At 43.1% G+C, this 60,976-nt stretch overlaps 9 protein-coding genes and 1 long non-coding RNA gene across 21 annotated transcripts in view; 5 read left to right on the top strand and 5 right to left on the bottom strand.

Moving 5' to 3' along the window:
- Positions 1 to 1,254: 1,254 nt before the first annotated feature.
- mmp25a (matrix metallopeptidase 25a) lies at positions 1,255 to 6,688 on the bottom strand. The gene is made up of 10 exons (XM_042087673.1): positions 6,196 to 6,688; positions 4,962 to 5,094; positions 4,251 to 4,401; positions 3,563 to 3,867; positions 3,263 to 3,442; positions 3,041 to 3,116; positions 2,773 to 2,855; positions 2,439 to 2,588; positions 1,985 to 2,266; positions 1,255 to 1,753 (listed from the first exon to the last, which is right to left on the bottom strand). The coding sequence occupies exons 1-10, from the start codon at positions 6,331 to 6,333 to the stop codon at positions 1,503 to 1,505; spliced, it is 1,749 nt and encodes a 582-aa protein (XP_041943607.1). The 5' UTR covers positions 6,334 to 6,688; the 3' UTR covers positions 1,255 to 1,502.
- Positions 6,689 to 8,299: 1,611 nt separating this feature from the next.
- Positions 8,300 to 12,329, bottom strand: unc119.2 (unc-119 lipid binding chaperone B homolog 2). The gene is made up of 5 exons (XM_042085187.1): positions 11,437 to 12,329; positions 10,076 to 10,189; positions 9,274 to 9,367; positions 8,816 to 8,988; positions 8,300 to 8,663 (listed from the first exon to the last, which is right to left on the bottom strand). Exons 1-5 carry the CDS (start codon positions 11,690 to 11,692, stop codon positions 8,527 to 8,529), a joined length of 774 nt encoding a protein of 257 aa, XP_041941121.1. The 5' UTR covers positions 11,693 to 12,329; the 3' UTR covers positions 8,300 to 8,526.
- Positions 12,330 to 12,349: 20 nt separating this feature from the next.
- si:ch73-248e21.5 (mucin-5AC) lies at positions 12,350 to 14,372 on the top strand. The gene is made up of 2 exons (XM_042085178.1): positions 12,350 to 12,467; positions 12,702 to 14,372. The coding sequence occupies exons 1-2, from the start codon at positions 12,465 to 12,467 to the stop codon at positions 14,370 to 14,372; spliced, it is 1,674 nt and encodes a 557-aa protein (XP_041941112.1). The 5' UTR covers positions 12,350 to 12,464.
- A 719-nt stretch (positions 14,373 to 15,091) lies between these two features.
- On the top strand, positions 15,092 to 19,773 carry si:ch73-248e21.7 (mucin-2). Of its 3 annotated transcripts, none has more exons than XM_042085181.1 (3): positions 15,092 to 15,279; positions 15,501 to 15,551; positions 16,366 to 18,172. In XM_042085181.1, the coding sequence occupies exon 3, from the start codon at positions 16,805 to 16,807 to the stop codon at positions 18,119 to 18,121; it is 1,317 nt and encodes a 438-aa protein (XP_041941115.1). In that variant the 5' UTR covers positions 15,092 to 15,279; positions 15,501 to 15,551; positions 16,366 to 16,804; the 3' UTR covers positions 18,122 to 18,172. The 3 variants fall into 3 exon arrangements, with proteins under 3 accessions (XP_041941115.1, XP_041941114.1, XP_041941113.1); XM_042085180.1 differs by lacking the exon at positions 15,092 to 15,279 and adding an exon at positions 19,620 to 19,773 and having other exon boundaries at positions 15,288 to 15,551; positions 16,366 to 18,164; XM_042085179.1 differs by lacking the exon at positions 15,092 to 15,279 and having other exon boundaries at positions 15,288 to 15,551.
- On the top strand, positions 16,090 to 21,765 carry LOC121704744. Its single transcript, XR_006030636.1, has 4 exons — positions 16,090 to 16,099; positions 18,673 to 18,680; positions 19,276 to 19,282; positions 21,274 to 21,765. It is a non-coding gene; the product is annotated as an uncharacterized LOC121704744 (long non-coding RNA).
- A 1,094-nt stretch (positions 21,766 to 22,859) lies between these two features.
- tspan4b (tetraspanin 4b) lies at positions 22,860 to 27,833 on the top strand. The gene is made up of 8 exons (XM_042085188.1): positions 22,860 to 23,372; positions 24,596 to 24,665; positions 24,894 to 25,085; positions 25,695 to 25,769; positions 25,925 to 26,020; positions 26,103 to 26,222; positions 26,559 to 26,642; positions 26,990 to 27,833. Exons 2-8 carry the CDS (start codon positions 24,597 to 24,599, stop codon positions 27,056 to 27,058), a joined length of 705 nt encoding a protein of 234 aa, XP_041941122.1. The 5' UTR covers positions 22,860 to 23,372; position 24,596; the 3' UTR covers positions 27,059 to 27,833.
- On the bottom strand, positions 27,832 to 38,082 carry bcl2l12 (BCL2 like 12). 6 transcript variants are annotated; one of them, XR_006030635.1, is made up of 9 exons: positions 36,669 to 37,580; positions 31,745 to 31,919; positions 31,195 to 31,438; positions 29,993 to 30,218; positions 29,634 to 29,756; positions 29,413 to 29,486; positions 29,121 to 29,146; positions 28,337 to 28,603; positions 27,832 to 28,088 (listed from the first exon to the last, which is right to left on the bottom strand). XR_006030635.1 is itself a non-coding variant. In XM_042085183.1 (8 exons), exons 2-8 carry the CDS (start codon positions 31,915 to 31,917, stop codon positions 28,053 to 28,055), a joined length of 1,149 nt encoding a protein of 382 aa, XP_041941117.1. In that variant the 5' UTR covers positions 31,918 to 31,919; positions 37,957 to 38,082; the 3' UTR covers positions 27,832 to 28,052. The 6 variants fall into 6 exon arrangements, 4 of the variants coding, with proteins under 4 accessions (XP_041941117.1, XP_041941119.1, XP_041941118.1 ...); XR_006030634.1 differs by having other exon boundaries at positions 29,413 to 29,492; positions 36,669 to 37,578; XM_042085183.1 differs by lacking the exons at positions 29,121 to 29,146; positions 36,669 to 37,580 and adding an exon at positions 37,957 to 38,082 and having other exon boundaries at positions 29,413 to 29,492.
- Positions 38,083 to 39,608: 1,526 nt separating this feature from the next.
- On the bottom strand, positions 39,609 to 52,901 carry pax10 (paired box 10). Of its 2 annotated transcripts, XM_042086468.1 has the most exons (9): positions 52,661 to 52,901; positions 46,668 to 46,771; positions 44,919 to 45,117; positions 43,718 to 43,885; positions 43,331 to 43,413; positions 42,750 to 42,906; positions 42,498 to 42,568; positions 40,940 to 41,081; positions 39,609 to 40,821 (listed from the first exon to the last, which is right to left on the bottom strand). In XM_042086468.1, exons 3-9 carry the CDS (start codon positions 45,022 to 45,024, stop codon positions 40,745 to 40,747), a joined length of 804 nt encoding a protein of 267 aa, XP_041942402.1. In that variant the 5' UTR covers positions 45,025 to 45,117; positions 46,668 to 46,771; positions 52,661 to 52,901; the 3' UTR covers positions 39,609 to 40,744. The 2 variants fall into 2 exon arrangements, with proteins under 2 accessions (XP_041942402.1, XP_041942403.1); XM_042086469.1 differs by lacking the exon at positions 52,661 to 52,901 and having other exon boundaries at positions 46,668 to 46,915.
- rcn3 (reticulocalbin 3, EF-hand calcium binding domain) lies at positions 52,881 to 57,692 on the top strand. 3 transcript variants are annotated; one of them, XM_042086463.1, is made up of 8 exons: positions 52,881 to 53,020; positions 53,414 to 53,636; positions 54,065 to 54,258; positions 54,522 to 54,694; positions 54,893 to 54,953; positions 55,298 to 55,389; positions 55,506 to 55,613; positions 57,555 to 57,692. In XM_042086463.1, the coding sequence occupies exons 2-8, from the start codon at positions 53,419 to 53,421 to the stop codon at positions 57,660 to 57,662; spliced, it is 954 nt and encodes a 317-aa protein (XP_041942397.1). In that variant the 5' UTR covers positions 52,881 to 53,020; positions 53,414 to 53,418; the 3' UTR covers positions 57,663 to 57,692. The 3 variants fall into 3 exon arrangements, with proteins under 3 accessions (XP_041942397.1, XP_041942399.1, XP_041942398.1); XM_042086465.1 differs by lacking the exon at positions 57,555 to 57,692 and adding an exon at positions 57,474 to 57,494; XM_042086464.1 differs by lacking the exon at positions 57,555 to 57,692 and adding an exon at positions 55,883 to 57,027.
- The window catches only part of LOC121705479 (nitric oxide synthase interacting protein), a 7,335-nt gene continuing 2,127 nt past the window's right edge, over positions 55,769 to 60,976 (bottom strand). Inside the window, exons 3-9 of one of the 2 annotated variants that reach the window (XM_042086467.1) lie at positions 60,447 to 60,528; positions 59,867 to 60,002; positions 59,309 to 59,481; positions 58,650 to 58,766; positions 58,467 to 58,537; positions 58,140 to 58,267; positions 55,769 to 55,779 (exon numbers count right to left, since the gene is read on the bottom strand). In XM_042086467.1, the coding sequence (XP_041942401.1) occupies positions 55,778 to 55,779; positions 58,140 to 58,267; positions 58,467 to 58,537; positions 58,650 to 58,766; positions 59,309 to 59,481; positions 59,867 to 60,002; positions 60,447 to 60,528 (709 nt within the window). In that variant the 3' untranslated portion in view covers positions 55,769 to 55,777. Of the gene's footprint in view, positions 55,780 to 57,724; positions 58,034 to 58,139; positions 58,268 to 58,466; positions 58,538 to 58,649; positions 58,767 to 59,308; positions 59,482 to 59,866; positions 60,003 to 60,446; positions 60,529 to 60,976 lie in introns of those variants that run through there. The other variant, XM_042086466.1, reaches the window with a different exon arrangement.

The raw sequence follows: 60,976 nt of genomic DNA, 5'->3' as shown, positions 1-60,976 counted from the left end.
TGTAGTGAATAAGAGAGTGCAGTCACCCTTCCAGGGCTAAAACCCTGGCCTACAGGGTACCATACCTGCACCCTGACTGCATTGCAAAGACCCTATAGGCTCATTGGTATGGCCATCAGAGTGCATGCTCAACCGTAGTAACAGCACTCCTTTACAGTGCTCATCTCTGGAGGCAGCCTTAAAATCATTCCAGGGGCACCACTCCTTCTTTGACACATCTATTTTCATTTAATGTCGCAAATACCATAAGATCCCATTGTAACTCAATGCAATAACATTATGTTTAAATTGATATTTTCTGATACCCTGGAAATCCAGAGTTCTCACAAGAGCACAATTTGAATAAACTCAGCGAGTGACTCTGGCGATGAGTAATGATGCTCATTACCTATGCCCATGGAGCCGAGCTGCACCAATCACATCGGTGTATCTGATATAGGCGTGCAAGAGGCGAGCTAAACAAATGATGACAGCGTTGCAATGTCGAAGTCCGAAATCAGTCAGTAAACATTGGTCGTAGTGATAATCAATTGCGTGCAGTGATATTTTCAAATGCATGCTTGGTAATTTTCCAGGCTAATTTTCTGAAGAATGATGACCCGATGCCCACCGCAAGGGACATATGATAAAAGAAAGAAAGAAAGAACATTTTTGACTTTTTTTCCCTATATGTGTCCTTCAACCATAACACTTAAATATCTAAATCTTAATATCAAAACTTTTTTCTGGGTCCCAGGAGGATATGGCCTGTTTGTCTTGTTCAGTATAAGTATAAGTAAGTATATATACTCTTTTGATCCCGTGAGCAATCCCAATCCGTGAATTAGTGAAACACACTCAGCACACAGTGAACACACAGTGAGGTGAAGCACACACTAATCCCAGCGCAGTGAGCTGCCTGCAACAACAGCGGCGCTCGGGGAGTAGTGAGGGGTTAGATGCCTTGCTCAAGGGCACTTCAGCTGTGCCTACTGGTCGAGGTTCGAACTGGCAACCCTCCGGTTATAAGTCCGAAGCGCTAACCAGTAGGGCACGGCTGCCCACATTTAGAATCTGTTGAAAGAATCCAGTAGCCTATCTCATGGAGGGACATGTACAAAATTCCAATCTATCTTTGTTGGGTGATAGACATACGAGTGTAAATAGCCCCAGTTTCCCTATAATGCAGCAAGGCAGACATTTGTGACTTGGATAAGCAATGTTGGCTATACATGTGGTCAGTATTAAACATACACACATACCAAACAATTTCCATTTCCATTCAGAAAAAAGAAGCACTTTATTTGCATAGGACACAGAAGTGCCATTGGAATTAGTGTTGTGTTAAGATACTGTCTTTGTTAAAACATCAGAGTAGTCAGGGTAATTCCATATTTACAACAATAAAATGGCAATGCATTCCCAAGCTGCAGCACTTTTAAAACAATGTCTCCAAAAAACGAAACATTTAGATGTACAACTCAGTATAAAATCATACAAAATACATCTTTAAACACTGAAAATCAAAATAGTAAAATTTGGCAGATTACAGCCAGGGCCAGTGTGGTGATCCAGGGCAGGGCCGTGGAGGTGAGAGCCAGGCCTCTAGAGCAGCAGCAGGATGTAGGCACCTTGGTTGTGGGCGTGGGCTCTACACCTGGAGGGTCACATTTCATCCAGTCAACTGTAGTGGATTTTGCCTTGATAGGTCCTTCATTCAGTCCTCCTCGTCCAAGCACCCAGTAGGAAGAGCCCTTGAAGAAATACGTGTCTCCTAACAGAGTGAAAAACATCATAAGGTGTGGGACACACAAAAGGCAGAGGTGCAACAGGTTATATAAAGAAGGATCGCATAGGTGTAGTACTGTAGGTGTGGGAATATAAAGAAGAATTTAAAGCACAATATCTACACCAGCTCCGGAATTTGTCACTTTTTGTGGTGCACATTTTCTCTGATCCCCCCCCCCAGCCTCTGTAACCTCACTGCCCATGGATGCAGTCTTACCGTCTCCCCAGCTTATGATGTCATCTGGATGTGCAGGCACCCCATTCCAAAGCGTGGCTGATTTCGGATAGCCCACCTCCTGTCTCATGCCTGCACCTCTCTCGTCAAACCTCCAGAACTCTCCACCGCTGAATAGGTACGTTTTCCCATTATGAGCCCACACAAATGACGCCTCCAGTTTGGTCGGCACGTGTCCTGCCAGTGTCCGCATGCCCCAGTCCGCCAGTGGACGGGGGTAGTCAGGGAGCGCTGTCCTGTCCTTAAACACCCAGTACTGATCGCCTGAGAGAGTCATGGAGCACAAGATCAGCTGTAGTTTACATACACCCCCACATGCCCATAAGCACCTACATGTGCTACAACACGTGTTGGGGAAGTTTAAACAGACATGTTTGTACTCAGTCACGAAGTACAAACTGTACGATAGAGGAACATCCTTATATTTTTTCCTCACCGCTGAAAAAAACAATGTTTCCATTGGCCCTCTCATAGACGGCATCTATTCTCTCCAAGGTGGGAGGAAGACCAATCCAGAAGTTCTTAATCAAAGCAGGGATGAAGGACAACAGGGCGCCTGAGTGCTGGACCCGCCAGAAGTATTTACCTGAGAGTGAAAAGAGAGAGATAGATATAGGGAGGAATGGAGAGAAAAGAAGAGAAAACATGGAGGAATGTTGTGATGTATTCGTTTTAGTAACTGTGTGTAGCTTATGTATATGTGTGTGGGTGTACACATGTTTGTATGTATGTTTGCATTGATTGATGCTGTTAAATAAACTTGGGTTTACCCCTGAAAAAGAAGACCTCTCCTCTGATATTGGCTATGGCATCATAACCTCCTTCACAACGATCAGGAAGGGCAGGCATTGGACTGGAAAAATGATCATCAAAAACATTATTATCTCTTTCAACAACATTCCCACCACTGTCATCCCCTTAACCATGTCCACTATTGTTTTTCACATTTCAGTTTAATTATAATCATCATAAGTGGCAATATTATTATATCACAATATCTTCCTTTGTCTGTCATAAGATGGCAAGTGTTATTCTTACTGATCAGTTGGTCTCGCAGGTATGGGAATGGATGGCATCTCTGGCATCACAGGTGGCTGTGTCCGAACACCTTTCCCTTCAAAGACAGTTAAACTTCTCTTATATGCTATTCCTTTCAAAACTTATGACAATACGAATGCCATTCTCAATAACTGTACACGTGTGTGTGTGCACTGCGTTTGTTTAAATACAAGAGAGCAGATGTGCGTGTGTGGTGTGTACCATAGAGTGTCTGTATCCCCAGCTGGTCATCACTGGGCAGTGTGTAGCTACGGAAGTCTCCTACGGAGCCCTGATAGTAGGGCCTCATGATGGATGGGACAGAGGAGGAGTGGGAGAGACCCAAAGCGTGGCCAAACTCATGGACGGCCACTGCAAACAGGTCTGTGGTTCCATTCACGTCTGACAGAGGAAGGAGAGGGAGATTAAATATATATGCAGTGTCAATACATAACATACTCCACAACTGTCAGTAATATTATCCAAAATTGGCACATGTAAATCTATGAGGCTCATCGAGACCTCCATAGCTCCAGTGTTCCCCATCATCAAAGTGGGTGTTCCCCGCCATGTCCCCTGTCCCAGGAAAGAATGCATGGGCCAGCGTCCCCCCTCGGCCATCGAAGGGATATCCGTCGTCATGGTAGCCACGTGGGAAGGACACCTCTATGTCCACGTTCTGCCGTAGTTCTCCTGGTTTAGGGTGCACCAGGTGGAAGCGCAGGGGGGTGTGCTCACCCCAGGCGCGCAGGGCATAGGTCAGGAGCATCTCCACCAGCTCTGGGCGCAGCCAGGGTGAGCGAGAGGGCGACGGGAAGCTCAACACGCTGCAACCAGAGAACAGGAAGAGTGGCTATGCTAGTGAAAACAATGCCCTGTATCTGAACATCACAGTTACAAATGGTTGCTTGTGTGGAATTGGAGTGTCCTCATGGCTTTTCTCACTGTTCCATATACAGTATCGAGCAAATGCATGGCAGGCAACATTATTAATTTTGTGGTGGAAATGCTCACCGTTTTGATAGATACAATAAACTCAGCAAAGGCAGAATATGCTTTACTAATACATGATCATCACTACACATCATGTTTCCATATGAGTGTGTAGGACTATTCCTAAATCATTTTTAGACAGCTCCTTACAGAGATGACAGTTACATCCAGTATCTTGAGGATATGTTGTTTATGTACTCTGCATATTTTCACAAACCTCCATGTGATGTCTGTTTTATACCATCTAAGACCTGTCAGACTATATCTCTTCTTCCTCTTTCTTTTCCTCCTTCGTAGCAGGTCTTCAGTGCCAATGATGTCTGGTAAAGAACAGCGAGGTTTGTCCATGAGAGCTGATGTGGCCCTGTCTTAGAGATGTGAACAGATCATCATCATCATCATCATCAAAACTAGTTAAATAAGAACACACAAAGATGGAATACAATCACATGGGACCAAAAAAAGAAAATAAAGAATGGAAGTAGACTCTGTAGTCTTCCTGCTTTGAACCAAATAGTTTCAAGGATAAATTATATTTGTATTATTCTGAGATCAAGTGACCCTTGTATTTATAATGCTGCACAAGCTCAACAGCCTGGTCACTGGTCACTCTAGGAGAGATGACCATGGGATTTTCCCTAGAATTGTCATGTCTTTAGTTTTTGGCACATTGATGTTCAAGAAAGACGACTTGCACCAGTCTGTGAAATCGGTGACAGGACCATGCTGGTCACTGCTGAGGAGAGACACAATCACTGAATTGCCTGTGAATTATATGATGCCTCACATTGGCTTTGTCTCTCCTTTGCGTACAACACAATAAAAAGAGAATTTAAAATGATATTCAGTTCATGATAAGGGTCTTCAATGCAAATCAAAGTTTCTTTCAAAGTGTCTCTCTCTCAGGCTGGCAGGTCATCTGAGTTACCAAGAGTTCCTGTTTCCTCCAGCCCAGCAAAGCGCTGCATCTCTCGCAGAGCTCTTTCAATGGTCTCCTTGGTGTGAAGTCTCCCCGTCCGTACATCTGCAGGAGGCAAGTAGCCATAGCGGCTCAACCAGTCCTTAAAACAGAAAACAAAGGTGACAGAATGACAGGAGGCCGCCGGTGTGACACATGTGGCATGGTGTAGACCAGATAACTTGCACATACAGCAGGAATATGGAATGGTTGCTACTTCAGACAGTCTCAGTCTCATTTAGGGCATTTAGCCTCGACCTATTTGATTTTATTGGTGCTGTTGCGTCCTATCCAAAGCAAGAGCCAGACCAATCAATGAAATGATCTCCTTTACATCATACTTTGCTGCAGTTCACTGTCAGGGATGAATGCATACAGTAACCATGATCTGGTAACACTGATATGCATGTGTCATGTTCAATATATTAAAGAAAACTGATTGTTGATGTTTATGTTACTCTTTTGTGGGAGACTTGGGGGGAAATGCTTTGATGACATTGTTGAACTTTCAGACATCCATAAATTCCTTAACAAAGTTACAAGGAAATCGTGTAAAATTACTTGTAAAACAACTGTGAAAACACATATATAAGTCTACGTTACTAAAACGCGCGCGGATAACAATGGGCCCTAATGTAAATGCTGGGCTAAGTCTAAAGTCTAATTAATGACGAATCTCTAAGTGTATATGCAAATGCAGTACCACGAAAAAAGATCCGATGGGAGCTAAAAGCTGTCTCACGACGCATGATGGTGTTAATTCTTGCACGATAACTTTTTTCACTTTGCACTTTGCTAAATTACAGGACCTTTTTTCCAACCTATAGTGTCTGACTGCAGTACATTCTTGTTTTCTAGTGGGCTAGCTGGTTATAATGAAATCACACACACACCCCTAAGCATGAAATAAGAAAAGCATCCGAATTCATTAAATATTCATACCGCCCTATATGCTCCAACTTTTGCTGTTAAAATTACAAATAAAAAAAAAAAGTAAAATAAAATTACCTCGTTGCGAATAGCTTAATCAAAAATGTCTATTGGCGGAACAAGACATGTTTGAGGGATTCGACTAGTTTTACAGTAAAATAAATAAAATACCAGCATATTACAGGCCAACATAATTAATTTCCCAAAGTATGGTGCGCGTTCGTGTAGCATATGTGCTGTTTTCATGGGGTAACCCCCGCAGTAGCCTACTCACCACTCCACGGGAATAGTGGTCCACAGTCAGAACAGGGAGCGCTGAGGATATGCTGGGAAGTATTAATCCGACCACAAGCAGCGCGTAAAGGTTCATTTTATGGGACGAGGTAGTCCAAGTAATTGTAGGGTGGCACATCAAATGTGCCAAGTAAACTCCTTCGGAAGACAAATAGTTGCGTTACACAACGCACACATTTCCAATAATATGTCGGCACCGTAAAGGAACATTTCCCAGTCACAGCATAACTTATATTTGTAGCTTTCCGGTTTTGCACAAAGATAGGCGACAGTTCTCAGCAACACATTCTCAGCAGACGCTACAGATTGATGTTTTCCATTTGCTTTTTGTCTCGGGAGATTAGGCAGCGCCCGGATCAATATCCATATAGGACCTCCTGTAACGGGACTGCGCCGGCTTTCAACTCAGACTGTATGGATTCTTGTCAGCAAAGTGATCTCTCCATCTCCCTCCCTCTCTTTAGCTCTATCTCTCTCTCTCTCACTCACACACACACACACACACACACACACACACACACACTCAAAAACACACATGTGAGACAAGTTGCAGCTGAAAAAAATGTTTTGGATGGATTCTGTTATTACTAGACTGTTTATGAGCAGTGCTTGCTGATGCTGACTGCTTGATAAACACTGTTAACCCATTACAAATGCATATCCTGCAAGTGAAGGACCACATGAAACATTCCCTCACGCACACACACACACACACGCATGCACACACACACACACACACACACACACACACAGACACTCACATCAGAGTGTAGGCAGACATACTGTACTATAAAGTAGCCTACATACACATATTGACACTCAGACACATATAAACACTTAGACACACAGAAAGACACAGACACACAGACAGGCCCCCAAAAAACTGTTGAATGGACACACTGTTGTGTGAATAATGAAAAGACACTATATAGCTGGCATAACCCGCACTCTACCACAGGGAGCTGGAGGACTCCATGAGTCATAAACATAACAGAGTGTCTGCTTACAACTCCACCATTATGGCCAGAGAGGATGGGGGTGGGGGGTGGGCTGAGGGGGGAAGAGATAGCTATATTCACTTGACTAATAATACGCCAAATAAGAGATGAAGGGAGTTATACGACGAGAGTGAAGAGAAGAGTGGCATGTGTGTCTAGCAGAAAACTGGGGGATGGGAAAGAGGAAGAGAGGAGAGAGAGGGGAGGAGGAGAGGGAGACCTTCTTCCTTCTCCATATTTAATTGAGTCGGTCCATGAAGAGATGGGGTGGTGGGAGTCTGTATCTGTGGCTGAATGCCGGTGTTTATGAGTGCATATGTATCTGTGTTATTCCCAGGATGCGACCCCCTGAAGTGAATGAATGTGCATGTTTGATCCAAGGGAGGATGTTTATGCATTTTTTGTATGAGAGGATGGGAGAAGGAAGCAGAGAGGATTAAAAAAGAAGCCATATTACCCTACTTTTTGGCTGATGCTCTTTTTAAACACTGCACAGTGGGCCACAAAGAGTTTCCTCTATGAGTAAATCAAAACACAGATGCTCACCCTGTAGACGAGGTTACAGCATATTGACCACCTCTCTCTCTCTGGAGTTAGGCCCACTGTTTCCTTCTGATCTTAACACTATTGGAAACTATACAATCCCCTCACCATATTGTACAGTACAGTACGCCATAGGTGTTTGTTAGATCTGGTATGTTTCATCTGACTGCTTGATAATGACAATGTTTACATGAAAGGGGTTTGGGTGCACATACGGACAATGTATAAATGAAAGTTGTGCATCCTGTCATGATAATGAGGCATTAAGCGGTAATGTTAAATATACAAGTGTAGTGTACAAAAGTTTTTTTTTAGTAAAACACTTTAGATGATGTTCAAAACACTCCCCATCTTAAAACAGGCATGCGAGTTTAGAATTTACACACTAAACAAAAATAAATAAATAAAATATAAAATAAAAATTTGCTCCCGGGGAAACACAATGTGGACCAACTTCAAACGTTTAACCCTCTAACAAAACAAATGCAAGACTATGATTATAAACAAAGCCACAACACCTTTTATAATAAAAGCAACTGAACACTTCATCAATCAAACTTTATTATTATTCCTTTAGTTATACAGGTGGTCTTATTGAGATACTCCATGAATGAAATTCTACACATGCTCATTTCATACATACCAGGAAAGCTCAACTGCTTAGGGATGTTGGAGAATCTACAACATAAAGGAGTTTGTTCAGCATTCTCAATTCTCTCTCAGTGAGTGTCTCCCTGAGTCCCCTTTCTCTTGAACCCCATGAAGCATCATCAGGAGGACTCTCTTACGAATGCATCTCGCTTCGGGCAGAAGGAGTATTCAGCTTTGTGGTGCATGATCAGTTTGTTATTTGCAAAGTAGAAGCTGTCCGATCGTGTCTCATACGGGCTCGCTATCATCTCTTCAACTAGGAACAGAGAAAACACACACACACACACACACACACACACATCTGAGTCTTCTTGCCATCTTGCCATAGCCATTTCAACTAATAGCAATAGCTGAACAAAGTATTCAAACTGACACTTTGATTAGCCATTTTTGTGGCTCCAGACATACCTATCTCTGGCTCCAGCTGAGGCACAGTGTAGATGTGCTCGCAAGTGTTTCTGCTGTCTGGGATGCAGAAGCCAATCTCAAAGTCGAAGCTTTTAAGGAGCCGGTCTCGGAAGTAATGCCTCTCAATGAGCCGGAATTTGTTCACTGCTTTGGTTCCCACTATAAACTCCAACCTGCATAAGAAGAGCGAGAGGGGGAGAGAGAGAGAGAGAGAGAGAGAGAGGGAGAGAGATGTTTCAGAAGATAAAGTCGAGCTAAATGTGGTTTAGGCTCTCTCAAGAAGAGAATCTTGACAGATGGACTGATAGGTAGATGTTGATTGAAGGGCTGATGGACTATGTTAGTACTTGTGTAAAAATGTATGTGTATTTGTGAGATGAGAGAGACAATAGGGAGACACACACACACACACACACACACAGATTAGCCTACGTTATTAATATACCATATCGACTTACGTGGCTCCGATCTCCCTGATGGCGAGGAAAGCAGGTGAAAAGTGATATCGAATAAATCTCCCCGGCTCCTGCTCCTGCTGCCCGCCAGTGATCTCTTACAGGGAGGGCAGAGGGCTCGTTAGAACTACATTAACAACACTACAACTGCTAATGATTACAATGACTACAGTCTGCCATTTCAATCCATCTCCAATCTTCATCTCATCATTATCATCATCATCATCATCTGTTTTGGAATTTCAATACATAGCTTTTTTTTAGCAATATGTGTACAGGCATCTCTTTACACGTATATATAATTTCTATTGTACGGACTTTTATAGTTTTATAGACATTATGTAGACTTATAAAGTTTTTTTGACTTTTGCAGTGTTTTTAGATTTTCCCCATTTGGACGAAAGGAGAATCTTAAAATACTTGAATACATTACATTACATTTGGCTGATGCCTTTTTAGCCAAAGCGACTTACAACATGGTAATCAGTTTAAGCTTTTTAAAACAATTCTCTCAACAATTCTAGAAAACTTTTAAACAATTTAGAAGGTGAAGTACAATAAGAAAAGGTGCATCAGTGAGTGCTGTTTTTATACAGTCAGTTCCAGTCAGGTGGTAAGTGGCAGAATTAGCAAGGCTATTTGTAAGTAGTGGAAAGTAGTAGAAAACATATACAGACACTGGGCTGTTTTTCTAAATATTTGGGTGATTTCACAACGGAAAGCACACCATGTGACAACACAAAAACCACAAACACATACCTGAACTGTGCATGTGTTTGTGTCAAAGGTTTATGTACACAAATACCTGTTGGACAGTGTTTTTTGATATCCAGAATGATGGCACCACTGTCCATGTCCCGGATTTTGAAGCGCGAGAAGCTGATGTTGTAAATATTATCCTCAGGAGAGCACAAGTAAGCTGTTCATGAAGATGAACACAAAATGAAAACAACACTTGAGCACATGCACTTCACTGGTTCACAGCTGCATTCATGGCATCATGGCTGATCACATGAGGGCACTGCAGCCTGGAAGCACACTACATACCACAACCACATGACAGACAATGGTCATTCATGACGTCCTAAACCTGCATTTGGTATGTAGTACATGTCTGCATGCAGTTCAAGTCTCAATCACTAGAGGGCACGATTTGAGACTTTGAGTAGCTTGTCTGCTGAATCATCAATCACCATCTTGGTCTACTACTGAATTGTGTCTGCAAGAAGCAGAAAACTCTGTTGTTAAGCCATTGTTAAAACATGTGATAATTGATCATTTTCCCCCTATAAATGTTCGTTGTTCAACACTGATTATGTTGTGTAATATGTAAGAAAACAATCTCATATCCTAATCAAAACCAGCCTTTATATTTATGTCACATGAATATGCCCTGAGCTGGGTGAATGCACTTTTATATGACATTGTGTGGTTCATTTCAGTCCATGATATGAAAATGATGTGATGTGTGTTATGTGATCATGTACAGAGATCCTTACAGGCCCCTAGCTGAGACATTGCAGCATCAGCAAGCCTAAGAACATAGCATTTATAACTGTGAAATTATTGTAAAACAATATTGTTGTTTGAAGAATGTTATACATAGGACACATGGGGAATGATCAATGGGACATACTGTACTGGGGTGAATGTATAACTCTCTCTCTTCCTCTTAATATTCTGCAGTCCTGCTATTTAGCCTAGGTTGAACAATGAACTATGAACTCTGTGGTATTTTGTAAACCTAATCAATGTTTGCATATCAAATTGCTTGTACTGAATGTACAACTACAGAAACTACTCTCCTAACACCTGTTTTTGTGTGCACAATGCACATTCATGTTAACTCATATTGGCATTGGGTTGCCTGAGGAAGAGCCAGGGGCTCGAAACGTTGCACGCAAAATAAAAAAACCTTCCATGGGAGCTATATGGTGTGCGGATCACTCTCAGACAGGGATGTGCGCGGTCACACGTTTACTTAACTCATATTGGTGAAACATGACAATTCTATGAATAAAAAGGCCTAACAGCATAGCAGTGAGAATCCAAAGAAAGAGTAAATTCATGAAATTCTTGATTTCATCACAGATTGAACCTATGTAGAACCGACGGCAGTTTAGGGCCCTCTTGTCATCCCAGTTGTTATGGCAACCGTGGACTCACCCCGTGTGTATCCTGCTAGTCTCAGGACCTGCTCCGGTGTCACTGGGCCAGTGGGCTTCCAGTCAGGCCACAGGTCCCCCTGGACCTCATCCATCTCCCCTGTGATGAAGTCGTTCCAGTCCAACAACTCACCCTCCCCTTCCCCCGCGGCCTCCGTCCACTGCCCTGCCCCTCGTCCCTCTTCCTCTGTTTCCAGCGCGGGATACTGATATTCTTCCTCATCACTCTCTAGCTCTTTGTCGTCTGGGTTCTCCATTTCTGTGCTTCAGTGATTCTGTTGGTAATTGTCGCTTTACTCTCTCCCTTTGTCTCAACTCTGCCTTACTACTGGCGCAGACTTCACACCCTCGGTGTCAGTGACTAAAACAGATTAACTCAATCTGAGGCCTCTAATCCCAGACAATCCTCAATTAAATACAGACCCAGCCTATGGCAACCCGTCAGGGACAAAACACAAAAAAGAGATTACTCGCGGCGTGAGTGAGAGAGAGGGAGACAGACAACAGAAGACTGACATATTTATGAATGACCAGACTTTGAATTAACTTAATTGAATTCATTCACTTTTCAATTTCGTTTATGAATAGTCATAAACATACCATTGTAAACATTGTGCAAGCATTTTATAAGGTGCATATCGTATATCTTCCATGTTGCAACACACCGTACATGGTGTCCTGCAAAAAACTGAAACGGGATCTCTGTTCCCGTAACACATTTGTAAATCTAGTGCTGTGAATTGAGTCAGCCGGATGCTTTAGTGTGACATTTTTGCAACACATTAGATGCAATGACATTGGAGGCGTGGCATGAGAACCACATCCTGTTTTAGCCTCCAACCCTGTGATCCCACTGTCACCATGGCAATGGAATGGAACTTTTTTTTCGTCATCTCTTTTTGTCAGTTATGATTGGTCCCCTGAGGTTTCCCAGAAGTCAAGAGGAGTAGCTGCTAGCTGCTGCCCCAACAGCACAAGCAGAAGTTTGGTAGGAAGTGGAAGACAATGTGAGATGAGCAGAGATCAGGCATGGTAAGTTACATTACAGTAGTTTTTTATTCAAGACCATCTAATTCACAGTGAACATATATAGAGGTTTATTCATTAAGAGAATTGTGAGGTTAAAGAGAACTTTCTTATTTAAGAAAACTAAGTATTTGAAGAAGGCTATGTGTTGAGCAACTCAGAAACCAAAACAAAAACTGAGTCTGCTTCTTGTGAGCTTACGTTTCTTTCTCATTTGATCTTATATCCATACCTCAACAGGTACTATACGCTCAGAGACGCAAGATGGTTTGGACGCTGCTTTCTGTAGGTTTTTGTGTCTTTCACGTCCTTGCTGAATCAACACTATCTTCCTTACTCAATGTGAATAACACCATGGCAACCCCAGGAGTAAACAAAACAAACGATCGGTACAGTCGGATCAGTACAGTGACAGAATCTTCCGCTACATCAATGGTCAGTGACGCAACAACAGCACAAACAAATACAACAACAACAACAACAACAATAACAACAAAGACAATAACAGCAGAAACCAACAAGACCCTTCCAGCAGACAAAGTGGTTCTCATTGAGGGAACAGCAGCAGAGCCATTGGTTGAAAATACAAACATTTCAAAAACAACTCATGGACTGACCACAAACAGTGAGCTCAACACACCACAGACCAAGCCTTATGTTTTGGCTGCCATTACAACCCCCAGACCACCAATCCAACAGCAGGTGACAGCCTCTTTCACCTCCCCTGAGGAGCACAACGCCACTCAGAACACAGGATCAGGCCCCACCACAGCACAGTGGCACGCAGGCCCCCAGCCCACACCAAGCCCCTCTCCACTGGGGATAGAGGTGACCCAGGGCCATCTGGAGGCTGCAGGCAGCTCACAACCAGCCTCCCCTGGGCCAGAGTGGGGTATCACAGAGGGACAGACGGATTCGGCTCCATTCGAGCAGACAACGATAATCGATAGGAGTGTAAACTACACTACGGCCAGTGAAGCAGCTCTAACTCAGGGCTTGGGATACACCCACTTCTCTTTGTCTCATTCGAAGAACTCAACGCAGGCCGGGCCAGACAGCATGGAGAGTGAGGTACGCACAGACAGTATGACAACACAGAACACAAGGAGGTATGATGCAAATGCAAACATGACCTTAAGAGTCCATCTCAAACTAACCACCGATAGAGTCACACGTACCACCACTCCCAACAGCACGATATTCACCACCCTCAGAACAGTAGCCGTGACGGCAGGTCCTTCTGCTGCACTGCACACTCCCACGGACATCGAGACTGACACATCCAACATCAGCTTGCCCGTCAACAGCACTTCAGGACCGGACATCTCCATTCAGCTGCGCACCTTGACCACCACCACCATGAAGATGACCACAGGGGGCCTGAGGCCAGAGGATTTGCAAACCGAAACCAAAACAAACATCTCAGGATGCACTGAAGGAAGGCCCTCTCCCTGCTGCACCAGGCTGGCCTGCTTCCTCACAATCTGGGGCCTTGCCCTGGCCGCATCCTTCTTCCTGGGCCTCAACATCTTCCTGTGGGTCCGTCTGTCCGCCGTGAGGAAGAGCGGGCGCTGGGAGACGGACGCACGGACACGGGCAGGCGGCGCGCAAAGAGGAGCGGCCACGGGGGACGACGGGAGCCTGTGGGCAAACCCGCGGGCCACCGTGGAGGAGAGGGTGGAGTTCTGGTACGCTAACGGCACCATGACAAACAGCAGCGACAGACACAGAGGGCCAGAGAAGGAGAGAAGAAGGGACAAATGGAGCGAGAGAAAGGGGGGGCGGATGAACGGAAGCCTGTGGCCTCAGCCTAAAGTGACTATGTCCGACATCACGGAGTTCTGGTATGGGAGGGAGAGGCCGACAGGGAAGAATCACCAGACAATACTGGAGGAAGAGGAGGCACAGTGAGCAAAATGAAGATCTGATTGATCAGGGCGAGAGAGACTGGACCATTAAGGCTGAGCCTTACAATTCCCTCACTGTTCCATCTGTAAGGCAAACATATTTGTAGATTAATGTAATTATTAGTTATTCATTTGCTGTAAGTTTTGTCTTGCAGAGTAAATGTTTTATTCCACTTGTGTGAGAGAGAGGTATGTCAAAGTGTTTGTGTCAGGTAACATGTACAGTATCTGTGAATGAGGATGTAGTAGGGGGTTTATAATTGCATGATTGTTCATGTGCAATAAATGGTCAGAGCTGGTAGCAAAGGGAGGACGCTTTGGACAGAAAGAGGAAATGATACCGACTGTTGATCTTTTTTAGGGGACAGGGAGCCTAACCACACAGAGAGTCGAGTCTACACCCTACCGCACACACACACACGCACACACGCACACACACACACACACACACAAATGACATACAAACAAAAATACAAAATACAAATAATGAATAATACAGGACCAAATTTGGGTCCTGTATTGGTTGACTACATGCTGCATTATATTTACAGAAATTCTTAACTCAATATGCTCATGCTAAACTAAGATTTCACCGAATTTCACTGACGCATTTTCAAGTAAAATCTGATGGTAATCTGATGTACCATATGTGTGAAACTACTACCACACAGTCAGCTTCCTGCCTTTAACGTTTCTCATGAACTCTAGCATCCCTCCACCCAATGATATCTTTCCCACAAACACACACACACACACAGAGTCCACATATACACATGCTCAAAAGCAAGAACACATGCATGCAAACACCACAAAGCAATGCCCACATGTCTCAACACACCCAGCGTGCGGCTTCCTCTGATGGCTTTCGACTTCTCGTTTGAGGGAGAGGAACATTACGACAGAGCGCTGAGGTATAGTGAACCTTTGGCCTTTCTCCAGTTCCTACTATCTCACTTCAACAGGAGCCACGGCCAGCAAACTGTCTCTCTCGGATGAGCAGAGATAGAGGGAGAAAGAAAGAGAAATCCAGAGAGGATGACGCAGAGTGACTAGAAGACACTGACTCCTTCCAAAGAAAGAGCAGGTCAACAAGGGCAATTACATAAAGTGTTTTTTTTTTCCATCTTTCAAGAATGAGCACCCACATTACAAGTAACTTCCACCGGTGATGCCCATGTGTCAGGTAAGCCTTGCTCTTACTTACAAAGAAAGCTAAGCTAACGGCTCCAAACCTGACACACACATTCACAAAGGATTTCAAAATATCCAGAAGAATGAATGATATAGTCAGCTACCAACAGACATATAGACATATACAGTAGTAGATATCTTCCAAAGGTGGAAGAGGAAGATAGTCACGCTCTTCATTTGTAGCCATAAACCCATTAGTTACTAATGACTTCTCCCATGAATTATAACAAAGAGCTCTTTGTTTAGGTATGAGTACTTGATATCCAGTATTGTTTGTGTATTGTGTATGAGTTTATACATTTCTATAACACATTTCTAAAAGGCTTTGTAAATGTAGTAATGTAGTATAGTGTCCAGTACTATACATGTGCTATTTAGAGTCCAACTGGATACTACCTTAGAGACATGTTCGTTTACAACTGAGATATGCTCATACCTAAAGCACATGGTAAATAACAGAATGTATATTAGGCAACACTAGACTTAAGGTATGAAAACCTAATGCATATTTGGAGGTAAGAGTTTCTCATTGACTGGATTGTATATAACATTGCAATAAAGTTGTGTTGAGTTTGTGTTGTGCAAATGGTGATCCAACTTCCATTGCCACAGCAATCACATTACACAAGCAGGGCAGTTCAGACAGAGTTTTTTTTTTTAATCAAAGTGATGAAGGCATTCCTTTCTTAATCTAGTAAGGTTAGGGGATTAATCCTGGAAGAAACGTTGGCATAATTAATTTTTTCCACATTTATTTTTTCACTAATTGTGAATATTTTCTCTGTTTTTCTCTCTTCATGCTCAAGATCTCTGCAGCTTAAATTCCCGTCTGCCCTGGAACCAAGGCCGAGCCACCAGCACAAAAACCTCACTTGAGGTGGAAAGAGGAAGAAAGTAAAGATCAACAGAGCTGAGAAAAGAAGAAAGCGTGGCTGTGCGTTTTCCGGCCTACATCCACCTGCAAGGCCAAGTCTGCAGAAGCACCACAGCACCAGTGCCAGCGAGGCAGAGGGCACATGAGAGCAGCGCCGAGGACAAACAGAAGCCTGCGGTGGGCGGCAGAGGAAGAAAACGGTGCCACCTTCGGCCAGAGCACGGCCACAGATACTCGTTCACAAGCGTCAATCTTCACCCCTCTGCCTGAGCCCTAGGACAGACCAGACCACCACACCACACAACAGCCCGGCTCTACAGAAATAAAAGGGGTGTAAATACATCTAGCCGGTGGCCTGATTGCTCTTCAGCATGGAAAAGCCTACGTTACTTTTTATTACTTTACTTCTCCTGTCCTCCTGTCCTTGGCAGACAACAGATGCTGATGCAGCAATAGTAGCAGATGACGATGCCACTACTGTGTTCAACACTGAACCCACAACAGAGGCCGCCAGCACTTTAATGCCCACAGACACAGAGCCTGGTCCTGAGAGTACATCAGAGTACGCCATTTTAGACCATCCGGCAACTCCTGAACTCCTCACCACAGTCATTTATGAACCAGTGACAACAACCACCACAGAAGAGCCGACCACCGTTACTCTACTTCAAACCACACCTGAGACCACATGGATCCCTGAGGAAACCACACAGATCATTCCTATTGCAATCCAAACCACCAGACCGGGCCCTACTACCCCTTCAGTAACCAGCCAAATTATTCCCGAAACCACTCAAACCACTAGGTCCGACCCCATCTCCACACCACCTCCAACCACACCCACAATGGTTCAGTCCACTTCCACTTCAGCTTCAGCACCCCCTGAGTCTACCTCTGCTGTCACTCCCAAGACCACTGCTGAGACCACCAGCACAACATCACCCCCACCAATGACACTCCATCCACACTTCCCAGTCATCCCCATCTCCTCAAAACCGTACCTTGAAACAAGCTTCACCACCACAGAAGCCACAGATCGCTCTGGTATCCCAGGAGTGCCCATCGTTCTCGGAGACTCCTCCTCTGCAGTTGACCCAGGGAGCCAGTCCAACAAGTCCCTGTGGCTGACGGTCATCGTGGCCGCTCTGGTGGCCGCACTGGCCAGCATCGCCTGCATCGCCCTGGTGGTCAGGCGCAGGAGACAGAAGCAAGGGTTCGGCGACACCGGTGTCAGCGGTCGAGACCAGAGGTCCCGAGGGAAGGGCAAGAAGAAGGGCGAGGAGGACGTGTGGGCCGGGCCGGTGTTGATGGGCGGCGTGGAGAGGGACGAGTGCGACGGCAACGGGGACGTGGAGGACAACAACAACGGCGGCCCGGCGGACGGGACTGACCCGATGCTCAGCACGTTCGCGCCCAGCGAGGATGAGGAGAAGGCCGTGGGAGCCAAGGGCACTAAGGAGGCCAAGAAATGGGAGGAGCAGTCGCCGCTGCTCTACATCGACGAGGACGCCGAGGAGGTGGAGGTGGAGGGGATCCCAGCCAATCAGCAGGACTCCTCTCATGACGGACAGAGCGCAGAGAAGACTGATGCGGAGGGGGCAGTGGCACAGAAGAAAGGGGAAGTGAGGGCAGAAACGGGTGGGGTGCTGGATGGAGCTGTGGCTTTCTGCCAAACCACAGCGGTGTGAAACCTCTCTTACTCATGACCGCTCCCCTGACTTACAACCCCATGTGCAGTATAGTGTTAATTTTGTCACCTATTTTTAATTTAGTCCTAGTCTTAGTCTTGTGACGAAATGTCCTTTTCAGTCTTTGTCATATTTAGTCATTCAAATATAATTTTTGTTAGTCAAGTTTTAGTCGACTAAAAGTCTCGTCATTTTAGTCTAGTTTTAGTCAAAAAAAAACTAAAGGTATCTTAGTCTTAGTCAGTTTTAGTCAACACATTTTAGTCTTTTTTTTATAACAAATTATTTCTGATTACCATTTGAGTCAAATAGTGTTTCACACATCTCAATTTTCCAACAATATTGTGTGTCCACAGGGCTACTCATCTGTTATAATTACTCATTCTGATTTTTTGTCAGTCAGTATGTTTACATGCACAGGTAAGTCGAGCTACAGTTATAGCTCGGCTAGGATTTGACCATAGACAGTAAAAGATTTGACTGGACCACTGTCATATTCGTAGATCAGTGTTTCTCAAAGTGTGGTCCAGGAATCACTGGTGGTCCGCGAGCAGACGTGGTAAAATATAATATAGATGAGTTGTTTGCAATATTGAACCAACTTGTATGTAAAAACAGTTCTGCAACACTGTCTATGTAAGATATGCCAGCTTAAATCATACAGTATGAATCCACACAATAAGCAAAGTGCAAAGACAATAAGCAAGGTGGTTCAGTGAGTAGGCCTATAGTGTAGACTAATTATAGGCTACTGTTGAAGTAGGTATAATCTTTTTTTTTTTTTTTTAGCTAGGGTTAGTTAAGTGGTCCTGAAACTGAAAAAGAAGAGAAACACTGTTGTAGACCAAAGTATTAATGTTTTACTCCGCCTCGCTAGATGGCGATATGCGCCCAAACACAACACATTCCCCAAACAGACTCTCCATCTTAGCCATAGCTAACTTGCTAGCGAACTTTCCATATTAGCTTACTTGCTAGCAAACTTTGCATCATCAGTCTAACTAGTTAAATAGTTGGCATTACATGATGAACATTTTCGTATGGACATTCTGGGGGATGTTAATTTGTATGAGAGAAGCTTCAACTTCTGGGTATGTAGCATTGTGGCATAAAGCTTAGGTAGTTAGCTTGCTAACTCTGGTAGAAATCTCCAGTGTTCTTGTTCCATGTAGTTTCGTGTTGCAGCAACAGCACGTAGACTAGCCTACAGGAAAGCTGTTGCGTATGAACTCATTCGGAATATTTTGAAAACGTAACAGCTAGATATTCTGTCTTCTCATTTTGTAGACGAAAATAAAGAGAGATTTTATCTTAGTTTTTATTTCATGCAAAACATTTTAGTCTCGTCTTTTTTCGTCAACAATAATGCATCTTAAGATAGTCTTAGTCAGTGTTTCAGGACATTACTGCCGTCTCGTCATCGTCTCGTCTTAGTCATGAAAAAAAAGGTTGTTGACGAACATATTTCCTCTCGTCTCGTCTGACGAAATTAACACTAGTGCAGTAAATTAACTGCTGTCCATTTAAAAGTCAAAGTCAAAGTCAAAGTCAGCTTTATTGTCAATTTCTTCACATGTTCCAGACATACAAAGAGATCGAAATTACGTTTCTCACTATCCCACGGTGAAGACAAGACATGTTTTACCAATTTAGGTCCACAGACAAACATAACATTAAAGTAAACAAAAAAGTAAGTAAATAAGTAAATAAAAAAGTAAGTAAATAAGTAAATAAGAGGGCACATATAATAATGAAAAAATAAGAGCAGCAAAATGTGGTTGAAATTGTGCATAGACAGTCAATAAAAATACTAGTGCAAATTCAGGCCAATAAAAGGCTTGGGTAGTTCTGTTTGACCTAAGTAAGAAGAAAGTGGCATAGTGGTGCAAGTTATGTAAGAGCAGCAGAAGTGTTGTGTTTTCAGGACAACAACACCAGTTGTAAAGTGTACAAGTGTGCAAGTGTGCAAGTGGAGTAGTGCAGGCGGCCATTTTTGGGTCCAATGTCCAGGATGTTATGTAGCTGAGGGTGGAGGGGGGAGAGGAGGGAGAGAGTTCAGCATCCTTACGGCTTGGTGTATGAAGCTGTTGGTGAGTCTGGTAGTGCGGGAGCGCAGGCTTCTGTACCTCTTCCCAGAGGGCAGTAGATCAAACAGATTGTGAGCGGGGTGACTTGCATCACTCACAATTTTGGTCGCCTTGCGGGTGAGGTGGGTGGTGTAAATGTAAATGTCCTTCAGGGAGGGGAGTGAAGCACCAATAATCCTTCCAGCTGTGTTCACTATGCGCTGCAGGGCTTTCCTGTTGTATTCAGTGCAGCTTCCGCCCCACACAGCGATACAGCTGGAGAGGATGCTCTCGATGGTGCCTCGGTAGAATGTGGTCATGATGGCTGGTGGAGCACTTGCTCGCCTGAGTTTCCGCAGGAAGTACAGGCGGCGCTGAGCTCTCTTCGCCAGTGATGCAGTGTTGGTGGTCCAGGAGAGGTCTTCACTGATGTGCACCCCCAGGAATTTGGTGCTGCTCGCTCTCTCCACCACAGCACCGTCGATGGTCAGTGGCAGGTGTTGGGTGTGACCTCTCCGGAAGTCAACAACAATCTCTTTGGTCTTGCTGACGTTCAGCAGGAGGTTGTTGTCCCTGCACCACGTGGTCAGATGGTCGACCTCCAACCTGTATTGAGTCTCGTCGCCCTTGGTGATGAGACCCACCAGAGTTGTGTCGTCAGCAAATTTCACTATGTGATTGTTGCTGTAGGTTGCAGTGCAGTCATGTGTCAGCAGGGTGAAGAGCAGCGGACTGAGGGGGATCCCCGGATTTATGGGGGAAATGGATTAAGAAATATACTTTGGACTCTGGATATACTACAGGACTTTGTTAGCCTGATGAGCCAGACCCACATTAAAATGTAGGGTTTGGGGATTTACCGTTGGCAGTGCTCAGTCCGAGAGGCGGGATAATTGGTTGTCTTTCAAATTCCCTCTGCACGCAATAGGATAGCGCTACAACTCATGAGTCACATACGTTTTCCCACCAGCGCAGCTAGTTGGCTAGTTTAAACTTTTGGCAACTTAAAAAAAGCTTAACTCGTGCCACGCTGTTCACCAACAGCAACATCCATCTTCTTTGTTTTCAAGTAGCAGGGAGTTCAAGCCGTCAATCATTATGTTAAGCCCGCCTAACGTCTCTATACACAATGTGATTGGCCCTATCGAAGTTTAATTTTTCCAGCTCGCAAGCCAACGGAGAGTTGGTAGACTAGCCCGGGTCCCTAGGGTGCATCTAGATTTCTAGGCTAGGACTTTGTGTGAACTGGGAATCAAGCCTTTGAATTCACTGGTACTGAATATCTCATGTAAAACATTCAGCAGAACAACAACACATTCCACACTGTGATTCCAAAACCTCTAGAATACTAACGTTACTGCGTTTAGAATAATATCCTTATCTGAGCCGCCAAGCCACTGTCTGTGCCTTTGCATTTCTGAAATGGTGTGTGTATATGGGGTGGGGGTATGGTGTGTGTAATGGTGTGTGAGTGTGTGTGTGTGTGAGGAGGTTGTGGTGTAATGGTATGTGTAGATACTAAGAGGTTTCTTTTGTGTTGCATTTAAAAATGTCTGAATAAAATAAATATTAACTTTATTTTTCTGAGGATTTTTCATGTGATATGCACACATTTTAAGTTCACAATGCTTGAAGCCAAAACAATCTAATAGAGTATAAGTTTGACTAGTTGTTTCAAGTTTGGCCACTAGAGGGAGCCTCTGTCCTATTTAGCTCAGAGACATATGCAGGGCTCTGATTTAGCTTCACTGATGCTGTGGGTGTGGCGATGAGTGGACAACACTGCCAGTTGTTTTGGTCAGTCCAGGGGAGGCAAATTCTGCCACAGTCTGTTAGTAGTATTAGGAAAATAGTCATCTCTGACCAACCCAACCCCCCACATCCAAACACGTACACACACACACACACACACACACACGTATCTCACCTACAGCTTTGGCCCATCACAGAATATGCCATGCAGTCCACACATAGAAGATTAGGTACATGTATGCACGAGTACATACACACATACAGACCCGGTATGGCCTTTTCTGTCAAATAACACAATATTAGGGTGCTGGCGACAGTTTAGCCATAATCAGTGGTGTCATGGCCAAGTCCCCACACAAATAGTGCCATCAGCCAAGTCTCCACACAATCAGTGCCGTCATAGCCATTGGAGATATAGGATTTCTGTCTTTTTCCTTGACTATCAATCTGTTATGTAAGTCTGTTTTTCAACCTGTACTGGCCATACACATACACACATATATATATGTGCACACACAACCAGGTCAGGGAAGAGTTAAGTGGAGGGAAGGAAGGAAGGAAAGGGTGTGTGTGTGTGTGTGTGTGTGTGTGTGTGTGTGTGTGTGTGTGTGTGTGTGTGTGTGTGTGTGAGAGAGAGAGCGAGAGAGAGAAAATTGACAAAAAAATTTGTGAACGCAGCAGAAGAGATGCCCATCATTTTTGGGTCCTTCCAGCAGTTCACTACAGAGGCGGAGGAGGGGGGGGGGGGGGGGGTTACCAGAGTTAGTGGACAGAGGGGGAGGGGGAAGTGAAGAAGGCCAGTGGAAAAGAATGAATTCTCAAGAGACAGAGGACTGAGAGAGTGAGAGAGAGGGAGAGAGAGAGAGGGAGAGAGAGAGAGACAGGGAGGGAGGGAGTATGAGAGAGAGGGGAGGGAGGGAGTATGAGAGAGAGGGGAGGGCAAACCTCTACATCTGGAAACCATTGACAACAAGGGAGAGAAGAGGCAAAACTGCGCTAATAGAAAAGTGGAAAGAAGAACAAAGAAAAAACAAAACAGCAGAGAAAGAATACAGAGAAAGACAAACATGCACATCTAAGGCTGTAACAAAGAAAGGGAAAAGAGAAACTTCCAAGACAGAAAGAGGGAGACAAATATTCCAAGTCCTACGATCGGAGCAAAAAAAAAGAGGTGCACTGGTTTTCATCTGTGCTGCTTTCTTGTGTGAAGGAGTTCTTAACAACAACGGGGAGCCACACGGACGTCTATGGAATTTAAAACAAGGAATCTGACTACAAAGGGTTTGCATTAGCTGACGACAAAAATCCTCAGTCTCAGCAAAGGCATCTGGCCAAATCACAAGAGAAGCACTCGTGCCCAGAGGAGGACCTCGTCTGTCAGCTGGAACAGTTACCCTTTCGTCACCTCACAGGAATCTTACCACCGACCACAGGTACAGTAAAGGGTACGCTCATAAGGCACTAGGCCTAGACTAGCTGTCAGGGGCTACTTTTTAGTAAAGCTAAACATATGATTGATATCTACTGGACATTTCCATCATGGCCTGCAGTGTGTTTAAGTATTACTTTGGAGTACTTTTCATCTGTTTTTTGGCCTGACCATAATCGAATTATGATGGTACTCTTGAGTCATTGAGCAAATAGAATCCTTATCTAAAACACTTTAAACTAAAGTAAGACTGGCAATAAGAATAACAAGAGAGCTATGTCTTCGTCCTTCTCATTTACTTTATTGGCTATTGGATTAGATGAAGAGGTGTTTTTAATGAAACTGCATGAAAGGATTGGGAGGAGTGTATATGTGGCTACAGTATGTATGCTTGTGTGTGTGTGTGCGCGCGCGCGTGTGTGTGTGTGTGTGTGTGTGTGTGTGTGTGTGTGTGCATGGATGTTCATCAGTCTCTCTCTCTCTCTCTCTCAAAAATGTCACAAATCAACATGGTGGAAAGTATTCATAAGTCCCATTTGAAACGATGGGTAGAATAGAGTCATATTGCCCATATTGCCATACAGTAAAGATTCCATATGTTTTTGTTTCAAGTGAAGAACTCTGATGTGGCGATCAACAAAAGCACTGTAATTCTGTGTGGTGCCATAGTCATAATCTGAGATTGTATGGCCTGAGACTCTCAAAGTTATTTTGTCCTTAAATCCTTTGCTACAACTTAAAAACAACTACAGTTCTTCCTCTGAATCAGACTGTGACTGAAAGAGCTCCATGTTAGGTCAAATCCACACTATTGTGTTCAGCTGGGGAGATGGTTCCTGACAGACATATCCTGGCAAAAACAGGATTCTCTGAGTCATGTCAATAGTAGTATCCCCAGGCCCTGTCTTGCCAAGTGTAGGAGGCCACATTTTTAAGTGAGTAAGAGCTTGGGGGTGGTCTATTGTCTCTGACTGTGAAAGGCCCTGCAACGACACAATTAGCACAGCAGTGGGTTAAGGGTTGTCACTTCCTGTCTGGAAACGCCATTTCCTGTCAGTAGGACAGGACATTAGATTCCCCTGGACTGTGTGTACTCGACAAACTTTGAATAAACACGTTAATTACAAAATTCCTAAATAACTTCTTCATGACCCACAGGCCTTGTGCCCAATATGATATCTGCTGGAATAACCCTCATGTTCTTCTTCTCTTCCCTCACCCTTTCAGGATGACCGTGACACGGAGATGCCTGTGCTGCGTCAAGTACCTCATGTTCATCTTCAACTTAATCTTCTGGGTCAGTTTCACATCAGCCTGGCCTAGGCTGTCCCTTGTGTCTCTGTTGTGTTTGCTTTTCTCTGGCCACCTCTGATCAGTTCATGCATCACATCATGTTTTTGTTCATTTGCACTACTGATATACTCTTATTACGCTTCATTCAGTTTTGTAGGGTTATCTGCACCTGCGAGAACAGCCTTGGGTATTTCACTTTTCATTTGTGTGAACTTGCCTGTCTCTCGTGCAGCTGGGAGGATGTGGCCTGTTCGGTGTGGGGGTCTGGTTGTCCTTCAAACAGGCAGAGATCTCCGCTCTCCCTCTATCCTTTCCCTCCCTCTCTGCTGCCAATCTGCTGCTGGTCGCCGGGGGTATCACCATGGTGACAGGCTTCCTGGGTTGCCTAGGCGCCCTGAAGGAGCAGCGGTGCTTGCTGATGACGGTAAGGCATCTGGGCATAGCTGGGTGACATCACAACAGCAAATACGGGGTCAGACCGGGGCCAGACCGAACAGCTGGATGGCTGTTCCCATCTGCTATTGCCACACCGAGGAATGACCCTGAGTACACTAAACATATTTTGCTCCTCTGCTATTTGACTGACCTGTTCTTCTAAAACGGAAATGCACTATGCACCTCAGCATACCTAATATATCAGCATAGATCATAGATAGATATATCAGAACATATCTGAGGGCAAACTGGCTTTTATTCAATTAAAATCTGTCGCCTTTTCAATGCCTGTAGCATATGCCTATATCATGACAATATATATTGTGTGGTGACAATCTGATCCTTCTAAGCCTTATTGAGTGACATACTGTATTAAAAGCAGTGACTACAAACTGATATTCAGGATAGCAGTTCAACAGATATCAGAGAGAGAGAGTGAAAAAATTCTGTCTGAAGTGTAATTTGTGTGCCAGCTCTCTGGGTGCTTGTTCACAGTCTATGGACTCCCCCTGGTGAGCACTATGTTTAATGGCATGGCAATGTTAACAGACGAGAGAAAAACACACAAAAACACTTGATCATACTGTATGTCCTCCAGTTTTTCGTCATCCTCTTGATCCTGGTCCTCACTGAAGTGGTTCTAGCTGTGACTGTCCACGTCTACCAGGAGGAGGTCAGTGGCCCTCCGTCTTCCAGACCTGACATGTTTGTATTAGTCATGAAATGTTTCAGTGACGATCAGACGTTTCAGTGACTCACTTACCTTGTTTATTATCTCTCATTTCACCTACTCTTGGTTTGTTTCTTCACTCCCAACTCCACCTTTAGCTGGATAAAAAAGCACAGGCTGATTTGTTAGAGGGAATGGAAAACTACCAGACCGACGAACGCCTAAAGCTTTCATGGGACACTGTGCAGAAAATGGTGATATTCCATCCTCATGATATTTGACATGATAAGATGGTGGAATTAGTCCTCACAGGCATATGGTGTGTTTGCCTCCTAGTTCAAGTGCTGCGGTGTGACCAAAAAGGAGGACTGGTACAATGTGATGGGCGAGCTCATTTTGCCAGCGTCCTGCTGTCTAAGCGGTGATTCGTGTGAGGATGGCAAGGAATGGCAAGAGGTCAGGATCAGTCACAGACTTGGAGGATGAGGAACTGTTTTGTTTGATTGTTTTTAAAGTTTCAGTGTTTAACTGGTAATTTGTATAAGGGCCTAAAAATGTTTTTGTCTCTCTCGTGTGAGTGGAAAGTCAGAATTTCTGAGAAGGAAATGTATAACTTCAGAAATCCTGACTTTTAGCTGAGAAGGTATCTGGCTTTCTAACAAATTCTGACTTTAACCCCCCAACCTCACTCCACACCCACTAACCAGGAGAGAGAAAGAAAGTTCCCTACTCCTCTTCCATAAGATCATGTACAAGTTCTGTGGTAAGGATTTCTGTCTTTCTCTAAAACAGCCTTGCTATCAGAAGGCCAGAACGTGGCTCCTCGATAACATCACCTCAGTGCTGGTATTTGGAATCTGCATCGTTATTGTTCAGGTATCAAATCTCTTAACAATTTCTGTGTCATAGTTTGAGTCCAATAACACATCAACTGTTCTGCATGTACAATTTCTAGTTCTTTGTTCATAAAACATAGCCTCAACAGATTTGTAAATAGCCCACACATCTGGCAACCAACTTCCCTGGTTGGCCTTCACTTGACACTTGGCTCAGCACCCCTTCCATAAAACAAAAAAAATAAAAATTCTGTACAGGGAGCTTCTGTTCAAAAGTGAATACTGATTACTACAACAAATGTCCAGAGTCCAGAACACTTCCTTAATTGTCTACTTTCATATCCCCAACCCCATCCTGCTACAAATGGTGTCCATGTGTGGTTTCAGCTCTTGGCTTTGGTCTTCTCCATGATGATGTACTGCCAAATCAGGAGGGCAGAGAAATACCTGGACTGACCAGAGGTCTACTGTGCAGAGGTGCAATCTGGACGGAGATGATTCCACTCACACACTCCCCATATTTGGTGTTACACCTCGGTTGTGCAGCATCAACCTAACATGAATGTACATACTCCTCCTGTTTTTTTACCCACACAATATTTCAGGAACTTTTGAAAAAACTTCACAATTGATAAAAAAAAAAAAAAAAAAAATCTGCAATGGACTGCTATGTGTGTCTCCAAAGTTGTGTGGTGAATTTAAAGCAGAGTGGCATAAATGTGGATATACAGCAATTCTGATGTAATTATGACAGTATTATCTTTTTCGAATACTGTAATCCAGTTCTGATATCTGCCATCTCTCCTGGGTCAGGCCCTGTATGTCAGAACTGACTAATTTATCTCACATTTAAGAACAAGGAAAAATACAGTATACTGGAAAATGTTACCTGATACCTGGTATATGCACTGCATGTTCTGCCTTTTCATAGAGGCAAGGACTTCTGTTGTGATCTAAGGGATGGCATCTTTGTAATTGGGCATTAATGTAAACATTTCATTTCAAAAAAAGAAAAATGCGTACCGTAATATTGATTTTATATTGTAGTGTGATTTATGGTAAATATTTTGGTTGTTCTTTAAATGGCAATTTAGACGCTTTAAGTTGTTTATAACCAACCATAAGTCCCTTCTCGCATAGGCACATCCTGGGCATGTAATGTACAGCAACCTGTTTCTCATTGTAAATATCTGTATGCATTTACCATAGTAGAATAAAGACAGCAACAATTTGTGTTTTCATGATTTCTTTAAAAACATTTAAAAATTAGTATAAAAAGCACGGTATAGAAACAATTTGGCCTTTTTGGCTGAAAACCCGATTTACAAAAATAACAGTCACGATCATTACAACCATTTTTTTTGTTTGTTTTTTGTCGCATCCATGGCTGACTCCAATATCCACAGTTCACGATAAGTCCATTGTAAAAAGCACTTCAGGATCCCAGCTGTCAGTCATACTCATGGATCTCCTCCACAATGTGTTCCTGCAGAGGAGAGGGGACTGTTACAAGGACGAAAGTGGAGTGATCACTCCGCACTCACACATTATCTTTCCATTTACCTGACTACATATCTTAAAGATTCTGACTGTCAGATCATTACAGAGTACTAAAAATCTTTGACAATACAACACCTTGATTAAAAGACTTACTGAGTGTAAGGTTGATGAACACACACACACACACACACACACACACACACACACACACACACACAGCTAAGATGAGATTACCCAGCCTCCTTGGTTCTTGATCCACGGAGCAAAGTTCTCCATGTAACGCTCAGCATGCTCCTTCAGGTGCTGACGCGCACCTGTTGCCGTGAGAACGCGGCGCGATGCCTCCATGGTGAGGGCCACTTTGCGTAGTGTGGGGCTGGCGGGGACCGGTGGGGGTGTGGCCGGGGGCAGTGTTTGACTAGCGTAAGCGTCCAGCAGCTTAGCGAAAGAGGGGTACGAAAGGCGGTCCAGTGATGTGCGTAAAAACGGGTTAGCGTTGATCTGGAACCAGACAGACATTGTAAGTATAACCTATCCCAGTACCCAAAACACACATACACACACCTCACCCAAACACACACACACACACACACACACACACACACACACACACACACACGGCCAACATGCCGCCAACTGGGACAACTACATCTGACAGCACACATGCTAGCCAAGCAGGCCTCACTACAACTCCACGCAACACAAAGACAAAGCAAGTAAGTAGCCTGAGGATAACAACCTCCTCTGCCACATCACACACACACACACACACACACACACACACACACACACACACACACACAGCAAAGCAAGGCATGCAGTCACTATGACTACAACATTTTCTAACACGGTACACAGACACACGCTCCCACACACACACAAGGCTGTAACATGATGAAGATGAACTTGGGCTGAACAATGCAGAATGTCCTGCAGTTATTTGTTTTACCATGCAGCATGAAATCTGACCCCCAACTAATGACAGCCCCCACAGCCCTGATCTGAGGCCTGTAATTACCCAGATGCTGCTGGTGGCTTTAGACTCTTGCGCATTTCAATAGAGACAGAATAGGATAGAGAGAGAGAGAAAGAAAGAGAAAGAAAGAAAGAAAGAAAGAAAGAAAGAAAGAAAGAAAGAGAGAGAGAGCATCAGCTTCAGCTATCAGCATTTAACAGTAACTCTTTCTCCTTCACCACCACAGCAGAACTCAAAGCAGAACTGATCATGACCTACATGTCATGTGAATCACAATGCTGTGTGTGTGAGAGTGTGTGTGTGCGTGTGTGTGTAAATAGTCTAGTAGGTCTACCTTGTCATTCATGATGTCACCTTCTGTACAGAGCATCTGGACCAGCTGTTGAACCACATCGTTCTTGGCATTGGCTGAAACTTAGAAGGAAAAAAAAAAAAAACTCACTTCAAGACATTTGTCCCGTGTGTGTGTGTGTGTGTGTGTGTGTGTGTGTGTGTGTGTGTGTTCCTGCTTGGTTAAATGACTAAGTGAAGCATGCCGTACTGAAACTCCAGTACCTGCAGGTTGGCTGGGCGGGGGACTGAGGGAGAGCGGCACAGGTTTGGGCTTCTTCTTCACACTTTGCCTGGCGATCCGCTCCAGAGTATCGGCCACGTCCTCATAGAACTCGGGAGGGTGGGCTGGGGCACAGAAGGCCAGCAGAGGTCAAATGGAAGCGTTACGGCATCAAATGGCGTTACACACATTGTTATTCTGAAATGCCTTTGGGCACAGACATGCTCAAAAGAATCTGGTGAATGAGTAAATACAGTGAAGACAGACTACAGTGTTTTTCATGATACCCAAATATACATATTTCATAAAGTCCTAATGCAGTGGCCGTGTGAGACGGTCGGTGTGTTCGCCGATGACTCACAGGGTGAGAGTGGTTCCTGCGAGGTCGGGGGGTCAGGCGAGACCACCAGTGTGCTGGGCCTCTTCGGATCGTCACTCTTGGGCTTGGATTTAAAGCTTTTCATAGAGAAGATTGAAGAGAACTGCATTTTGCGTTTGCTCTTCGTCTTTTTCTTATTCCCGTCCTCGCCCTGCTTCTTCTCTTCTTCATCCTCGGGAGAGGAAGGCGAGGAGCCCACATCTTCCTGCTGAAAGCGACGATAGCTGAATTTAAAGATCATGACATTCCTCTTTACTGCACACAGCAGCCACAAAGGCTTTAGGAATTCAATAAATAATGTATCTGTATACCAATCAAAACAAGTTATCAGAAAGGCTCAATTTAAAGTTAGAATAAGCCCATGTGTGCCCACAGCCTTGAGATTGATCATTGAATATGCATAACTGATAAGTTGACAAAAAGAAGAAGGATGCTGGGCGACTTGACAGGCTGGTAAGGAAGGCTGGCTCTGTAGTGGGAGCTGAACTGGAGTGCATCACTTCAATATCTGACAAGAGGACCCTAAACAAACTGATCAACATCTTGGACAATGAATGTCATCCGCTCTACAGCACTATCAAAAACCAAAAGAGCTTGATCAGCTGGAGACTTCGCTCACTGCCATGCACAACTGAAAGGCTGAGGAAGTAATTTGTTCCTAGGGCCATTGAACTGTTCAATGCCTCACTAAAGGGAAGAGGAGAGATAGACTTCTCTGCATAGTCTGTCTGCCTCTCCACCCTCTCCATGTCCATGTTTTTTGAGTACTGACTGCCCACTACTGCTTACTACTGTTTTACTACTGTTTTACTATTGTACACAGCCGAATGTTTTCACTACTGTTTTACTGCTACACTGTTACCTCAACCTGTTCTTGCACTGAAATAGTTTTTTTATTTTACCTTTCTTAATTTAACTTATATAGTGTATTTAGTATTTAGTTTTGTTAGTTTCTTATCTTATCTTCTACTGTCTTTATTGTACAGTGGAGTTTAGTTATATGTTTATACTATACTAATGTTTACCATTTCTGTTGTAAGTGCATGTTGTGTGTTATGTCTGTATGCTACTGAGACCCTTGAATTTCCCCTTGAGGATCAATAAAGTATCTATCTATCTATCTATCTATCTATCTATCTATCTTTCAAAACGTAAATGTAAGAAAGGCCTTGGATGAGGACTACCTCAGGCTTCTTCTGCAGGGTCTCTGAGTGAGTGGCAGGCTGGTCATTCTTTGACTGGACAGGTTTTCTGTCCTTCTCCAACGTCTCGCTTTTGCGCGGTGCCTCAGGCCGTTGGAGTGTGCGGGGACGCAGTCGTGTCTTGATGAGGGTTTTGATGCTGTGCTTCTTCTCCTCGGCAGAGCTGATGGCCTCATCCCACGAGTCCCAGCCATTATCTGCCGTCTTCTGAGACTTGCTGCTGGCACTGGAAGAAGGGAAATGACTTTTGATCTCTTTTTCTATTCTTGAATCATAACCCAAACCCTCCCCTAATCTTAAATTAGGTAATTATTATCAGGGCACAACCACAATACGACATTAAAATATATATAGTTCTCCATTTCTTTTCTTCACTGTACATTTCGGTGGTCAATTTCATTCTTTAGAGATGCCTCTAAAGTGAATTTTGAATAGTTAACAGGAAAAAAAAAAATCACTACAGCGGATGGACAAGTTTGTTCTTTTCCAGTTTGCTAGATAGTCACTAAATGTCCACACAAGGCTGACTTACGAGTACTTATTGGAGTCGCGGTAGGTCCCGCCCACCCTGCCAGGCCGCTCAGCCGCGGGAACAGACAGCGCATTACGCAGGAAGGACTTGAGTACCAGTTGAGTGTCAGCTTTGACTTCCAGCAGCGAGACTGAAGGGGATGGGGACGAGGGTCTGGCTGCCCCCTCAGACATCACTGTAGTGACACATGAAGGGGTAAAAGAGAAATAATAGGAAAAAACAAAGAGGAAGAGAATGCATTGTGAGTGTATTGGTGAAAGGGAAACAGACTAATACAGTCTAACAGACTAATATATACAGTAATATAATATAAGGCCAATGAAGGCCTATACACTAAGGTGGTCGATGTTCACACTTTAGGGCCCTTCTGTGATGCTTACAATGATGACTCCTTTCTGTCACATGTCAAAACTGAACAGGCCTTGACACTGAAGCTAATCTTTGCCCTCAGGGGTAGTGTTTATGTCAGAGTTGTGGCATGTTCACATCATAATCCATCTTCAACAGATGAGCAGTGTGTAGGCCTATCTTTATACGGTTCGACCAGGGGCTAAAGTCAACCTCAGCAATAAAACATATTCTAACAAATCTTAATGTTTTACAATTGTAAGACTGATTGAAATGAGATTGATGTTTGATGATTGATGCGCATTATGTGATGTACATGAAAGTCTTGTCTGACATTAAAGTGCACAATGCCCTCTAGCCAAATGTCTCCTAAACCCAATGACTGCTTCACTGGGAAACCACAGTCAGGTAGAACCCGTTGATGAGCCGTTGGGGCACAGGAAGTGCACTTTAACCTCATGTTTTCTTTCCCCTAAAAGACAGTATTACTTCCTGTGAAAATGAACTGCAACGCAGATATTTAGACCACAAACTACTTTCTGAATACTCCCTGAATGCATGCCATTTGCTCAGATAACTAGTTCTGCAGAGCACACAACATGAACCAGGTCAATTCAGATGCGGATGTTGAGGTTGAACCTCTATTCACCTCTTGATTATTCTCCATTCATGTGTAACATGATACATTGCTGCAGGTGAAAGATGTTATCTAAGGCATTTGTGGTGTGTAGAACTGGTTTTCAACCCACTGAAATCTACTTGAATTTGTAATCAAAGCTACAGGGCAGTTAGCTACAATTCATCAAATAAAGTCTGGGTGTGTGCAACAATGGCTTGTGGTGAGGTCAGTATCAGGCCAGTCAGTGTGCTTTCATGCATTCAAATTTATTTGTATGTCATTGTTTTAATAGTGGCCTCTTTGGCCTTTTCTGTAAGAAATAGGGCCTCAAATGGGGCATCAAATGTTTCATAGTTACCCCACCCCACATATGCATGAGGGCAGTTGGTTTGTTGTTTACCAGCAATTACAAAGATAGTCAAAGTGGGCTTTAAAGTTTCCTATATTTGTATATATTTGCCGATCATATTTTTAGAACTAACCAATGTCTTTGATATTCCCATCACAGGCTACAATCACCCACTAAGTGTTTTGATTTGTGGCTGTTTAGGTAGCAGAGCAGTTCCAGCACTATGGATGTGACAGTTGGACTCATTGGTAAACAAAATGCTTCAGAGCATGGACTAGTATTAGTATCTGTTACTTAATTTGCCTAACTTTTAATGTAACTTCCATTTTCTGAATACTGACAAATCCTCAGATTTCACATAATCATTTGCATTTTAAGGAAATTGGCAGACTTGAATGAAAACTAAAAGTGTGTTTTTGAAACTATGTTTAATTTTGTAATGCATATGAAACAACTGAAATAGTAATTGTTAAAAACTAGCAATGAAAATATTGCATCCTCGGTGCCCACTAAGATCCACAGGAAGAATCAGGACAACAAGTAATGCAAAATATGCAGTATAATTGAATTAATTGACTTGCATAGACTGGAAAATGAACAGTTTACAATAGGCTATACAAATTGCATTTGAATTGATTAATTCACAATTAATCACAATTCTTGTCACGTGCCGCATGCGCAGAACACAGACGCGGGAGCATTAAATGTCACAGCCTTTAATGTGCGCAAAGTTTGTGTACAATTTGGCCACATGGCCTATGGTTTCTTCTGCCCATTTATACTGTGTGTTCCAATGCTTTATGCTGTATTTGATTGCAACAGATTGGCATACATTAGCCCAAATTAATCAATAAAATAGCCTGATCCTCTGACCTCAAAGTTAATTGTGAACAGGGCCTACATTTCAGCGTGGGATTGGGGATATTGCGCATAAATCATTTTTTTGTCTCTCTAGCCATCATAATGCAAGAAACTCCTGCACACATTTTATAGCGCTGTCTGATAACGTTGATCTAATAATGGAGCGGATACGGGAGTATTGACTGGACGGACCTCCTTCTGACTAGAATCAAACGTAACCCCATGCATACACACACAGAACCACTTTGCAGGTGTTGCTCTCTCTCTCTCTTTCGGTCTCTGAGTGAGTGAAATGTATGCCTTATTGGGAACTATTTAATACCTATAGGTGGTCTGGAACCACATCCTTAGTGGTTTTATTTGCTTTGCTCTCTCTCTCTCTCTCTCTAAATTGCGGACATGCACAGACAGCTACAGACACAGAGCGCATAGTAAGCCTACTTTCACTTTGTAGAGTGTGCATTCATTACGTGAAAGATGTGTTAAAAGACTATGTGAAGTGTTGTTCTCTCATTGAAATCCCATTTTGAAAAATTAATTTTAAGTCCTGGTGTATATAATCTAGCCTATTGAATATGATGGATATTATGCTCTTGATCAGGACTCCATGGTTGCTGTTATGACACAACCACCAAATACTATGATCAGCTTTGTTAACTTGTGTTAAATCTAACTGTTATCTCTAAAAACAGTAGACCATAGGCTATGCAAAATATGTCTATGAGGCAGCATGGTGGCGCACCATGATGTGCACATTGTAAAGACATTAGGGAAGTACAAAGAATCTCTCTCTCTTTCTCTCTCTCTCTTTCTCTGCAGTGTTGCAGAATTGAAACCCAAGATTTGTACTCTCTTCTAGTATAATGGATATGTATAGCATGTATAGTATAAGTATAATGCATTGTGATAAAATATAAGTATAATGAGATGTGATAAAGAAACTAACTAATGGTGTGCTACCAAAAGACTTGAATAGACCAACCAACACTCCAAGGCCTACTAGCCTCTGACAAGGAGAGTTTGAGCTTAACAGCCAATCAAATTACACTCCTCCCTGTCGTGGTCCTGAAGCCAATATGCACACAGGAGTTTTGTAGAGCAAAACTGAACAGACACAACTAGGGACAGTGAGGAACAATTTGACAACAACTGTATGGAATCAGAAGTACAGGCTCTAGGCCTACCTTAACCCTTAAAGGTGTGGGGCATAGCCCTATCTATAAGGTGTGGTGTTTTGAACATTCTAATGCAAGATTCCGTTCCGCAACAATTGAAGGTTCTGAAATTCTATGTTGAATTCAATGAACCCAGACATTCTTTAGAATGTTCATTTTCCAACATTCCCGTCACACAGGTGTGATGGTACACCTTTAAGGGTTAACTACAGGCAAAGAAAAGCACGCACACAGCGTAGACATTCCTGTTTGTCTGCATTCTGTAAGCTGTGCGTCACAGAGGCAGCATCGTTCATCAACATGTTGCTTTTATTTTATCCTTCAAATAAAAATACACTCTGTTTTTTTGAAGCAGACACACACACGTGACGTTACTGAACCTGCAATATGACACTGATACAGAAGAGACAATGACCTCACCAATATTCACCGCAAGTCATGCGGTACGAGGATCTTACCCACTTACTATGCCCACACATACCTATTGGCTTATTCAGCCTAAGCTTCACATTTGTCCTGACATCATACCTGTTCAAACCACAACAGAAAGGTACTACCAAAACTGCTACCCACTACCACTCAGAGCAGTAGGCTATTTACGTTTCGATAAATGGATTTCAAACGTCTTTGTTTAACTGCCTCTTTCTCGATTTCCCCATCTTTTCACAGAAAACTAATAATAGGCCTATGCCAATACTGTTCTACAGGACTGCAGTTCAAAATGGTTGTAAACCACATTAAAAAAGAATCAGCACAGGCTTCTTGATGTTGTGATGGCAAGAAGTCAAAAGCACAATCACACATACACAGTTTCAGTATGACAGTTCCCCTTCATCTACGGGAGTTTTTTTTAAACGACAGCAGGAACAAGCCCATGCAGGGCAACTGAATGATTAATTTAAATTGGAACCCAAATCCACATTTTATGGGCATGTAAACATATCACTGGGAGGACATTTGGCTGTCTTGTTAGAGAGAGATGCATTTCATTCATAGTAACCTTATTAGCATAAATTATACAATGAAATCATTATTATTAATCAACATGAAATTAATTTAGCAAATTATGAATATAAGAAAGTTTAGTCTAGTGATGATTAGAACATGTAAAGGTAGCCTAGGTTAAGTTGCTTCTGCATGTCCTCCTGAGAAATTTTGCGTTTCTCTGCTGACATAGGCTACAGCATCAGACTGTTTAAAAATTAAGTCCTATACACCAGACTCTTTCAATCAAAGCTGATAACAACTCACACACCCACGAAACTAACTTTGACGGGTCACTTTTTCGGATTTCCTGCTGTAGCCTAGGTGAGACCCATTCAGTCAGTCTGACAGGTAAGTTAAGCCACATAGCACACGAAATGTCTTAGCTTCATGGATATCAAATACAATAAGCTACATTGTAACTTCAAGTATGGCATAACGTTATGTCTATTTTCGTATAACGTTAGGCTATATTTTCATGGTTTCGAATCGACAGAAACGCCGAATATAGCCTACCTTCAGTGACAAAACCTTGGCTGCCAGATTAAATTTTACAGAAAGCCATCCGTTAACTTTAACGTTACTTACCTTTGGGTCTACCTCGTAGTGTTTCATGGGGTTCCACAAGCTTAGAGAGACTGTATGGCTACTTCACATACATATTTTATAAATAAAACATAAATTAGTTTAAAACTAAAACGGTTAGATGGAAAGCTAACGTTACTGTTAACGTTAGCTATCTGGTTAGCGTATATCGGCTGAAAACAAAAGTCGACTAGTGTAAACTTTTTCTCTCTAACATGACCTTATATAGGCTAAAGCTGATTTCAAACACGACCTCTTCTATTGACCTGGGCTATGTCTGAGTTCCAAAGTCATCTTGTCCAACCTAAAGGTTTGCTCTCTTTCTCTGCCTGACAGCCGACGGCGTCTCAATTGAGTTTCGGTGGCCACTGGCTGGAATGGACATGCCTCTCCCGACGCTGAGACCTGTTGGAATGACAGCAAATCTGCGCATGTCCAATTATGGGTGCCTTCCTAAGGTGGGCAGGGTAAATAGGCTATGTCACTTTCAAATCTGTTGAAATTTAAAATATTTAAAAAGTCAAATTAAGACGTAGGCTAGCCTACATATATTTGCAGTATTTCCCCTCCCCCATTCAATGCATTTGCAGAACCTATGTGAACAGAATATGACACCTTGATGAAATAGAACAGGTGCAGTTTATTAAGCCCACATTCAACAAAATAAAAGCAACAAAATGCACAAAATATTGATTACTGTAGGCCTACTCACAAATCTTTATTGAAATGGTATATAGTGAGCCTATATAGTAAATGACATAGGCCTACCAAAGACGGTCAAATAGCCTATTGGCCATTATGAGAACAGTTTGAACATAACTAAAACACATCAACTGATTGTGAAATGTGAACCGATGTCTTGACTTCCATTCACAGCAGCAACTCTCCCACTCCACCCCCCCCAAACCCTGTCCAGCGTTACAGCAGACTCACACACTGGTACAAGGATTGGGAGAGATGGAGAGAGAAAGATAACTTATTAAGTAGTTAATAAGGCGATAATAGGCGAGACAGAGAGAGAGGGAGAGAGAGAATTCAGTACAACACAGTTAAGGCTACCTGTAGTGAAGTAGCCTAACATAGCTATAATTATAATAACATAATTAAAAAGTAGTATTAGATCATCTGAAAATGACTGCAACTTTCCCCAGTTTATTATATGCCTATGCATGAACACTCTCTCCTTATAAATATGTAACTTTTGTTTCAGAGCTGTTTTTGTAATCATTTTGCTAAGTGCCTGTCTGCCGCTCTCTTTCAACGGTGTGCTGGTCGCAGCCTCAAGTCTTACCTCAGTGTCTAAAGAACCATTTCCTCTTCAATGCACTTCAGTCCTCTTCATCTGTTCTCTCTCTCTTTCTCTCCTTTGCCATGCATTCTCTGCATCCTGCGTGCCCTCTGCCCTGTCCCAACTCTGTCTCCCTCTCTGTGTCCCTCGCTCCCTCTATCTATGCCTCCCTCGGTCGCCCTATCTCTCCCAAATCACTTCCCCTGACTGCGAGCCAATAGGGAGCAAATATGCAGGGTGAGGCACTTCCTCTGTGACAGGAAACGAGAGAAAACAGAGTGTGAGAGCTTGAGAGTGAGTGTGTGTGTGTGTGTGTGTGTGTGTGAGTGAGTGAGTGAGTGAGTGAGAGAGAGAGAGAGAATGAGGTCTGATGGGGGGGATGGGAGATGGCACAGAGGTCAACCACTTGAACAGATACATTCACAAATGACTCTTGTGTATATATTTGTAATGTCTTGTTTTAATAGCAGCAGCTACATCAATGGCCAATAACCATGCTTCAGGCATGTCCTACTGTTATTCAAACTTTTTTCCATTTATGCATATCATCCCAGTGTTCAAAGCTGTGCACTCACAGTGAGTGTGACATGACAACGACCTCTGGGTTGAACCCACATGAGATACTCTGGCCCCTTGGGCACCACCGTATAGGGTAAGGTTTCACAGCAATCAGACAGATAAAGAGATACAGGGAGGGGTTGGAATAAACACGTCAGGGTGTGGTGCCCACCCCAGAAGACCACATAAAGACCCTCGGGCCCTGATGGGCATGATTCCGGGGGTCTGTTGGGGATAGGAGGTACGTGATGGAACTCTTTGCATGCACAGCCCAGCTTCCTGTCTGCACAGCTCATTACCCTCTGCCTCCAGTCAGAACTCATCAAGCTAATCGCCATGGGAATACACAGGGAGAGCAGAACAATGTTGATGAGCCCATAGACATGGTCTTGAGGTTAATAACATTCCGTAAAGAATGTGATTTTAGTCATGAAAGTTGTACACAACTAAATCGACGTGCTTCCAAAACATTTAGATTCATGCACTAGAAGTGCTTCAAAGGAGTTTGGAAATCAGTTTTTTTGTTTGGTAAAGTTCAATGCTATTGAGTGAGGCATAATCTATAGATCGGGCTGTGCAGCAAACACATTGAAGAACATATAAGAATTTATGAAGATATGATGTGAATATATTCTGTTTAACTTTTCTACCCTCATCCGTCATATTATAACTGCACATAGCATAACTATCTGTGGGTGTATGAATGTTTCAGCCCCCGAGAGAATTTGAGAGCTTTGTCAGTCGGAGCATTATTTTTGGAGGGTGTGGTAATGTGTGTAGCAAAAACAGGAAATTCACAGTCACATAGGCAGGAAATGCTACTGTTCAGTGACAGGGAGAAATAAACATAGGGCTAAGCTACATTACCCTCTGAGGAAAAAAAAGAAATAGAGAAAGGGAGAAAGAATTCCACTTTAGATCCTTGAAAAGATTCTGAGTTTAAGAGTCTAAAAGAAAAATGTGAAAGAATATGGAAGAGTTAACTATTAAATAACTGTATTAATGAGAGAGAAGTTCTGATTTTATGATTAATGATTAACACTCAAATCTACAGATTTATTTCACATTTCAAAATTTATTTATGAGTAAAGACTTTTCATGTAAGGGTAGACACAAAAATGCTCACAAAACTAATCATACACATAGCAACATTTTCTGCTTTCACTTTCTCTCTCTCTCAGATGAATATGCTGTTTTGACTGTGTGTTAGTGTATTATGACACGCACAAACAAATTTACACTCACATGTTTCTCTCTTGTGGATGTACATACCCGCATACATATTTATGTAAAGATGAAAGATGAAAATTCACTCTTTCTTTGATGGACAACATAGAGAGAGGGGGGGGGGGGGCGTAGGTATGTGTGTAAGAGAAAAGTTATAAGAATGCATGGAAAGCTAGACTTAAATGACATCAAAATAAAAATAGAACGACTAACTTTTACACTTGATAATAATATCAGACATCTCTCACCCGTGTCCATCTCTGATCTGCATGATTCCATGCCCACCTTTTATATGCACTCATATTCACTTCAATCCTAACTAGGACTGTCATAGGCTGTACAGCATTTGTGTTCAATTGGGTCTTTCCATTTACAAAAACTGATTGTCATTGGCATGTCCCTGTTTGTCCGTGATTGCCAGATAGGTGTTCATGCGTGTGGTCACAAGCAGCACGTCTGCTTCTGGATTGTCTCTGCTCCACTCCATCTGTCCTGACTGTTGTTGCATGTTGATTGTCATCGCTTGCAGTGAGTATTTGCAGGTAGTCCATTCCACAAACCACAGTCTTGCTGATCTCTGCTGACTAGTCAGTCCTCCTCAGATCAGTAGAGGGGAGATGGGGGGCTGCTGCTACTGGCCTCTCCTCCGTATCAGGTCAGTGGTCTAGGTTAGGCCACCTCTGTGTGTCTGTGCTCTCAGTGTAAGGGCATGGCTTCATAGTGTTGGGTTTAGAGATATCTAGCTGAATCTGGAGTTGGTCATATACTGTACTTCTTTTCTGCTTATGTCAGGCGGTTATGCAAATTGTGTTGGTAAGGGGAATATTGATTTGTATGAAACTGGTTGTGTGTGTGTGTGTGTGTGTGTGTGTGTGTGTGTGTGTGTGTGAGTGCGTGCGTGCGTGTGTGTGTGTGTGTAATTGTGTGCATGCGCGTGTTGTGTATGTAGGTTGAACTGCACCTAAGTTTGATGTTTTGGGGTATTATGCGTAGGTCACACCCTATCTCACTGCAGTCTGGTCCAGTACTGTCCCAGGTCCTGCTCACCACCTGGAACTGTTACAGGACCTGAGGTCAGAAAACCTGATGGGGGAAAAGAGTGGACAGGGGAAAACAGACGTCACAGACGTTTGTAATTGTGCTGATTCTAGGCCCAATAACCCATATTATAGGCATAGCCCTTAAGCCCTGTATGACTCACCTGTGCCGCTGCTGGCTGAGGGGGTATGGGGCATGTGAGGGGAGGGGTAGGGGGACGGGTCAAACTTGCGCGGAAGAGAGGGAGGAGGGCCGGAGGGGGAAGGTGGGAGCATGCAGGAGTAAGACTGCTGAGGGGTTAACGACTAAGTGGGGAAGGAGGAGAATCGGCGAGGTGAGAGGAGAGAAGGAGGAGGAGGGCAGATAGGACAAGACCACAGGGGAGGGAGGGAAAGGAGAGGAGGGGAGAGGAGAGGAGAGGAGAGGAGAGAAGAGGAGGGGAGTGGAGAGAAGAGGAGGGGAGTGGAGAGAAGAGGAGGGGAGTGGAGAGGAGGGGAGAGGAGGGGAGTGGAGAGGAGGGGAGAGGAGAGGAGAGGAGAGGAGAGAAGAGGAGCGGAGAGGAGAGGAGTGGAGAGGAGAGGAGGGGAAAGGAGAGGAAAGGAGAGGAGGGGAGAGGAGAGGAGAGGAGGGGAGAAGAGAGGAGAGAAGAGGAGCGGAGAGGAGAGAAGAGGAGGGGAGAGGAGAGGAGAGAAGAGGAGGGGAGAGGAGAGGAGAGGAGAGAAGAGGAGGGGAGAGGAGAGAAGAGGAGGGGAGTGGAGAGGAGGGGAGAGGAGAGGAGAGAAGAGGAGGGGAAAGGAGAGGAAAGAAGAGGAGGGGAGAGGAGCGGAGAGGAGAGGAGGGGAAAGGAGAGGAAAGGAGAGGAGGGGAGAGGAGAGGAGAGGAGGGGAGAAGAGAGGAGAGAAGAGGAGCGGAGAGGAGAGAAGAGGAGGGGAGAGGAGAGGAGAGAAGAGGAGGGGAGAGGAGAGGAGGGGAGAGGAGGGGAGAGGAGAGAAGAGGAGGGGAGAGGAGAGGAGAGAAGAGGAGGGGAAAGGAGAGGAGGGGAGAGGAGAGGAAAGGAGGGGAGGGGGCAGATAGGACAAGACAACAGGAAAGGGAGGGAGAGGACAGGAAAGGTGAGGAAAGGAGTAGAGTGGAAAGGAGAGAGAGAATGAAGAAAAAATTGAAATTAGAGTTTATGATGGAATGAGTGTTTTAGAGAATCTCATTCAGGTTGTCCTGTTCCAGATACGGTAAGGGTTAAGAATGCATTGGTGTATTTGTTACAAGTAGTGTGTGTGTTGTTCTGAGCTACTATTTGCGTGGCAGGGTAATCCAATAATGCAATAATGACCATGTGACACAGAGAGAAACTAGACCATACATGCCATATTTCAACATCGTATGGTGTAACAACAGAGTATTTCTAAACCTTTTTCCATAAGAATAAAGGCTGGTGATCCACTTGAAATGAATTAGGCAACACCCTCAACAAACATATTGCCTGGAGCATGTCCAATGGTGGCCAGCAGGGGGCAATATAACCTAAAAATGTGGATTCCACTTAACAACTTATGTCACCTCCTTTATCTTACAGCTCAATAGCTGCTCATCCATTTTTTGTCTGAGCATAGATTTAATGTATCTTTGTATAAGTGCATGAGGCTGGCCATAATGGTCCTGAGGTGTGAAAAAGGTTCAACAGAGTGAGGGGATGTTCCACGTGAACTTGAAGTAAGACTTACCTGCACACTGGAGAACACAGAGAGGGATCCGTATCCTGAGAGGGTGGATTCACTCCGACTGTGAACTGAGCCTGAAGGTGAGAGGAGAACAGAAACATGGGGAAGTGGGGTGGTGGGCAGTGGAGGAAAGAGGAAGAATAAGTAAGTACGTAACGTACACTTTCCAACATACATTTCCCATGCACATATCATGAGATGCTGTGTCATGCAACTTTACATTGGCAAGCATAATGACAGAAGAATGCTGCACACCTGAGTTGTTACCATGGTGAGAGTGATAGACAGAAGAATTAAAGGAAGTGCTCAGAGGTGTATGCGCCTGAGAACAGGAAGTCCCGGCCCCCGATCGCTTTTGGTTACGAAGCTTCTCCTCCCTTCTCCATTTTGCCCTGCGGTTGGAGAACCAGACCTGCCAACACAAACACAACTTTCATTGGGCAAGTTATTTTAGGGTCACATAGTCACATAACACTGACATTGACAACCCCTAAATTAAACTTCAGGTCTAAAACAGGTCAAAAATATTGGTCCCTACAAAGGAGAAACATGCTGAATAAGGTGGTGACTGAAAGACAATTTCTCTCATTCTTAATTTTCCCTGGCAGCTTTGAATATGTCACACACTCTATAGGCCTGTACTTCTCAAGACTATATATTTTGAGCACTATACATTTAACTCTTTATCGAACTAACATAGTTTACATAATTATGCAATATCAATTTATTTAATTTATGCTCACATATTACCCTTATACACAGTGATCGATTGTAATTACTTAGAACATCCTGTGCTGTTGGTACCCATATCAGCCAGAAGGGGGCAGTAGAGTTACCTGAATACGGGCCTCTGGGAGGTCTATTTTTGCCGCTAATCTCTCCCGTGCAAAGACATCTGGGTAATGCGTCCTCTCAAACTCTGCAACACATGGAGGGAGTACAGTTTCATCTACTTGCACACATATGCACTCAAACACTCACAAATGAACACGCTTATGCACTAGCACTGTGATGTTAACATGATACATAAATGTTTTTTTTCTTCGGATTGTTGCAAGGCATTGTAGAATAAAGAATGCTTTGGTGCGGCATTTTGTACTTTGTGCACTAAATTGTGTCCTAACTCTGACAGATTGACCGCATTCCTTAACCTTTTAACCTCCACATTGAGTTATGAATTGGTGAGATCTAAGTTGGTGCTGTTTGAGCTGTGGTGCTCAGACCTTTCTCTAGCGCGTCGATCTGCTCTTGGGTGAAGCTGGTGCGGTTCCTCTGCAGCTTCCTCTTCAGCTGCAGGTGGAGCTGGGACTCATCCGACTCCTCCCTCTCTCCTTGCACCCCTCCCTCACCTGCGCCACCCATCTGCAGGTTCAGGTCATCAACGCAGCCATCTGACAGATCAGACAGAGGTAGAAGAAAAAAAGAGAGAAGTACATAAAAAAGGAGAAAAAATGAAGAAACAAAGCCTAATATGGTCAATACCGGTAAACTGCCTTGGCTGCACTGATATGTTTCTTAGAGCCACTTGCTCATGTATAGAATGTTTACTCTTAGTGTCACTCTGTTTACTCTTGGTGACTATCTAAATACTGGTATATGTGGGACATTTAGTGCATATTCAACTCAATTCAATTCAATTTTATTCATTTAGTGCCACACTATATGAATATGCCTCAAGGCCCTTGAACTTAAACCCTGTAAGGCAGGCATTAAGACGACAGGGGCAAAGAAGAACTCCTTTTTAACAGAGAGAAACTTGAGCAAATCCACATTGTACCTGTCTGCTTGGGGCCAGCAGGCCAGAGAGATGAGTAAGTTCATACACGGATCAGCCAATTAAACATGTAACACAGGTACGTGATTCAAACATAAACTGGCTTTATACAGGACATGATACTGAGCTAGCAGACGATGAAAACAGGGAGAGCTGTTGTTATATTGTGTTCTTAAGGTTACTATTACAAGGATGAGTAGAGATAAGCAAATAACTAAAAATGTATCTTGGTCCTTATTTATGATTAGATGTATAGCATAACCACTATACTGGCGTCGTATAGCTTTTAAACTGTTTGTGTGTGTGCGTGTGTGTGTGTATGTATCCATGTGCTAGTGTGAGAGAGAGAGAACAGGAGAGGGAGATGTTGTAGCTATTGGCACCCTCGGTTTAAACTCAGTCATGTGGAAGAGTCTCCAGCTCACCCCAAGCTGACTTCACAAGCAACACAGACACAAGGCGTGAGCAACACATACTGACATAGAGCAACAAACTGCCTCCATGTACCGACATTCACACATACACACACACACAAAGCACACACACGCAAAGCACACACACACACACTGCATTCACATACCACGACACGTGCAAATATTTGTATGAGAGTGTGCATGTGTGAGTATGTCCATGAATGCCTCCTGCCTTACCTGTGCCGTGTTGTGATGTTATTGCATTGGGCTGATGGTACCAGTTAGTGGGCCCTGTCCAGTTGGAGCCACTCTGGAGATTGAGCATGGTCAGATTGTCGTACATAGAACACCTGAGCTGAGCCAAAAGATAGAGCCCTTTACCCTTTGACCTCTGCTGTCCTCTTGCTCAGGTCACGTCACAGGCAGTGTGCACTGACTTAAGAGAGAGAGAGAAAGAAGGAGAGAAAACGAGAGAGAGAGATGGAGAGATAGAGAGAGAGATAATTAATTAGATTAAAGACCCAAAGGTCTCCGAGAATGGAGCTTTTGTGTACATGCATTGAAACACATGCACACATTCACATACACACACAAACAAACGCACACAAACACACACTCACAGTCATGCATTAATCTCCCACAGTGACACAAAGAGAGTTCATTACACACACACTGAGTAATTAAGAGCTACAGAACATCTACCCTGACACTGCTCAGCACACATGCATGAGTGGAGAGAATCACACTGTCAGCCAGCATTAACGGCAGTGCACGCTGCACAATATATCTGCGCTAATATATGCACTGGAGGGGAACAAACTCATGTTCGCACTACAAGAACATTGACAAGAAAACACTAATGCACCAATGTAAACACAAGGTAGGGTAGTATAATCATTACACTGACACACTCCAGGGTTGAATCCAACACACAGTGGGACAGCCACGGTTTTTAAAACATAAATACAATGAAGTCATCATGAATGGACTTGTTAAGATAGACGATTAAGCAAATACACAACAAATTAAAATTTTCAGTAAGGCTGACTTCAAAATCAGACTTTTGTGATTTTGCTCAACTTGTTATTGGAGCTGCTAAAAGCAATAACTCCAAGCAGGGATCCCTCTCATGTTAACAGACCATGAGGCCGACATTACCACTACTGAAAATGTGGCTACGATAAAGCCACCTGTATAAACTAGTAAAGACAGGTATGAATCAATATTGTATTGGATTAAAGATTTGGAAAAGACCATACAGAATGTAAAGAAAAACTTGAAACATGAACAGACCAAATACAAACATACATCATAGAACCCACACCACAATACTAGTCTAAATAGACTCATCACCCTAGAGTGACAAAAATGAGTACGAAAGACTTTGCCAAGAGGTGGTATGGCGGTGTTGTACTTCTTCATCATGGTGTTGTACTTCAAGTTATACAACCTTCATCATTGTGACATTTCAGTTTTTAAATTGGGAGTCTCATAGATAGAAGAATGAATTTACACCTGATTCTTTCTTCCATTCAAAACACATCCCATTATACAACTGAGACCAAATTCAGACCAAATTTACTGGCAAATCTTGATTTGAGCAACCTTCTGCAATATTTTACAGACTATGTATTCAAGACAAAAAATCAAGAGTAGCGCTACCGGAGTGGAGAATGCTACTGAACGTCACTGAGCAACATGGTAGCCAGATGGACAAATGCATTCTATTTACGCAATCTCTACATAACGTGTCTACCTTCTCCCAGACTACAGCATGGTGGCATCTCCACCATCCTCTCTCACTCCATCACACAAGATGGAAGAAGACAGATAAGGTCATGTTCTTCTATTTTCAACGAATGTCCCGCTCTTTCAATCTGATTTTTTATTTTGCCTTTCTGTCCGTGTCAAGCTGAACTTAAACTTGGCCGGACTTTGCTATTTCCACATATTTGCTTCTCCTTAGTTCCTTTATTGGCTACTCACCTTATCGGTAGGACGGTAGCACCTCAAACTTCTTTGCTCTCCTCTCACCCCCTTCCTCTGCTTCCTCCTCGGTCTCTTGCTTTGTTGATAGTGGAGCGCGTGTGCTGAGGGGGGTGAGAGAGACACACAGAGTGGAGGGAGAGACAGAGAGGGTTAGACAGGGCGAAAGAGAGGAGAGCAGGGAGGGGCAGTGGGCTACAGAGAAATGCATCTGCAGGCACTCTGGTCCTCGGAGCAATGGAGAGATAGAGTGGAAGGGGGGTGAAATAGAGAGAGAGAGAGACAGAGACAGAGAGAGAGAGAGAGAGGGACAGAGAGGTGAGAGAGAGACAGAGAGAGAGAGAAAGTGAGAGAGAGAAATGACATACAGAGTCAATGTCAGTGTCAGGTCCTAACGTAATGCCAGGAAAAGGGGTGATAAAGTGAGAGAGAGAGAGAGAGAGAGAGAGAGAGAGAGAGAGAGAGAGCAAAGCAAATAAAACCACTAAGAATGTGGTTCCAGACCACCTATAGGTACTAAATAGTTCCCATTAAGGTATACATTTCACTTTTTTCCCTTTCCTGTCAGTGCTGTGCTAACATATATAACATCATGGCAGCCACGGCAGTGACCTTTGCTGTTACAGGTGCACCAGGCCAAGGTGATCTCAGAACATCTTTCAAAACAATACATGAAAACTCCCAGAAGAAATTAGGTCTTAGTAGGTATTACTCACTAGTGTTAAGAGAGCGAACCCAAATGAGATGTTAAGAGGACAGAAACACTAAGGGTTCAGATGCGGAGGAGGGGGCTAGGGGTGGGGTGGGGTGGGGGGTGGGGGGTCAACTCTCATGTGGACCTCGGTGTGCGTGGCGTGTTCACACGCATGACACACGCCTGTCAGGGCATGTTGTCTGAGTTTTCCCTCCACCGCACTTTGTCATGATCACAACAGTACATTTGCATATTCTATTGGATTAGCCATGTAACGCGGGAGGTTTTGAGCACGCAAGAGCTAAAGGATGCTGTGTGTGTTTGTGTGTGTGTGTGTGTGTGTGTGTGTGTGTGTGTGTGTGTGTGAGGGGGGTGGGGGGGTTGTAGTCAAGCAAAGGGGGGCCAAATAGGGACACCTTGGAGATAGGGCTGCTCGATTATGGAAAATGTTTAAACCTAATTCACCTGAAAAACAAATTGAAAGTACATGCAATAAAACATAATGCATACAATAGTTACCACTGTAAAATAAAGTACATGCAATAAAACATAATGTATACAATAGTTACCACTATGAAATAAAGGAGTGTGCTGGAGTTATAACTCAAGACAAAACAAGAGAATTGTTGCAAATTGGAATGCATCAAAAGAGTTTTATTTCTATAGATGTTGTTTTCATAATTGGTGGAAGTTATAATTGAGGATTTATCGATTCATTAGATTAATTGCACAGCCCTTCTTGGAGAACTAGATTTAAATGGGTATAACTATGACCTCTTTGCTTTGTTTGTGCAGACTGGTAATGTAAGACCTGGGTGATGACTAGGGATGTAACGGTATGAAAATGTAACCTCACGGTTATAGTGACCAAAATTATCACGGTTTTCGGTATTATCACGGTATTTCTAAAAGTGTGTTCAATATGTTCAGAAAGCACTGATAGGCTTACACAAGCTGAAATAGTTTCAAAAAGTGTCCCGTTCACTTTTTTCTTCACGTTTAATTGGATATGTGCTTATAGCTTAACTTACCCTACCATAACTTGGAGTTTGCTATTTCTGTTATTTGGATGCAATGAGTGAGACCAAAGTAAGCGTTCAAAATAAAACTTTAGGGTACTGTATTCTCCTGATAACGTGAGTGGAATGGATTTAATGTGGACGTGAACATAAAAAGAAGCAGAGTGGCTACATGATACAGTGCACATTTTGCGGTGAAAAAGTTCCACCTTTTAAAATCAGGTGTAGCCTAATCCAAATCATAGTTAAAACCATCAATTAGACAACAGAATCAGTAGGGTACCAGTTTTGTTCCATTGTACCAGGCCTACTGTATGTCAAAAGCAGGCTCGGATGAAGCTGGGAAGGATTAAACACACGGTTTCCACACCGCGGTGATCAACAGTGATAATCATGATGTTTGAAATGAAAACGGTAATTATTATCGTCAACATTTTTATAGCGGTTTACCATTATACCGGTAATCGTTACATCCCTAGTGATGACATAGACTGTAACATTTCAATTTAGTCCTGTTTGGTAAAACTTTTGCCATTATGATTATAAATCACGGAGTTGAGAAGATTGTGAAGCAAAAAAAAAAGGGAAACAGAAAAAGGTAGAAAGCCAATGTTTGATCTCGTCACAAATAAAAAGAAATTGAAAGAAAGTTTAAAGGGTCCATTGGATTATAACTTTGTGCAATCCCTGTTGGCTTGATGGATTATAACTTTGTGCAATCCATGGTGGCTTGATGAGCAATTTCTACCAAGCACTGGACTAATCCACTTCATACTGGATTCATTACTACACCCTTCTCAAAGTTAGCTCAGAGACTGCCTTCTCTACCGAACACATTAGGATACCTTCCATTTTTAAATGCTTTGCCGTGAATGGTGGCAAATACAACCCTCTTATTGTAGTTAAGTTTTGTAGTTTAGTTTGTGCCTTCAATAACCTGGCCAAACATATGAGTTGCACGAGTCTGTGATTGTAACTGCCCAAAAGTGTACCAACACTGGATTGAGCACACGTAATATTGGCGCAGCGTCTGTGAGACCATGCACACAGAAGGCTGAGAGCCATGCAAGGAGAAGAGGAGCACTGAGGGGGACGGAGCAGAAAGTTGCAGCGAGCTAGCGTCACCAGAGCAGGCCACAAACACGGCCGAGATGAGAGCAGAGACTGACAAGGAGGGCACAAGAAGGAAGGGGGTGGAGAAGGATGGCGTGCGGGAGGGGGGCACTGATGCCAGCTTACTTTATTTCCGGTTGATAGGACACCCCCATCCCTCCCCTCTTGCAATACACACCCCCCCCCCCCCAACACACACACACACACACACACACACACACCGCTGTCTTTCCACCCCAGTATCTCTGTGACTGAACTCATAAATCCGGTAGAGAATGCATAGGATGTAAAAACACATTGAAATGTGCATGTATTCATGTATATTGGCTTCAGGGAGAGAAAAAAAACATGACTTTGGGTCTTCTAGGTTTTTTCAATGTAAGCTTACATTTTGTATGTTTTAATGTTTGCATGTAGTCATGTATTTCTCCATTTGCTGTTCTATTTATGTGTCTCCTTTGACTGTGTATGTGTGTGTGTGTGTGTGTGTGTGTGTGTGTGTGTGTGTGTCTATGTCTGTGTGTATGTCTGTGTGTGTGTGTGTGTGTGTGTGTGTGTGTGTGTGTGTGTGTGTGTGTGTGTGTGTGCGCGCGCACACACGCGTATGTGTGCATGCATGTGTGAGTATGTGTGTGTATGTGTGCGTGTGTTTGTGTTTGTGTGTGTATGCGTGTATGTGTGTGTAACTTAAATTTGTGCAGCTTTAGGGCACATTTTTTTCAGTGTCTTGTTAGTTCATCCCTGTCACCCTCTCTCCCTCTCTCTTACTGCTAGGGGGGAGGGGGAAGAGAGGTCACCATAGCAACAATGCCAGGACAAATTAACATCAACCCTTTAAAACAAAGAACAAGTGAATATATGTGTACGAAGGGGAGGGGGCAAAGCTTGTCCTTATACATGCATATGTCTATGTGTGTGCATATAGCTATAGCTAACGCACAACATCCAGTAGAAATCTTCCTAATGTTAACTCTGTCACTACTTGAGCAAGAGGAGGCAGATGAATGCTTATACACTGGTTATAAATGATTTATCATCCATCTTTGCCTCTTGCAGTCATCTCTCTATCTAAAGCTAAAGCACTTTCTGCTTTGTTTTGTCTTTCCCTCCTTTCCTCTCTCTCCCTCCCTCCCTCCATCTCTCTCTCTCTCTCTCTCTCTCTCTGTGCCCTCGGGCTACACTATGGCACATCCTCCCTCCTCCCCCCCCCCCCCCTCTCTGGCCCTGTCACCTTCAATTGCTCCATGGAACTAGACACAGAGCCTCAGGCAAAGGAAGAGGAGAGAGAAAGAAATGGAGGGAGAGGACTAGAAAAATGAGGGAGGGAGAGAGGGAGGGAAAGACAGACTCACAGGGGGGGCAAGGGATGGGGAGGGACAAAGGAGGTAAGGGGAATCGGCAGGTAAACATTATGCATGTGCACAGCTGTGTGTGTGTGTGTGTGTGTGTGTAGAGATGGGGAGAGAGAGAGAGAGAGAGAGAAACTGGGTTACAACTGACTATGCTGTGCATGGTTGTGGTAGCTTTCAGAAGATATTCTTTTTTCACTGACTTGCCCTCTCTGACCTAGTCAGTTACTCTAGGTGGGCTATGGTGAAACAGTGACAAGTGAGACTAAAATATTCACATTAACAATGTAGAGTTACAAAATAACAGTGTACGTATGATTACTGAACAGCTTGAAGTAATGTAGTCCTAGCTTTTTTATAAAAGCTTTAGCAAATGAGGGGAAAAATACGAAATACGAGAGAAATAAATCTAGTCTGAAATAAATAGCCATGAGCAGCAACTTTTGGGGTCCAATCTATGTTCAAGACAGTCAAATCTAAAAAAGGTTGTAAGATTTAAACATTTCAACAGGTGAAAGAACACTGTTTGAACAGTAGAAATGTATTGTAAGATTTAATGGCGAAGTGAATTTTGAAGATAGACCAAATCATGTCAGAGAAAAATGCTTTGTAGCTTGTTGTAGTGATATCTTATGGTTGATTTACTTGAAATGGTGTTAATTCTATATGCCATTTTAAATAATATAAATAATGACTGGCCATACAGACTTATATTGACTGCTAAAATTTGACTGGCTTTTGGTGGGCATTTTGAGAATTGGAACTACCAAATTTCACATTTTTCACATTTACATAAAAAAAGAGATGTTGAGATGTTGCACAGTGTCAGTGGCACGCACAGCACCCTTTATGTTAAAACATTCTATCTGCTCGTCACCTGATGCAATTGCATTGTTTAGCCATATTCTAATTGAGTATACCTGATTTTTTTTTAATTTATTACCAATGATATCTTTAATGCCATTTTCACTAGTCACAATGTCATTTTGGTTTTTCCGAATCACATTTTGGATATCTGGAACATTTATTTATTTATTTTTTATGTGCTACCACACATACACACACACACATACACACACACACACACACAAAATGGTCACTAGTAACAATGACTAGTGACCATTGGATTGCATCTGAAATGAGAATCCAATAGGAATTGAAGATTGTGGATTGGAAGAATGACTGTCTGAAACTGAAAGCCCATGACACCTGAATGGTAAAAGTAGTGTCATTTGTCATATGAACAATGATGTATTTGATGTCTGAGATGACACTTGTGGATAGGAAGAATGAACTTGTGTATATCTGACATGTTTATTTTGACTAGAAAGAATTTAATTATGATTATGTGATACTACAAGCCTTGGAAATATTTAAATTACTTTTGACTTGTACAATCAAAGTAGTAGACATATTTTGACATTCTATTTCTATTGGCTTTATACTATTATCCATAAGGGTAAGTCTACTATAATATAGTATAATGTGGATGTCTGATTAGGCCTAAAGGATTGTGGTTCGATTAAATGTTAAAAGGACTTGCCATACGAAGCGTGCATTTAGCCTACATCGTCATCCTTCGAAATGGTCCACTGTGCCCTCGTGTGTCGATTGTGTGGAAGAACATCACTATTGAGCAGTAAAATTTAACATCACTTAACACTTGAGCTTTTCAATTTTTTTTATTTTAACGGTTATTATTTAGGTTACATCAGATCAACAGTTCCATCAGCCTACTCAAGAGAAGGGTCATGTTATGGGCAAGATTTGTGTTAAAACAGTAACTTCAATATTTTATTGTTCACAACAAGCACTTACAGCTGATGGTTTTGATGCATTAGGTCAGCTGTCATTGCACCATCAACATCTTCATCGTTGCTGTAAAAGTGTCCAATTTTCCTCATCCTCAACAACTTCGTACGCGCGCCCGCGTAGTACACGCTCGTTCGCGTGTCAACGTGGCGCTCTTTAGCCAGTCAAAATAAGACACTTTCTTTGTCCCTCCCAATTTGATCAGTCTATTGGCTAATCCCTATGCCAATTCTTCAGGTAGCAGTCGTGGTTTTAACCATAACACCGCCCCATCGATGTCTGCTTTTAAGAGACAGTAAAGTGCCAACGCGTATACTTCCACAAATCTGAGGAAACGCAACAGTTGCCTGTTCCACTGATAAATTGGTAAGATTCCTTCATTATCTCACCTATCGTCATAGTTATGTGTGTTGTGTAAAGGTTTTTGCTAATCTGTTGCACCGTTACTTGATTTGATTTGTAACTTGGCCAAGGCAAAAAATGATGCAAAACACACACGATTTGAAATAAGTTAGATAGTCTGACTACAAGCCGTGCCATTATACTACTACTACTTATACTACCATGACAAACAGGTCTAACGGTATTTGGTGGTGGAAGAATTAATGAATTGTTTCGTTATTTAATGGAATATGCTCCACACGTCTGCAAACAATCTAGAACAGGCTTCACATTTTAAAGTTGGCTGTTTTTGGTGAATTGAATCCATTTGTTGAACCATTTATACCGGTCTCTATTAACATTCTCTCCATTCCTCAGGGAAGATGCAGTCACTGCTATTGCTGGCAACCCTGACTGTGTTGGTCGGGGTCACACTGACCGTACCTGCGCAGGAAAAACGAGTGCATCATCAACGTGACCTTAGTGACCATGCCCACGACGATTCCCATGGATACCAGTATGATCACGAGGCCTTCCTGGGCAAAGAGGAATCCAAAACCTTTGACCAGCTGACCCCAGAGGAAAGCAAAATCCGGTTGGGGTAAGACAACTCTGTACTCAACATCCATGATTATGCTCCGAATTATCTGTAGTCTATATTCTATGGTGGAGGGGAAATAGACATGCAATGCAGAGTAATGAAATCCTCTGGGCCTGGGAGTGGTGGGTGGTAATGTGTCTGACTGTTGCAGCAGCCAGGGGTGTCACTTAAAGAAGAGATGGGTGGAGCTCCAGCCTATGGAATGGCATTAGCTGTACTTTCTTAGATGTATGAGCTGAGCACCAAGTCTTATCCACAGTGTGGTGTGGTAGGAAGACACACATTGCTCCACCAAACCGTCAGAATTTAGGAAATTCCAACCATTTAATGTTAACACTATTTGAAGCTTTTGTTTTGTTGTTGTTGTTGTGCTGTTCAGCTGGTCAGTCTGGTCACCACCGTGGTCTGCACTTGTAATTCTTCTACAGAAAAATTGTGGACCGCATTGACACAGACAAGGATGGGCTGGTCAGCCATTCAGAGCTGCACTACTGGATCAAACACAGACAGAGGAGGTACATCCAGGAGAATGTGGACAAACATTGGAAGGAGTATGACCAGAATAAGGATGGGAAGATTGCATGGGAGGAGTACAAGAACACCACCTATGGATATTATCTCAGTAAGGGTTAATTTGTTGTTCTGAGTTAATCTAATAATCCCAGAAACGATTAAAGCACACCCAAACAGGGTGGTAAGGGGGACCAGTTATCTCCAGACAGATTGAAATAAATCTTCACATTTCCAAATGTTCATATATTCACAAAGCACATAATTTCCAAAGTGTATCACAGCACAGTGCAGATGCAGTTTCCTCGGTACATAAAGATCTCCTGGTGTTTAATGTGAAGTACAGACTTAATTGTTCACTCTTTTGAACCACAGATGATGAGTTTGATGATGTTGATGACAAAGCCAGCTACAAGACCATGCTGAAGCGCGATGAGAGGCGATTCAAAGCCGCTGACCGCGATGGGGACCTCATTGCCACTAGAGAGGAATTCACTGCCTTCCTCCACCCTGAGGACTACGACCACATGAAGGACATCATCGTCCAGGTGAGACACCAAACTCTGCTTCCTTATTCCCCACGAAGTGACTAGATAGCCCTCCACATTTTTGGAGGAGACAGTGGGAAATGAAGGGTTTAGAGGGGACGTTACTGAAAGGAGATGATCAGAGTTGTTGTCTTGCACATTATTGTTACTGTGGAAGGCATAGGATATCTCTAATTGTCTTTACCTGATTCATTGCAGGAAACTCTTGAAGACATTGACACGAATGGTGATGGCAAGATCAACCTGCACGAGTACATTGGTATGGTTGCCATTCATGTCTGGTAGCACAGATCAAAATGACACAGCTGTTGATAAGAACATCAGAGTTAGTCATGTCACAATATTTTTGTCTCCCATCAGGTTCAAAACAACCGTATGCTGTTTTATACCTGCTGTATTCTATTTCTTAGTGATTTTGTCTTCATACTGTGTCTACTTGGACCCTTTCTGACAGAAGCATAATCAGCACAGATGAATTGTAAATGCGTTTATACCCACCAACCCCATAGCTTGAAATTATAACTTCATTATCTGAAATACTAGATCTTTCCACCATGGGAATTTAGTCTAGGTGCTTGTGTGCGTGTCCATCATATCCTTTAGGTGATATGTACACCCCGGGGGATGGGGAGAGTGAACCCGACTGGGTCCAGACGGAGAAGAAACACTTCTTAGAGTTCAGGGACACAAATAAGGTATGGTGTGGACATCTACACCTTAGTTGTAGAAGCTTATTGAAACTGTATGTTAGATCCTTCCCTGACACGGAAATTGAATGTAAAGCCCACATTGTGTCCTTGTCCAACTGAAGGATGGCTTGCTGGATGCTGGTGAGGTGGCTAACTGGATCCTGCCTGGAGAAGTAGACCATGCAGATAATGAAGCAAGACATCTAATCCACGAGACGGACACAAATAAGGTACGGAACAGAAAATTACTTATTTCACTGAACACGGACATGCAATTTTTTTTAATTTTTTTTTTGTTAAATGGTAAGGGACTCTGCTATGAATAATTTGCCAATTTTGCCAATTTTTATTAATTGAAAATGTCCCTCTTCTCCCTCTGTCCCATCAACACTCTTTCTTCATTTCCTCTACTTAATTCTTTCCCCTTTTCCATCCAATTCATTCTGAATCACTTTCAAATGGATGGGCGGTACCTGTTTCTTCATGACACCCTGCGCAGGATGAGAAAATCTCCAAGAAAGAAATTTTAGCCAATTGGAACATGTTTGTGGGGAGCCAAGCAACCAATTATGGTGAAGACCTCACCAGGAAACACGACGAGCTCTGATCCCATCACCCAGTTTCGGGACAGAGTGAATTGGGATAGCGGGTGGGGGTTAGGTTGTTTAAAAAGTTGTAGGGATTAGGAAAGGTACAATATTCATGGAGTTGACTGTTACTATTACTTATGGGATCTGTTACGTCTACATGGGTGGGGAGGGGAGGGGTGTTTTATGACCTATTGTGGCCTTAATTGAAGGGTCATTGAGCACTGAACTTTTAAGTTGAGGATTGCTCAAATGTGAAGTGTGGTGGCCTTAAACATCTTTTTATTTAAGCCATATCCAGATTCAACAGGTTGAATATCCATATCCAATTCAGAGTTTACTGCTCACTAACTGCAATTTCAGTTTCAGTCCCTTAATCCTGAAAGACCATACACTGTTAGATTGTGGATAACCATAGGCTACAGATACTCGTTAACTAAACTGTGCCTTTAGCATGATTTCTGAGATTTCTGTCAGGAATGTGTCCACGGAGAGCCTAGGCAGCCTATGATTCCACACACTCCATTCGTGTGCAGATGATTGTGTTGTACAGATACACTATTTACATATTAGTGTTTGAAGGACTGGTTTATGTTTCTGGGTCAACCATGTGTGAGGGGGTAGGAGAGGTATGGGGTTTTTTTTATGGGAAGGGAGGTCCAAGGTGTTGAAAAAGGAATATTCCATTGGGGGATAAGTCACAAAATGTGTTTAGATAACAGATCATTTTTTACACACGTACACAGAACACAAAGAGATACATTCAGGAAGGTGAGAAACACTCCATTAATTCACTCACAGGTCAGCTTGTTGAACAGCTGAACCCTCTCACACAGGTGCACACACACTCCGTGTTCTGCTTTCCATGCTACACACTCACGCACATCTGCAAAGCAGAATCCGCCCGAAGGCAGTTAGAATGCATTGTGGAGGAGAATGAAAAACAAGGAGGCAGTTGGAGACATTAGTAGGAGAAGAAAGTGACTATCACTGTTTTCTAGTGGAACATTTTTCTCTCTGTGAATTCTCAATAAAGCCATGTTGGTTTAAATCAAAATTGCTTCATAATTCCTCTTGATTTTATTCCTTTTAATTATTTTACTGAAAGTATTTACTTTTCTAATCAGAATCTGTTTTGAATCTTTTTATTTTCCTCCAAAGATTTGTCACAAATTAACTTGCTAGCAAAATAGCCATAGAAGCTCAAAATAAAAATGGCTCTATTTTCTTTTACTATTTTTTTTTTTGTATCTGAAAGGATGTAGTCTCCCATTTTTCTGAATCCAAACGTACACATTATAATCACAGCTTGAACTTTATCTGTGCTCTTACCAAAACATTAATTGTTAGACATGCAGCATTGAGGTGCGGTTAAATGTAAAATGTACTCTTGCCAAGTTAATTGCACATTTGTTGCAAGATACTATGAGCCCTTGGCCTGAATGGAGGTGGAAGAGTTCTGAGAGTAGGAATATAATGCTTGCCTTTTTTGCCATCCTACAGCTCTGATGTCTGTCTTTCTACACAATTTGTGTCTCAACCCCCACTCCTCCTCCACCTCTCATTCCTTTCTTGTCTCTAAAGGATGGCCAGCTCTCCCATGATGAGATCATGGAGAGGGTGGATGAACTGAAGGTCAGTACTATCACTGACTATGGCCTGCTCATATTGGGAGAACATGACGAGCTCTGAGATGTTGACCCAGTGTTACACACATATCGCCATTATTAAAAAAGATTAAGAGGGGACACACGTTCTTATTTAAAGTAGGACTGAACTTTCCATTTATTTAAAAAAAAAAAAAAGAAAAAAAAATCTACATCGTGAATGTGTTTAAATGCATATGTGTTTGATATTTGTATTGAAAAAAAAATGAAATAAACAAACACAAACTTAACAACGAATTCATGTACAGTTTCAAATTTCATAATTCAAACAGGAAAACGGTACACAAAAGAATGTTTACACGGACACCACTCTACCTCCGCCTCTCACGCCTGCATGACAGGACGGGCCTCTTTAGCCCTGAGGTCCACTCCTGATCCTGCAAAGCCCGTTCCTCCCTGAGAGAGGAACGGAAGAAGAAACACAACAATCAGTTGTAGAGTACTCTGTTTTTGTCAAGCTAAAATGTGCAGTGCTAAAATGTGCGTTGTATGTGCAGTGCACACATACAACATTCTCTTACCCTCTGAAGAACAATGATGTCTTTTTCCTTTAGTTTTTCTCCATTTACTGGATCAATCATGTCTTTTCGAATCAGCTTCTCCACGCACTCCAATGTAACCACAGCTCCTCTGAGTGAGAGAGAAGGGGCGGGTGTATGTAAGAGAGAGCACATACAAGTTTAATGTATTGTGGTAGCCATTGGAAAAAAAAAGGAAAATCATGAAAAATGTAAAAAGAAACAAGTATATCAAATAGTAGGCTGCAACAAAGGTCTGAAAATGGATTCAAACAAATGTGCTAACAAACTCAAAAGGCAGCATCACTCACGAGGGGCGGAGTACAGCACATGGGAGCGAATTACCCAGCGTGTCTTTGGTAACAGCACACACATAGCGATCCTGTGGATAACAAGACAAACACACGTTTGGAACAGTCTGTGACAACAAACAAGGATAGGGGTGCTGTGGTGGATCTATTAGAGGGAAATGTGTAAGGGCAGAGGACACTCACCTGGCGTGTGAGTAACTTCACCCTGTCCAGGGAGGGGTCCAGAGGAGTGAAGCGCACAGTGACCAGCTCATTCATCTTCAGAGGGCGCCCGGACATCGGACACAGCACTGTCTTATCCTAAAGAAAAAGAAAAGAGAGATGACCAGTCACTAAATATCTACATTGGGGCTCTCTCGTCATCTTCGGGGGCACAGTGACCGTGAAAATTTGTTTTAAGTCCACAGAGCACCATACAGTGCACACAAAGAGGACATGGTACTTTTCAACTGTGGAGAAGAAAACCTGCCAAGAGGATGTGTACACAACAGAATCTATCCCAAGGTCAAAGCACTGTCCTCAGATAACCTTTTCACTAGGTGGCAGGGATCTCTAATCTTTTACTAAACTATGACTGTATTAACCCCAAGTGGATTTTTAAATTAGCCTACATCTACAAGACTAGACATTCATACAGTTCACACAGCAGGTGCAATTTGGAACAAGATGCAAAACAAAACATCAACAACAACAAAAACTGCTATGCCCAGAAAGGGAAAGGAATTTGCCACAACGTGGCCAGTTCTAGCTGTTTTCAAGAATGATTTGCCTCACAGGGAAGCTGTAAAAACAGAAGCATGATCAATCATCAATTCATCATGACTTGTGAATCATCTACTCACTGGTTTCTTCACTGCTGTAGGCTTAGCTTCTGGAGTGAGACTGGGGATCCAGAAACTTGGCAACGCTGAGGTGGAACTAATGCTGGAGCCAGAGCTAGAGCCTGCAACTGCTGAATCTGATCCAGCGGTACTGCCCACGGCTTTTGACCCATTCTGAGCGGCTCCATCTTTACCTGGAGAGGACATGGGGATGGACAGAGAGCCACTGTAAGCACACAGCTGAGTCACATTACCATTTTGTTTCCAGATGACCAGACCAAACATCAACACAAGATCCATAGCTATAACTTCCATTTAGGATCATCAGAATTTCTTCTTCAGTGTCAAGTCTTCTCTGCTAATATTAGAAGATCATACCAAATAATGTTACACTTTTATGTGTTAGAATGTTAAAAATAAGGGTGAAGATTAAATAAGCAAAGACATTCTCAGGAAAAGATTTCTTGGGAAGAATCATGTATCGTTGTGCCTCAACTCCTCTCACAGGGCACTCATGCTAACTAAGCTCCCTAATGGCCAGACAGTAAAGCTGCTCTTCAGGCTGCCTTCAGTGCACACCTGAGGTGAAGGGGTTGATGGGCTTGGACACAATGCTGCCCTCGTTCTTCTTGAAGTTCTTCACTCGCTCGCGCTGCTCAGAGGTGGCTTCCAGGTGGTTCTCACTCCGCTGAGCCTTCTTCTGCTTCTCATATGCCTGCACGAGAGACAAACAGAAGGATAGCTTAGCACCAGGGTATGAAAAGGGACCATTTCATATCTCATCCAAGCATATTGATATAATGTTAATGATGTTTGCAATCTGTTTTTTTTACAGTTTTCCTCAGTCGCTTTGGTGCCTTTAACATAAATGTTTGCACAACAAGTGCATTTCTCAAGATAATTTGTGCAAACCGCACCATACAGTGGATTAGCTGCAAACACACACACACAAAAGCACAGAAGCAAACACACAGAAGCAAATGTGCAAGCATGAATGTGCTAAAGAATTTGCTGTTTGTCCGAAGTAATAAGAAATTGTTTTATGATTGCCACACGTTACAAAATGATGTGGAGGTTGAACTAGTAGTTTTGAAAAATGCACCAAAGTGATTGAGAAAAATTGTAAACTAACTACTTATGGGAGCAATGCAGTTCAAACCTTCATTTTTTTGGCAATCTCTGTCTTTCTGTGCAGGATGTACTCCAGGATGGCTTCTTTTTCATACAAATATCCATCAGGACTAGACGGTGACAGCAATATGTATTTGGTTACAAACACAAAGGTAAGCTTTCATTATAAGAGTTCAGTTCAGAGTTCAGAGATTTAATCATCACATACATAGTTATTAGCCTGGCTAGCGCCACCACTTCTCAATGAGACGTGGTCTGGGAACCAAACGTTCATTTTCTCGTATTTGAAAAAAATGCCCAGATCCGTTTATTGGGTGCCACGGATGTCTATCAAATGCGTCTGTGCATAGCTCATCATCGTCTTGCTTTCCCCCCTGTTCTGTGATTGGTTCCCTATCTCAGGCGAAAATTTGCTCCATGGTCTCCAGGCTGCCTTAGCAGCGTGAATCAAATCGCGCGCAAGGCAGCATGGGAACACCCAGGCTACATAGTTATATCAACAAGCAGTGAAATGTAAGCCTGGTTAGCTTTATGACTGTGTAAAGTAGAAAGAATCTA

This window comes from Alosa sapidissima, chromosome 3, assembly GCF_018492685.1.
Source record: "Alosa sapidissima isolate fAloSap1 chromosome 3, fAloSap1.pri, whole genome shotgun sequence".
NCBI lineage: Eukaryota > Metazoa > Chordata > Actinopteri > Clupeiformes > Clupeidae > Alosa > Alosa sapidissima.
The sequence above is the reverse complement of the archived record's forward strand: the minus strand, read 5'-3'. Positions and strand labels throughout refer to the sequence as shown.

What these genes read in the sequence shown, in the direction of transcription:
- mmp25a (XM_042087673.1), bottom strand. Translation starts at nt 6,333, where the DNA reads ATGTGCCACCCTACAATTACTTGGACTACCTCGTCCCATAAAATGAAC. An exon ending in AGAGGTCTTCTTTTTCAGGG is followed by an intron (nt 2,589 to 2,772) that starts GTAAACCCAAGT and finishes TTTCACTCTCAG; the next exon opens with GTAAATACTTCTGGCGGGTC. An exon ending in CATCATAAGCTGGGGAGACG is followed by an intron (nt 1,754 to 1,984) that starts GTAAGACTGCAT and finishes TCACTCTGTTAG; the next exon opens with GAGACACGTATTTCTTCAAG.
- unc119.2 (XM_042085187.1), bottom strand. Translation starts at nt 11,692, where the DNA reads ATGGAGAACCCAGACGACAAAGAGCTAGAGAGTGATGAGGAAGAATAT. An exon ending in CAAAAAACACTGTCCAACAG is followed by an intron (nt 9,368 to 10,075) that starts GTATTTGTGTAC and finishes CCTCCCTGTAAG; the next exon opens with AGATCACTGGCGGGCAGCAG. An exon ending in ATCAGGGAGATCGGAGCCAC is followed by an intron (nt 8,989 to 9,273) that starts GTAAGTCGATAT and finishes CTTCTTATGCAG; the next exon opens with GTTGGAGTTTATAGTGGGAA.
- si:ch73-248e21.7 (XM_042085180.1), top strand. Translation starts at nt 16,805, where the DNA reads ATGGAAAAGCCTACGTTACTTTTTATTACTTTACTTCTCCTGTCCTCC.
- tspan4b (XM_042085188.1), top strand. Translation starts at nt 24,597, where the DNA reads ATGACCGTGACACGGAGATGCCTGTGCTGCGTCAAGTACCTCATGTTC. An exon ending in GGGACACTGTGCAGAAAATG is followed by an intron (nt 26,021 to 26,102) that starts GTGATATTCCAT and finishes TTTGCCTCCTAG; the next exon opens with TTCAAGTGCTGCGGTGTGAC. An exon ending in TCTGCATCGTTATTGTTCAG is followed by an intron (nt 26,643 to 26,989) that starts GTATCAAATCTC and finishes GTGTGGTTTCAG; the next exon opens with CTCTTGGCTTTGGTCTTCTC.
- bcl2l12 (XM_042085183.1), bottom strand. Translation starts at nt 31,917, where the DNA reads ATGTCTGAGGGGGCAGCCAGACCCTCGTCCCCATCCCCTTCAGTCTCG. An exon ending in CCCTGCAGAAGAAGCCTGAG is followed by an intron (nt 30,219 to 31,194) that starts GTAGTCCTCATC and finishes CGTCGCTTTCAG; the next exon opens with CAGGAAGATGTGGGCTCCTC. An exon ending in CCCGCCCAGCCAACCTGCAG is followed by an intron (nt 29,493 to 29,633) that starts GTACTGGAGTTT and finishes TTTCCTTCTAAG; the next exon opens with TTTCAGCCAATGCCAAGAAC.
- pax10 (XM_042086468.1), bottom strand. Translation starts at nt 45,024, where the DNA reads ATGTACGACAATCTGACCATGCTCAATCTCCAGAGTGGCTCCAACTGG. An exon ending in AACATCACAACACGGCACAG is followed by an intron (nt 43,886 to 44,918) that starts GTAAGGCAGGAG and finishes CTGATCTGTCAG; the next exon opens with ATGGCTGCGTTGATGACCTG. An exon ending in TCACCATGGTAACAACTCAG is followed by an intron (nt 42,569 to 42,749) that starts GTGTGCAGCATT and finishes TCTCACCTTCAG; the next exon opens with GCTCAGTTCACAGTCGGAGT.
- rcn3 (XM_042086463.1), top strand. Translation starts at nt 53,419, where the DNA reads ATGCAGTCACTGCTATTGCTGGCAACCCTGACTGTGTTGGTCGGGGTC. An exon ending in TGAAGGACATCATCGTCCAG is followed by an intron (nt 54,695 to 54,892) that starts GTGAGACACCAA and finishes GATTCATTGCAG; the next exon opens with GAAACTCTTGAAGACATTGA. An exon ending in AGTTCAGGGACACAAATAAG is followed by an intron (nt 55,390 to 55,505) that starts GTATGGTGTGGA and finishes GTCCAACTGAAG; the next exon opens with GATGGCTTGCTGGATGCTGG.